The 70,572-nt window shown below is 48.7% G+C and overlaps 2 protein-coding genes across 6 annotated transcripts in view; both read right to left on the bottom strand.

Moving 5' to 3' along the window:
• Window positions 1-22,128: 22,128 nt before the first annotated feature.
• Window positions 22,129-42,219, bottom strand: HM13 (histocompatibility minor 13). 2 transcript variants are annotated; one of them, XM_088153567.1, is made up of 13 exons: window positions 41,959-42,219; window positions 39,756-39,854; window positions 36,287-36,369; window positions 34,992-35,080; window positions 33,937-34,022; window positions 33,678-33,803; window positions 33,031-33,088; window positions 31,983-32,066; window positions 31,570-31,606; window positions 31,271-31,373; window positions 30,449-30,534; window positions 25,441-25,635; window positions 22,129-22,634 (listed from the first exon to the last, which is right to left on the bottom strand). In XM_088153567.1, the coding sequence occupies exons 1-12, from the start codon at window positions 42,130-42,132 to the stop codon at window positions 25,485-25,487; spliced, it is 1,176 nt and encodes a 391-aa protein (XP_088009693.1). In that variant the 5' UTR covers window positions 42,133-42,219; the 3' UTR covers window positions 22,129-22,634; window positions 25,441-25,484. The 2 variants fall into 2 exon arrangements, with proteins under 2 accessions (XP_088009693.1, XP_088009694.1); XM_088153568.1 differs by lacking the exon at window positions 25,441-25,635 and having other exon boundaries at window positions 41,959-42,217.
• A 22,796-nt stretch (window positions 42,220-65,015) lies between these two features.
• Window positions 65,016-70,572, bottom strand: part of REM1 (RRAD and GEM like GTPase 1) — a 13,946-nt gene continuing 8,389 nt past the window's right edge. For all 4 annotated transcript variants that reach the window (XM_088153173.1, XM_088153170.1, XM_088153171.1 and 1 more), the window contains 2 exons: window positions 67,665-67,875; window positions 65,016-66,672 (listed from right to left, as the gene is read on the bottom strand). In XM_088153173.1, the coding sequence (XP_088009299.1) occupies window positions 66,395-66,672; window positions 67,665-67,875 (489 nt within the window). In that variant the 3' untranslated portion in view covers window positions 65,016-66,394. The remainder of the gene's footprint in view (window positions 66,673-67,664; window positions 67,876-70,572) is intronic.

Genomic DNA, 70,572 nt, shown 5'->3' with positions numbered 1-70,572 from the left:
GTCCGGTCCTCTTCTAATGAAAATGGCTCAGGTCAGTGGGGGAAGTCCAGAGATGGGCAAAGAAGAATTAAATTATATATGAAGAAAAAGGTGAGGGCCTGCGTCCATTGTTCCATCTCCAGTGTGAACATTTGGCCATCACCACTGTTCAGACTCAGGGATGTTGGAAGGGTAGAAGGTGTTTGTTGTCCGGGGTCGTCATGTGGCCCCTGGACTAAAGGCCACTCTCATGTCAGCAAGGTCCTACCATGATTGTGGAACTTTTAAAGCAAATCATTAAGGCAGTGTTTCTCAACCTTGGCAGCTTTCAGATGTGTGGACTCCAACTCCCAGAATTCCCCAAGGCTGGCTGGGGAATTCTGGGAGTTGGAGTCCACACATCTGAAAGCTGCCAAGGTTGAGAAACACTGGTCCAAGGGGACTTTTCCAGCCCAGGTCCACCCCGGGAACTTGCATGGCCACAGCCCAGACATCCATCACTGCCCTTTCACCAGACAACTGAGACGGGACAGCTGCATTGCCTCTCTGGGGATGGAGCTGCCCCCTTCCCTTGGCACCTCGCTGGACTGGCTCTGCAACAGCGGCCGACTTTCTCCCACCTGGGCCCACACCTGATGCCTATCGGCCAGCCAGCCCGGATGGAGGCGCAGACGAGGAGGCCTCCTGGCACCGCAGGAACGTCCTTGGCCCGGGGAGCTCAGCTGCGATGGGAAGCTGCCTTGGGCAGGGAGGGGCCGGCTGGAAGGGAAGCTGCAGCACCCCTTGGCCCAAGTTGGGCCCCTGGTGCAGCACCCACGAGGAGGAAGAAGGAGGCTTTCGTGCAGCTGCAGGTCCCATTTACGGAGCTAATTGCACCCTCGTGCAAACAGCTCTCCCTTTGAACTGGTGCCTTTGATCTCCCAGCGAACAAGAGGTATCTGGTCTCCACGGATGCCAAACATCCTCTCCCTCTCCCCCAAGGCGTGCAGAGCGAACGGCTGGGTTCACATGACCTACTTAACCTGAGGGTAGCCGTATTCTGGGGTTTGCATGATCCAGCGAGTGAACTATCAACTGTCCAGACTGAGTTCACACCACACCACAAGCCACGACAGAAATCTCTCCAGCCTGAACACTAAATGTGTTGTATGAACCTTTGAGTAGCTTGAGGGTGTTGTGTGAATCTAGCCCAGTGTTTCTCAACCTTGGCCACTTGAAGATGGGTGGACTTCAACTCCCAGAATTCCCCTGGGAGTTGGCTGGCTGGGGAATTCTGGGAGTTGAACTCCACCCATCTTCAAGTGGCCAAGGTTGAGAAACACTGATTTAGCCAATAGGCTTGAAAGGGTGTTCTGTATTTCTTTAAGGGGGCTCTCTTTTTTCAGCTTTCAACAGGTCATAGGCAAAACCCACTTTAGAGGTGGGGAGTCTCTATCTTTCCGAATCGAAGCTTGGCAAACTTTGCTCCTGCAGTCGGAGAGGAGTTGCACAGGGGTAAGAAATAAGTGGGCCCACTGACCACGCTGAAAGACTTCTTCAGCCAATGGGGCAGCGTCCCGCCACCTCCAATGCCATCAGATGAGGTCCCGGCGAAGGGTCTCCCACTCCTAACCCTTCTGGAAAGCAGCAGGTGGGGGAAAGCGGGGACCCCGTCAGCCAAGGGGGCCTTTGGCCAGGAGATAAGTTATCCGGGGTACCACCTAATGCCCCAGGTCAGATGTCATCCCTGGGGGGAGGCTGAGAAGGGGAGATTCAGGAGCAATAAAAGGCACAAGGCTTTGGGTACATCGTACACGGAATTTGCAGCCAACCTTTTTTTTTCAGATTTTTTTTTTATCCTGCCTTTCTTATTATTTTTATAAATAACTCAAGGCAGCAAACGTACTTAATACTCCTTCCTCCTCCTATTTTCCCCACCACAACAACCCTGTGAGGTGGGTTGGGCTGAGAGAGAGGACTGGCCCCAAGGCACCCAGCCGGCTTCCATGACCAAGGTGGGACCAGAACTCACCGTCTCCTGCTTTCTAGCCTGGGGCCTTCATCGCTAGACCAAACTGGCCAAACTGGTGGTCATCAGCTCATTGGGGTGGCCTTCACAGGGGGCTGGCCGGGTTCTTGGAGGATCCAGCCACCCAAGGCCACTAATTCCCACCTCCTGAACCCAGGTCAGCAACAAGCCTTGAATGCTGGCTGCAGGGAAGGGACGGTGGAAGGTGGGTGGCACCTTCCAGGGTGGGCCTGGCAGCTTCCCGGGGCCTCCACCCGGCCCCTGAACGGCCCTGAACTCGGGACCGGATGAACCGAGGGCCTGATCCAGCCTCAGGGCTCTTCTTACAAGAACCAGATTGTCGTTTTTAACGGCAAAGGTGACGTTTATCCGGTGACTTCATGAAAATGTCTGCGCGGTTTTCTTGTTTATTTATTTGCAGTATTTATAGGCTGCCCAACACACGGTGGTTTGATGTTGCTTTCTTCCAGGATGTGATTTTCAATTTCCAGTCCTGGGAATTTCCACATCGTCTTGCATCTGAGTCCTAAGCGGGCCCGACCCGGCCTGTGTTTTTGGGATTAGCCCGGCTGCTGCCGCCTGAGCTTCGTGGAATTGTGATGGAAGGAGTTGGAGTGATTGCGCGTAGAGGAGTAATCGAACTCTGTTCGAAATATTATTTTCCATCCAGTCATATCCGCTGTAGTTCTCCTCCTGGCTCGACCTTCTGTTTGGGGTGCGTGTTTGTGTTGGCAAGATGTAATCTTTGGGCTTTTTGGAACACCTTTTGTCTGTGGGACAAGGACGGGCAGCTTTGGGAAAAATTCCCCACGGGCCACTTACTCTGCGCCATCAAGAGACCCTGAATGACTTTGCCCCGTCTCATACAGAGATTCATTTCGTTTCGTTTCATTATTTTATGTTTCAGTTTGTATGGCCGCCCATCTCACCTGAGCGAGGCTGGGCGGCTGACAGCCATAAAAGCAACCACCCAATAAAATGAAGTGAAAATAGATAGGCAGCACAGAAAGCCATCGATCACCGCATGAAGACAAACGTCACCAGGATCCGCAGCAAAATCCACCGCTGCGTCGCACGCTCTGCACGGCCGTTGTAAAGGTGCCCTGCCATGGCCAGGCCCCCCAGCGCGATGGCACCGGCTGGTCTCCAGGGCCCGGCGAAGGGCCAGCAGGGTCGGGGCCAGTCTAAGACCTGGGGGAATGATGTTGCAAGGGGGGGCCACGGCAGAAAGAGCCCCCCCCCTCCTGGTCCCCCCAGAGGCAGCCGAATCCCCGCGGAAGCCGGGAGCAGGCAGAGACGCAACCTGCAAAGATCTGTGTCGCTCGGGGCTTCCTCCCTCGCTTGCACCAATCGTGCCCAAGCCAAGGTGGTAGACTACAACTCCCATCGTTCGGGCTGGGAACGATGGGGGCTGCAGCTCAAGCGCCCCTCGCAAAGGGGACGATGGGCTGCGTGACGGCCTTCTGGCGGAGTCCTGATCTCCTGCCGGCCCCGTCTTTTTCCCAGGGTGGGCCCTGCTGCAGGCCGGCTTCCCCATTCAGGAGCTGCCCCCCACGCGGGGGGGCTTGTGGGTGCTCTGTTCCCACACGGGCTATCAAAGCAGCTAATTAGTTCCCATCTGCTGCTTGGCAGCCCCCTCCCCGCCATTGGTGGTATGCGAGCTCCCTTTCAGCACTCCTTTGTTTGCAGGAATGTCTTCCTCTTGGCCAGCTCGGCAGCCGGAGCGCAGGAGAACAATTTGAAGGGGCCCCTTCACGGCCCCCCCGCAGCCTCGGCAGCCTCCGCTTATATCTGTGCCTCGGCCTTCTGCGCCGATTAGCCCGATGTCAAAGCTCGGGCCCCCTGGGTCAGAGGTCACGGGACCGCCAAGCAGGGCCCCTTGCAGCCCGGGAGGGAGGTGCCAAGGCTCCCTGGCACCGTCTCTCTGGAGGAAGGCGCCCTTCTCGTGCCACTGCCCGGCAGGAGGAGAGCGTTCCTGAGCACAGGCCAAGGGCCCAGGTCACCCGAAGGACCGGACGGTGGCAGGGGGGCATCGCTTTCGGGGAGGATGGAGCCCTGCCCTTGGTGCAGAGCGTGAGGCTGAGGGGGGCAGCGAGATCTGGGTTCCGATCTGCCAAAGCATCCACTGAATGACCGTCCGTCAGCCACGCCAGTACTTGGGGATAAACTGGCCTGGCCAGTAGCTGGATGGTTAAAAGTCAGAACCAGAAAGGCCCCTGAATTTCCTTGGTGGAAACGGGAAGGGGCGTGTGTGTTCAGCCCTTCCAGGGGCAGCATGACGCACCAGCCAAACTGCCCGGGGCTGCATTCTGGGTCAAGGCCCAAGGCTGGGACTGATTGTTGTAGAAAACCAGTACCTCTGAGCACGCACAGAGTATCTCTCTCCCAGCAAGATGCTCCACGGTCTGCAGTCAGACAGGCTTCCTCTCTTCGTCACCTTTGATGGCTTTCGTGCCAGGCTGTATTTTAAGTAGCAAATCTAGGAAGAAGAGGAACAAGGACTAGATTTTAATTTTGAAAATGTACATTACTGGATGGAATTAGCGTAGGGTTTCCTTTTTCATCCTTGGAAGCCCTTGCTCTTAAGCCTCGCTATGCATCCAGGGCAGCTACTCGATGAGGCAGAAGCAGCACTCTTCACATGCTCAGAGGTGTTCTCCCCTCTGCTTTTAATAGCTCTCAAAGTTTATGCCGCATCTCAACCAACGTGGTCCTCAAAGCAGGTTAGAAACCGAAGGAGAGACCTTCTCCTGTTCCTTTCCTCATGTTAAGCCCCAATTTAAGTTTAACAAAGTCAGTTTTTTTTATGAAATAAGGAAGTTTAGGATCAGCCTTGTGGACAGGTGAGAGAGAGGCTTTGCAGGAGTCCTGGGGAAGGGGCTTCTGCCAGGAGGCAAGGAGAACTGCACAAGGTGAACCTGGTTTATTGTAAAACATAGGTAGCAAACTAATGCACTAAACCTAGTTTGGACATGCTAAACCTAGTTTGTTGTAACAAACTATCCCTAGTGTGCGCCTCAGATGACCCAGCAAAGCATGTGTGGCCTAGCTCCATTCTTATTGGTTGCAAATTGAGGGATTTGCTAGGTCAATCGTTTTCTTCAGTAACCCCACCCTCCACCCCCCTGCCATCACGCATACAGGGTCTTCCCTTCCCTTCTCTTCCCTTCCCTTCCATCCACTTCTCCCGAGTTCCTATCCCACCTCACCTCTCTGTCGGGTGTGGTGGTGTCAAAAGAGTCAAAGAGGAGGCATGACTGCATAATCAAAGCCCCACCCCTGGAATGGGATTAAGCCAGGGGTCGGCAACCCACGGCCCAGGCCTTGGCCCACTGTTCCGCCTCCCTGGGAACATCCCTTGAGTGCCCAAAATTGGTGGCATTACCCTACCAAAATGGTAGCGTGCATCCTAAAATAGTTTTCATTTCTAAAAAGCCAAGAGCTGCCCCCCTCTTCCCGAACCCAGGGGGTGGAGGGAATCACCCACAGCATGGAACAGCCCCCCTCCCCGCCTGCAGTGACCTTCGCCCTCCTCAAAGGAAGGGGGTCCTTCTGGAAAGCTTTCTGCCCTTGGCCTTGGCCCGGCCACCAGCAGGAATCCTATTCCCAACCCCAAGATCATAGCGACGTCCTGGGCTCTGCAAAGGTCCAGCTGTGCTTCTCAAACCAAAGGGGGCTGCCTTGTGTTGCAAAGACGCCGGGCAGATGTTTTATATTTATTGATTTATATTCCAAATTTGTCACTGCCCATCTCACTGTTGCAGTCAGACGTTGCAGCCCAGAAGAGCTCTGGAGGGCTGGGAGAGGGGAGAAATTCAGCCCCATCCACTGGGGGGGGCTTCCATAGCCCCCTCCCTCCCCCTCCCGCCCCACGGTGGGAAAACCAAACAGGTGGTTCCAGGCCATTGACAGCCCCTTGCGTCGACTGCCTTCCCACCCTCTTGGCCGGGGCGGCCCATGTTCCCCTGCCAGAGGGTCGCTTCATTACCATGTGAATTCTGGGAAACAGGCGAGGGCTCTGGTACCAGCCTCCCGGCCATATGGCGCCCGCTCCGAGCTAAGCTGGGAACCGCTGGCAGCATCTCGGGCTTAGCGCAGGTTGCCCAGCAGCGGCCAAGATGAAAGAGCTAAAGCTGCCGGGGAGACCACACAGGGCAAGGTCAGGTCTGCCGGGGGACCACAGCAGCAGATGCGGCCGGACGTGCTCGCTCCCGTCCGAGGCACCCGAGCCGAAGGGTCTCCTATTGAAAAGGGCCTCTGGACTCTGCAGAGCGGTCTGGACGCCGTTGTGGCGAAGAAAACCCGTTTCCACGCTGAGTAAAATAAGGGAGATAGTGGTGAGCTTTTATTGAATTCGAGCAAAATTACATTTATAGTGCAGCAAGGGGTGAGGAATTGATAAATGTGGCTTAATGAGAAGCCCCTCGTTACTGGCAAGCTGGCCCAGGGTGCTGGGAATTGTAGTTCAGAAAATGTCTAGAGCAGTGTTTTTCAACCTTGGCAACTTGAAGATGGGTGGACTTCAATGCCCAGAATTCCCCAGCCAGCAAAGCTTATCTTATCCGCACATGTAGCGGTTTGACGAATAAACCCAATTATGGTTGGATCATGCAACCTTTATTATAAAAGACAGTCCTTTATTTATAGAAAGCTGTCCTTCAGATTTATTTATTTTTCAAAAACTCACTTACGTCCTTTATGTTAATCATTTAACTTTACTGCGCAAAGGGTAATGCATAGACTCTATGCTACAGACTAGTTGAACTCCCAAAATTCCCCAAAGCTGGCTGGGGAATTCTGGGCATTGAAGTCCACCCATCTTCAAGTTGCCAAGGTTGAAAAACACTGCTCTAGAATCAATCATTTACTCTGAAACACGCTGTAGATTATCCCCTAGGCTGCAAGAGTCCATGTACTGTGTAAACCCACAAGCCTGAGTGGGCTGGCCACCCCAGACATCTTCTAGCCACCCTTCTCCAAAGGCTGGAATGAAGCCATGGTTTCTATCCAGAACCATCTCGTGCTTTGAGCTGAATTGCTAGTCCTCCACTCTGGCCCAGAGGTTTGCAGAAAATTCTCGATGGGGCAAGAGCAATGCAACTTTATCAGCTGTTTAGTTCTTGGCAAAGTGTGTTTCCAGGCAGCCACTGAAAAGACTGTTATCAGTTGCAAACGTCCTTCTCTTACTGTCCCAAACAGAGGCTGTAATCTAAGAATTTCCCCAGTTCCTTTTTTTTGGGGGGGGGGATGGGGCAGGAATAATAATAACAGGGGATAATAATAATTTTTTATTTACAGCACTATCACCATGATTCTTAGGTCCTTGGCTAGGATCCAAATTATGGGAGCCAATGCCCAGTTGATTAGACCGTGATGCAGTAACAATAATAATTAATAATGGATCGGAGAAAAGCAAGATTCCGCTTAAATGCTTTACTTTGCATGACATGAATACATTTCAAAGAATCAGTGAAAACAGATGGACAGCATGCAATATGAATGTCCTGACATTGGTTCTCAGTGAGCAGTGGAATCCGATGAAGGTCGCCAAGTTGCAAACCTCGACGTTGCGTCCTGAAGCAGCTGGAGATTGAAACTGGAGAGAGCAGACACATGTTGGCGAAGCAGCTTTGGGGGCCAGGCTGCAGGTCCACAGCTTCAGGGTCAGCCCCAGCCAGCTGACTCCCACATGTTCCAACAGATCAATGTTTCTCAACCCTGGCCACTTGAAGATGGGTGGACTTCAACTCCCAGAATTCCCCAGCCAGCCTTGCTGGCTGGGGAATTCTGGGAGTTGAAGTCCACCCATCTTCAAGTGGCCAAGGTTGAGAAACACTGCACTAGACTCAGCTAAAGGGGTTTTTGCATGCTTTGTGGTTTAATATGTTATACAAAAACAGCCATGATCTGGACATGCTGCATAATTACGGTGACCCTATTTTCTTGGAAAAAAATGAAGGACAAACCTAAAAAACGTGCCAGTCTGATAGAGGTTCATAAGGATTAAACATTTAATTGTTTATAACGTTGCTTCACAAAGGAAAATTCAAGAGCCAAACCAAGAGAAACTTTACAGAAACACTTATTCCAATAAAAATATCTAAAATCAAACAGTATATGTGACTTTATTTTAAAAAGACTATTCAAATTCTATGTTTTTCACATAGCTGGCTGGGGAATTCTGGGAGGTGAAGTCCACCCATCTTCAACTAGTCTATAGCACAGAGTCTATGCATTACCCTTTGCGCAGTAAAGTTAAATGATTAACATAAAGGACGTAAGTGAGTTTTTGAAAAATAAATAAATCTAAAGGACAGCTTTCTATAAATAAAGGACTGTCTTTTATAATAAAGGTTGCATGATCCAACCCTAATTGGGTTCATTCGTCAAGGCGCGACGTGTGGATAAGGTCTGAAAGGAATGTTGTGTATTTGATGCTACGAGTATTATGGAACGTACTCTATGAATTATATATCACCGTTGCTCAATCTGCAACTGAATGATGCATCCCCCCGCAAATGTGCGTAAAACAAACAGCAGGCCAAATCCTGGCTCAAATCAGGCTTGACCTGCTGCTCGCTCATAGACGCATTTGCGGGGTGGCGCCTTGTATCAGTCGCCAAGCAGGGAATCAACAGACGAAGTACAGAACATCTGGATGACGGCTGAAAGCCCGGCATAAATTCACATCTGGTAAAGCGAGGCATGAGACGGACAGAGCCCTGATGTCTCAGACCGCCTCCCCCCCCCAACGCCACCATAATGCACTGACTGAAGCGTTGCCGGGGAGGAGAACCAGGTTCACATTTTGGTGTAACCATAAAGCGCCCCGGGATGCGGCAACCTCACCAGGTTGCTGTGGTGATGGATTGATGGATGGATGGATGGATTGATTGATTGATGTTATTGATTGATTGATTGATTGATTGATTGATTGAAGTTATATGCCGCCTATCTCCCCCAGAGGGTGACTGGGCAGCTCACAATTAAAATCAGACAGTAAAAAATATAATCGAAGAGAAGAAGGGTAGAAACAGAGTGCTTAGAAATATAGCGGCTGAGGGTGAGGATGCCGGGCCAGGCTGGAGATCGACGGTCTTTCCCAGAACTGACATTCCGGGCGCTGCCTGCAAGAGAGCCCTGCGTCATTCATCACCTTGCAGGCTCTTTCAACTGCAAATATTGGACCAATAAGGACGTGGGGGGGGGTGGCCCTCCTGTTTTTGCATCTGTCTTCTGCCAAACAAGGGGCTCACAGCTGCTTCCCTCCAAGACTGAATGGCCAGTAGAATATATCCAGTGTTCCCTCCAAATCCCGCTCCCCCCTTTCCTCCTCCCAACCCCTTGTTCTTTTCAGGGAACTTTCTGAGAATTGGGAGGGGGCGGAGAGGTGGGGGGGGAGAATGAATGGTTGGCCAGCTTTGCTCCAGATGGTGCGCCCTTCGCTGTGATATTGCCAGCCCTTCAAATGCAGATAAAGAGATTGTGCCTCTCTTACCATAACAAAGGGGTCTTGGAGGCCCAGCTGTGAAAGAGATGAGGTGCTCTGGGGGGGGGAGGTGAAATAAAACCCACAGATCCAAGCCCCTTTGGGGAGAGGGAACTGCTGTTGCCCAAAATATGTTCTTGGGAGCTCCCCTGTCCCTGATTTGGCACTGCCAGGCTTACAGTTCTGTTGCGAATCTGGCATCTGCCTTGGTGCTTGCAAAGCTTGGTGAGGGTTAGCCAATCTAGCTACAGACCAGAGATTTTGTAGGGATCTTCCTAGCTTCAGGGACTATGACTGGGACTTACTGTCCAGTACTATATAAGTAGCTTTTTGGAGGTATAGCCCACGGGGTTTGCTTCTAAAATCGCATGCAGAAACATGGGCTCTTGGATGTTGGGGGAGGGAGCCAGGAGTTCTCCCCAAACTGGCAGATTCCCCCAGCTGGAAAAAAATAAATCAAAATAAAGGTCGTTTTTCTATCTCCCTTATTGTATTTACAGAGTCCATACTGTTTTCTTCCGAAAGCCCAGCTATGAACGGAGCAGAAATGCAGTGTGTTTGTGATTACTGATACCAACAACTGCTAAACACCCTGACACACCTGCAAGGGGAGGGAGGAAGAGCCACTACACAAAGCACACACACACACACACACACACACACACACCCCGGTCTGAAGTGGGGCTGCCTGCAACAACAGCTTACATCATGTCTGCTTCACACAAGAGGCTGATGTCATTCCAGGCTGTGTTCACAGGACACACAGGGCTTGGTTGCTTTTCCCCTTGGACCACACCAATGCCAGGAGCTGATTCTGGCATTACTACCATGTGCCAAGCATGGCTAATGTTAACCAGGGTGGCTGTTCTGCAGCTCAGCGTCTCATGCAAACCCAGCCCGTTTGGGTGGCCCTTGATGTGCTGCGTTGCGTGTCCCAGGAAGTGCGCTCCTTACGCAGCCAGGTTTTGTGTGTCGTGCGAACGCAGCTAACTGAATGCAATCGGGGAGGCACTACCAGCTCCATAATATCCTGTACAAACGTGCCCTCTGCTCGGAAGAGGTCTGGGAATATCCTCTTGACCAGGGAGACAGAAAAGAGTGACCCTGAACTCCGGCTCCTAGAGCCAGGAGAGGCCTGAAAACAGCCAAGCAGATTCTTCCCCCTCCTTCACCCCCCATCCGCATCAGCCCAGACCAGCTGGAACCAAGAGGCCGTCCCTGGGATGTTGTCCAATTTCCTGCCCCTCCTTGCACAAGCGGTGGCCTTCACGCCTGTTTCCGACTTCTGCACCAGGTCCTGCACATCAGCCGGCCCTCCAAAACAGGGAGAGGAATTTCGCAGGAAAACGGCAGGGATCGATGGGACCGTCTTCGAGATCCAGTCGTTCGCGCCATGCACATAGTTGTTGTGTTTAACAACAACAACGCCACAAAGGAAAGATCGTTCAATGACTCTCATTTGGGATCATTAGAAATGGAGCCTCCATGCACAGGAGCAGTGCCCTGCTGCATTCCAGAGGCTGCGGCCCAGACCTGTCGGCGCCCTTTGCTGGCTGTGGATTTTCCAGTGGGATCCCATCAAACTGACTTTGAAACTGAACCCTTGGCAAGATGGAGCCTGGGGTGTCCTCGGTTGTCCAAAGAGTCAAGATGATGGGCACAGCCATGTGACTGAAAGCCCCACTTTTTTATCTGCACGCCTAATACAGATAAAATTATGATTTCAGATAAATTACAGATAAAATTAATTTATTAAGGTTATGAGGTGTCAATCCTGCAGATGCCACTCAAGTCTGACCTATGAGTCTGTGGCCGCAAGGGCGCCCCGTTTTCAAGGGCAGACTTTTCATTTGCACGAACTGAAACGTTGCCTCCCTCGTGGATGTTTCAAACATTGGACCAATCCAGTTTTTCCAAAGCTAGCAACTTCCAGATGCGTGCACTTCAATTCCCAGAATTCTTAGCAATGGCCATGTGAGCTAGGGGATTCTGGGATTTGAAGTCCACACATCAGGAAGCCATCTGAGTGCTGGCCCCAAAGGTCTGTCTTCTTGTACCCCGGTAAACCATTTGCGAACATGTGGTGACATCACAGACGACCAGCCAAGGGCTCCTAGGGGAGTTTCAACAGGTCTTTGCCTATCCCACAGATAAATGAGCAGCCAGAATGTATTAATTGTTATTATTTATTTATTGAATCTGTTTATAAGCTGCCTCAGTCGCCGAAGCAACTCTTGGATATATATGATAAATTAATAAATCTTAAATAAAAAACAAGAGGAAACGAACAGTAAAGGCAGTAACATTAAACACCATTAAATTCTCTGGTGAACGCTAAAAAAACCCCAGACTCTAAGTCTGGCCAGACAAAAGTGCCTCCATAGGTATCTTCGTTTCCTTGTTTCAGTGCATTTGGGGTCTTCATCAGGGACCCCACCTTAGAAAGAAATCAATACTTATCTGGAAATCAGAAGGAGATCAAAGATCCTTTGAAGGCATTTTTCCTGCTCATTTGGCCCCAGAGCCTGTTCCATTCCTGTGCATTATCTATCAGTCAGTTATAGCGGTGGCTCACAGGGGACAGGAGCCCATCCTCTCTCTTTTTTTTTTAACATGGTGAGGACTAGAAACTTAACTTCGTTCAGTTTGAACCGAACGAAAGCACGTGCAAACTGCAGGAGGCTCTGGGGACGCCGAGGACCCCCGCAAGGCGCTCTGAAGACCCCGCAAGGGTCTTCAGCGAACCCGAAGCGCCATTTCCAGGGGCGGCTGCGGTGGGCCAGCCCGTGCGAAACCTCCCGACACGCGCCTCTTTTCGGCCGGCTCGCCCGCTTTCTGGAGCGGCTGCTCGGAAGAGCCGGGTGGAGCCGGGAGGCGGGCGGGAGGCCCATCCAGGGCTGGACGGGAAGCGATAACCCGAGAGGCGCTGTCCGCGCCAGCTGTTGCGGCGGCCGCAGCCGCTGCTCGCGCGAGGCGTTCCTGGGGCTTGTGCAAGACAAACGGGAGGCTTCCTGCCGGGGCGGGCGGCGTTTCCTCCGCGGGGGGAGCAGGCAAAGGTTTTCCCATCTGGAGGGACCCCACCGCGAGCAGGAAGGTGGTCTGAACAGCTGGCCAGACAGGCTGGAGCCGGGCTGATGGGGGGCGCGGGGGGAGGCCCGCGCGGGAAGGCTTGTTATTGTGCCCGTCCAGGTGCTGCTGCAACCGAGCAGGCCCGCAGCTCCGGGGGAGGAAAGGAGGGGCTTCCCTGCAGCCTCCGCGCAGCCCCCAGACCCACCCGCTTCCACGCCGCCTGGCACGCACGGCCCTCCAGCTGGGCAGCCGTGGCCCACAGCCAGCCTGGCAGGGAGGAGGGGAGACGGAGGGCAGCCCACGCAGCCCCGGGCAGTCCTGGGGAGGGCAGCCTGGCCAAGCCAGGGCAGAGTTTTCAGGGCAGTTGGCAGGAAGCCTGCCCCCGGAGGAGCGCGGAGACCCGAAGAGGGGGAAGCGATTCTCCCTGCTTGCCAGTGGGGAGCTCCTGGGCTGGAGGGTAATTGGTGAAACGGAGGGGGGGGGCGGTTGGGGGGCACTTCAGTGCCCTACGTGGCTGAAGACCAGGATCGCAGTGGCTCAGGATGCCAGCAGCCTCCAGCAGGGCACAACCATGGGATGCTTCACTGGCATGTTCCCTGCTCCTTTGCCAGCTGGCCCAGCCAACTAGGCAGCAGAGGGTGCTGGAAGGCAGTGGAGCAGTGGCATCCGCCCTCGGCCGTTGCCCCCGAGACCTCACCGCCTGGTTCTGCCACTCCTCCAGCTGGTGCGGCAGCAGCCCGGGCAGGCTGTCAGCCCCTCGGTTGATTTCTCCCAATGCAGCTTGGAGGACGCCCTACCGGGGCAGTCAGTCCTGGTAGAGCCACAATGCCAGCCTGCCCCTAAGCTCGCCAGCTGGCATGTGTGGCTGTTAGCTTGGCACCAAATTTTATTGCTGGATTGGAGGGATGTTTCCAGTTTGCATTTTGAAAGAGCGCGTCCAGCAGCAAGCGTGCCCAACTGAGTGCCCATGGGGCGGGAGGGTTCTGCTCCAGCTCTAGCCAGTGACCCAAACTGCCACTTTGCTCAGGATCCTGATCTTAAATCTTGACATGGGAAGAATCCTGCCTATTTCTAAATATCTTCTCTCCTCCCATCGCCTTTTTCTTGTCGGTTATGGTCTTCCGGAGGGACGGCAAGCCTGCCACGCCCTTTCTTTCTTGCTCTAGAAGCCTCTTAGCTCAACAGGAGCATATGCTGGGGGAGGGTCAAAGGAGTCAAGATGGTGGCCCCCTCCGTGCAGTTAAAGCTCTGCTCCTCTTTACACTATGCGTATCACGACACGTTAAAAAGGGGAGGGACGTCCATCGTGTTGCAGTCCCTTCCTTGACAGTGTGAGGTGATCCTGAGTTTAGCCCCGTGAGGATTCTTGAAAGCCAGAAGGGATCCATCAGAAAAACAGCAGGGAGTCCAGCACTCCCTCGGGTGGACCCACCGGTTCTTCTGCACGTTGCAGAGCACTGGCTGGAGTGAACCGAGCGGTCTCTTCCAATTCTGGCGTTCTCTGATTCTATGACTGTTGACATCCAAACATGGGAAGGACCCAACTTTCAGGGGCTTTGGCAGAGAGCGTCAGAAACATTAAGAGGGTGGCCAGGATGGTGCAATCAAAACCCCCAGCTTGATTATTTTGACACGTGCCCACATGGGGATGCCCTGCCAACCTTTATAGGCCAGGAAGTTCCAGCTTGCCAGGTTCTCAGGTTCTCTCTCTACTGGTGAGATCTTCTGCATGTCGGCATTGCATGCCAACCATTCCCTGCACAGACTGGCCTTTCGAGGCTTCCTGGTGCCCTCCCAGCCAAGCCCCTTTTCTGTTCACAAGGGGCAGGATGCTGTGGCCACGGGCCACGCTCAGTCCCCCTCAGCCTTTGCCTCCCAAGCTGGCAGAGCACATGAAGGGCTTCGCTCGCATTATCCATCCCGCACATAGTGGGTGCAGAGGAGGAATGAATACATTTAGAAGGAGGTGCCCATCAGTGCCAGGTTGCTGCTAGCCCAGTTCTTGGGGGGGGGGCATGGGGCAGGACTTCTTCTCCGGCCCTCGGTCAGGCGAATGTCATTTTTGCTGAGGCCACTGGTGGCTGGCGAAATCACATCTGGAGTCTAGACTTGGTGACTCGGTGGGCCGGGCTTGTGTGCTCAACAGTGCCCGTCCTGCTGAACTCTGTTTGCTTAGCTGGAGGTATTTAATTGGAACTAAAGTGGCCTCTCTTCTTTTTGCGGACAAGGCTGCTGGAAATAGTAGCTGCAAGTCATCGAAAACATCTGCAGGAGACAGCAAAGGGTCATTAGATGGCAGGGGTGCAAGGCGCCGGGCTTAATGCTTGCAGCAGCCGACGCAGCGAAGAACGGTTCAATGCTGTTTCTGTGGACGGGCAACCGAGCCAGCAAACATGAGTTGTTGATTCTGGCAGCCGGAATATTCCCGGGCGAGCTCCCTGCCAGCTGAGAGGCAGCTCACCCAGCATGGCGGCAGAGAGATTCGGCTGGGGCTTGCCTCCCCCTCGAATGGTCCCCGACCCACAAACAAATAAAACTAAAAAATGACAGGCGTTGGTTTAAGGGGAAAACCATGCCCTGGCAGTGTCTGAATTATGGGGAAGCCCTAAAAACATCACCTCCCCCCCCTTGCCCTCCGCCCTCCAAAAACAAAACTCAGAGATTCGTCACTAAAGCCAAGGGGACAGGCCAGGCCTGTTTAGCCCCAGGTGACAATTTATGACTTCTCCACCAAACCTGGCTAAGGGTTTAGCACAGAAGGAAGGGGAGCTGGAAGCCCCCCAGATTAATTTCTCTTCTCCCCCCCCCCCGCCAGCCGCTGGAGGCTTTTTCAAACTCCAACCATATTGAGGTGAAAGGTTTGCCAACCATTTCAATTGAAGAGAAATGGAGCTGCATGGGAAATACGGAGGACAGGCAGGGGTCCAAATGGGGGGCTCCTGTAGTAGAACCTCAACTTTATTGCAGTACAAATGATGGGGGGCAGGGTTTCTGTAATGAAGTTAACAACAGTGTGAACCCAGCCCATTATGGTTAAACAAGCCATGGTTTAACAGTGTTTCTCAACCTTAGCAACTTTCAATACATGTGGACTTCAACTCCCAGAATTCCCCAGCCAGCAATGCTGGCTGGGGAATTCTGGGAGTTGAAGTCCACACTCTTAAAGTTGCCCAGTTTGAAAAACACTTTACTAGGTGATCCTCAAAACCCTTCGGAAGCAGAAAGGTGACTGAGCAACAGTTGGCTTGATGGCATCAGGTGCCATCTGCCTGTAGAGCAGAATTCACGGAATGGAAAGAGCCTGGCTACTGCCAGGGTGGGAGCCTTTCGCTCCTCTTCCCACTCCAGGGGCTGCCCTGTTGAGCTGTTACACAGCTGGAGCCTCTGCCCGCAAGAACTGCTGGCCAACCAACCAGAGACAGGAAAAGATCCTGCAGCTGGTCAACGACTGCCACATTCGGCGAGTGTGTCCAAGTGCAGAAGGATCTGGCGGAGGAGCAGGCAGAGGAAGTGACCGTGGGAGGTTTCTCAGTGCCAAGCGGGCAGCCCCTTTTGCACCACACTTATGCAGACTGGCCACCAGGTTTGGCCTGGAAGCCACCCTGTGTGGCCGCGGGACCCTGATGGGGCCAGTCCACGGCTCGTCCCGCTTTCGCCGGGACTCAGTTGAGCTTGCCAAAAATGGCCGGGCTTGCTGGACACAAAGCTCTCCCCCCATCAGCAGCTCCAGCACCAGGATGGTCACTTGGAAACCGCTCAGCAACAGAGAGTTGCATTGATCTGAACGGGCTTCAGCTGCCTCCCAAGGGCAAGGCAGTTCAAGGGGGCGGGGGGCGTCCAGAAACAACCCACCTGCATCTGAACAGAAGGGGCAGTGTGAAAAGAGAGGGGAAAGGCCGGCCAGCGAGGAGGGGGCTGAGAACCCCGCTGGGTCACAACAAGGGAGGCTGCTGCAGATGTTAAGACAGCAGCGCTGCTCCCCAGCTGCAGATCGGAGCCCGTCTACGCATCTTCTGCGCTGGGGACCATCTCCCCCTTCTGCTCCCCCCCCCCGCTGCTGATCCCAGGATCCTGAAGGGAGAGGTGGTACCTCTTGGTCATTTCCCCCTTAAGACAGAGCCAATCTGGCGCAGGCACCCCCATCACCACCCCAAACTCAGAAGGGCAAGGTTTGTGCACCGCAAGCCTGAGCGATTTGTGATTCATCGTGTGGTGAGAAGTCTGTTGCTGGAGCAAATTGTGCCAACCATTAAATGAAGCCATCGTACAGTTTGGGGACGGGATGGCATGTGAACGCAACAAACGGAGTTGGTTAACCTGGACTTACGCAACCCCAGGCTGGGTTCCAGAATGAACTCGCTTTCTGGGGGTGCAGAGTAGAGTAAACTGCATATGCACCAAATAGGGCTGGATTCACTGAATAGATGAAGCCACAAAAAAATAAAATCAGCCTGTTGTGTAGTGGAGATGCAGAAACAAGGCCTTTCAGCTAGCCTGGGTAAGCGTATTGTGTGAATGTATACAAGCTTCGGAGTGCTGCAGAACTCTTTAGAGGCTGCGCTATCAAATTCAAATTACATTTAAAACCCAAAAGGAAAGGGAAAAAATCCTTTCTCACTGCCATATGGTCTTGATCTAAAGCCAGGACTTGCTTCAGCTTCCCCCGCCGGTTACAATGCTCATAGTTTTGTCTAGTGCAAACCCTAGCCCTGGATGATTAAGAAACAAAAATGTTATTTATTATTTATACAATGGAATCCCACCTTTCTGCCCAGAGGACGCTCAAGCAGGCGAACCATGTTAAAAAAAAAGTGCAAACCACCAAAAACCCGATAGCTCTAAAACAGAAAAGGTCTGAAGGGAGGGGAGGCTGATTCTTTACCTAAGGGCAGAAAGAAGGGGGGCAAAGCGCAGCTCGGGGCCACAGAGAAGGCCCCTCCTGTGAGCTGGAAAGTGAGGGGTCTTTACGAGGATCTCTCCTGACCCGCATCTCCAAATCAGTCCCTATCAAGAGAAAGGGGCCTTCGGATAGCCAGGCCTAAAGCTGTTTAAGGCTTCAAAGGACAAAGCACGCTGCTTAAATTGTACCCCCCACCCCAAAACCTGGCAGCCAGTCTGGGTCTTTCAGCATGACCCCGCCATGCTCCCGACGGCCACGCTGAAGCTCCCAGGGGCTCCCACAGAGTGAGCACATCCTGGCCTTCCTGGGATGCGCTCAAGGCACAGATAGAGGTTTCCGACCCAACTGACTCAGGATCCAGATGTTTGTTTTCCACCAAACAGATGCTGCCTGCATCCGGGCCTAGGAAGCCGCCTGGAATAACCGAGAGCGTTTGGCGCAACAGCCTTCTCCTGACTTGCAGCTTCGCAGGAACTTGCCGGGGAACCTTGAGTAGCCAGCCTGTGTCCTCTCTGGCGTGAGATGGAAAACTGGCCTACTCTGCAGGGTTGTGAAGGTTGGAGGAGAAGCCTCTTTCTGACCTTGGGTGCTCCACCAACACAAAGCCCTTTTTATCCAAAATTATTGACTTGGGTTCTCTGCAGATCTCGAGAGGGCCTCCTTAGCCGGTCTGAGAAGGAACCCCTCCAAAACCCTTCTGGGCCAAGCTTTTGGCGGGTCTCTTTGCCTCGCACAGCAAATGCACCGAACACACTTCCAGGGCAGCTGTTCTGACACGCAGTTTGGTTTTTTTCACCCATCACCGTCGGTTTTGGAAAGAGCCTCCAGATTGTCCTGAAAGCACGCTGAGAGCCTCAAAGCTTGCTTCCGAGATAAAGGCCCCAGAGATGAAGGGCAAACCCCGTACCACCTTCTCTTAGGGCGTGAACTTCCATACCTCCAAACATGGCAGTTCCTCTGGCAGCCACGTTGGCAGGCACAATCCCTTTACCTTCTGCGGGGGGGCATGTTGCAGACCCCACCAGTCAAGGAATTTTGGCTGGCGGGGTCTAGGAAGAGGGCCTTTTCTGCCGTGGCACCCGCCCTGTGGAACAGCTTGCCACCGGAGGTGCGGTCTGCCCCCATTCTCCTGGCCCTCCGAGAAAGCTATGCTTGGGGGCCTGATGGGGGCTCACATTGCTGGAATTGGCTGGTGGGGTGATCAACAATGCTCCCCCCATCATCTTGAATTGTATTTAGTCTTTTTATATAGAATTGTTATCAGCTAATTTTAGTATGGATATTTTTATTTTCATTGTTTTTACTGTTTTGGGTTTTCATCGTGAGCTGCCTGGAGTTGCCCTCTGGGGGAGATGGGCGGCATATAAATTTAACAAATAAATAAATAAATCCCACCCCGATTCTCTTGGGAACTGGCTCTCCCCTTTTAGCAAACGTTTTTGACACGACCGACGCTTTCAGGCTTTGCAGAGAGGGTAAGCAGTTGCGCAGACCTGTCGGAGAGTAAACAGCGGAGCCTCTCCCAGGCTTCGCACATTTCTTACGGTAGAAGCCTCCATGCAACAAAAATTCTGCAGGCTGCAATGAAGCTTGATCCCAAGTCGGTAGCTCTTTGGCTGGTGAACGTGTCTACCGCAGACACGTTGCAGAGAAGAAAGGTGAAATGCAAAATGCAGAGTTCAGGCGGCCGTGTGCATCTTTACAACTAGGAAAATGCAATACTTCTAATAGAACGTAAAGGTCCACACGCTTTTAGATTTTATGCATTTGGCTTGTTCATTGCCATAACCTAGAGCAGTGTTTCTCAACCTTGGCAGCTTGAAGATGTGTGGACTTCAACTCCCAGAATTCCCCAGCCAGCCATGCTGGCTGGGGAATTCTGGAAATTGAAGTCCACACATCTTCAAGTTGCCAAGGTTGAGAAGCACTGACCTAGAGCTTTCTTCAGGCAACATGGAACAAAACCAGCCAATGAAGGTAGATGTTGGAGGGTGATGGTTCTACAAGTACAGGCTTTAGCACAGACTTTCCCAAGCTGGGTGCCTTAAACAACCTCCCCCCCTTTTTTTGCAGAGGTGGGGTGGTCCAGTAGTGAGAAGGAAGGATCCAGCATGTAGCCCTGGATGAGTTGTCTTCAAGTAAAAGTCCATGGAATCTTGTAGGCAACAACTTGGAAGTGGTTTGCCATTACCTTCCTCTAGAGCAGGGTTCCTCAACCTTGGCAACTTTAAGAAGGGTGGACTTCAACTTCCAGAATTCTTCCAAGGCTGGCTGGGGAATTCTGGGAGTTGAAGTCCACCCATCTTAAAGTTGCCAAGGTTGAGGAACCCTGCTCTAGAACACTGTCTGGCCTGGGATCTGATGGTCTTCCATCTACATTAACCAGGTTTGACTTGCTCAGAATTCTGCGAGCAGCCAAGGATAGGAGACCTGCTTCCTTCCAGGTGTTTTCAACTACAATTCCTGTTAGCCCCAGCCCACACAGCCAGTGGCATGCGAGTGTGGGCCATCATCCCAAACTTCTGCAGGCCTAACCCTGCCTTAGGCTCAAGTCTGCGTCCTGTTTGCAAGTAGAGACCTGTTTCCACAAGATGTTCTTTCCCGTGAAGAAAAAAGGACCCGGAAGAGCCTTTGCCCCCAGATAAAAGCGATTCCACTCCAGCTTGTAAGAGGAGAGCCGTGATAGTCTATGGTAGCCCCAAATCAGGAGGAGTCTGGTAGCCCCTTTTCTGACTAGCACATTTTATTCAAAGGCAGGAGCTTTTGTGACCTGCAGCTCCCTCTCTCAGATGCACGGAGAGGCTAAACTGATGTAGGATTTAAATGGGGCAGGGGGGAGACCAATTCAGTAATCTTCTGCTCAGTTATATGTGCCACCATCTGCCAGCAACGCCCCTCTGGATTCTACGGAGGACAAGCGGGGCAAACTTTGTGCAAAAGAATTAATGGACACCAGTGTGACTTCCAGACTCAAAACAAGGACGAATAAGATCAGAGCATTTCAACCTCCCAGGACACTCCAGTGAGTGTTTTGGAAAAACAGGACTTTTAATTCTGCTGTTAAGTGAGTGGTTGCTGAACTCAAATACATGCAGGCTGGGGAATTCTGGGAGTTGAAGTCCACCCATCTTAAATTTGCTAAGGTTGAGTTAGCCCACGTGGGGTGCTTTTCAATACTCACTGGCTAACAGCTGTTAAAAATTCTCACTGCCTGAGTAAAACGACAACGATGATAATTCTGAAAATAACGCAAGTCTATTAACGTACCTCCTGCTTATTAATACTTTAGGTCCAGAGCAATGTTCCTCATCCTTGGCCACTCTAAGGTTGGCTGGGAATGCTGGGAGTTGAAGTCCACACATCGTAACCTTGCCAAGGTTGAGGAACCCTGGTCCAGAGTCATGCACTGCCCTCTGCTGTCCAGATTGAAAAGTGCCACGGGGCAAACAGGAAGGGCCAAAGGTTCTACTTATGGAGACCACCGGAACGAAATTCCAAGGCCCTGCAGCAGGTGATGCACCTGTCTGGCCTCTCCAGCATGGTGTCTTCCTGATGCGTGGACCCACCACTCTCCAAATTCCCCAGCCACCTCCAAATTCCCCAGCCACCACTTAGACAAGACTGCATGAAACCCACACCCATAACAATTCATGCAATCACAATCACCCTCCGCTGCCACCCTTGGAGGGTGCAGCTCCCTCTCGGGCAGGACAATGGTAGGCAGGTGACAGGCAGGCTGGCTGGCACCCAGTTCTCCGACCAGCCCCTTGATGCCACTCTCCTGCAGTTGCATCCCTAATTCCATCTGCCAACAGTCACTAAAACTGGATGTGGACTGAAGTCCCCCCCCCCGCACACTATTTACTGAATTAAAAGACGGGGAGGTGCAACAAGGGAGACCCCAATTAGAGACCAACACACAGACGGGGAAAGATTTCTCCAGATGGGTCTGCCGTTCTTCCTTCTCTACCCCGACTCGTGGAAAGGAGTGCCAAGGCATGCAAAGCTGACCCTTCTTGTGCCCCCGGGATCAAGAAGTTTATTTAACCCTAGGCTCCAGGACAAAAGGCGGGATATGCTTCTAACAAATAGAAAGAAATCAGCATTCAGAAGAGAAAGGATGTTTAACGGCCTTTTAAAGATAAAGGCTACAGGTAGCATCGATCCAAATTGAGCACATCTCAGATGGGTCAGCAGGGTCTGACCAGGTTCATGGTGGGATGGAAGACATCAGGAAATCCTTGGGTTGAGAACGAATTTTTTTAAAAGAAACATTCCCAGAGAAGACAACGGTAGATCACTTCTGTATTGTTACCCAGAAAACTATGAAGTCATGTCCACAAAATCATCAGGAGTTGAATTTCAGTCTAGGATGGGAGGCACAAAGTCCATTCTCTCTCTGAGCGAGTTGGAGTATCTAAGCCAGTGTTTCTCAGCCATGGGGACTTTAAGATGAGTGGACTTCAACTCCCAGAATCCCCCAGCCAGCCATGCTGGCTGGGGAATTCTGGGAGTTGAAGTCCACTCATCTTAAAGTCCCCATGGCTGAGAAACCCTGATCTAAGCGGTGCCCCGGCCAGCTGCTGCCTGTGAAGAACGTTAGCCCCAAACCCAGTGCCTCCAAACCCAGCCCCCTCCTCATGTCCCAGGAGAGAATTAAGTCCAAGAACCTGGCCAGTCTGCTTCAGACCTTCATTTTTTTTTCTTTTAATATGAGAAGAAGCAAATCCACAATACAAAATTTAAAAATCAGCGCCCCGTATCCCTCCCTCCCACCGAGACAATGAAGAAGGTAAGGGGAGCCGGTGTCAAGAGCTTTTGGGGGTGGGGTGGGGGGGTGGAATCATTCCCCCCCCACCCACCCATTTCCTCCCCAGGGAGAGAATAAGAGGTCCATGGAGGCAGGTATAAGATCCAAGGGCGGATCTGCCTCCCGTGCCCCAAGCACTCCAGACAGACAGACAGACGCACACATACACACACGCACAGCCCACGTACGGCTGTGATGCCATCCAGTTGGCTTGGGAAAAAATGAAAATCACTTGCGATGGGGGAGGGTCGGGGGAGCAGATGAAGCCCAGCCTGGCCAAAACGCCCACGGTCATTTCTCTTTCTTCTCCTGGTCTGTATCTGTCTTCTCTTCCGTGGGGTCTCCCTTCGCCTCCTTCGGGGCAGTGTTCTCCTCGTAGCTGGGGAGGAAGGAAAAAAGGGTGAACCTGGCTCGCACCTAGAGGGTCTCCATCCAACCGCCCTTCCCCAACAGGATCCAGAGGGAGGCCTGGCATTCAGCTCCGACTTGGGACACCGAACCCCCGAGGAGCTGGGGAAGACCAGCTGGCAGTTGCAACCCCCCCTCAAGACACAAGGCAGGACCAGAGACAGAATTCGACTTCCTGACTGCTGCAGCGACCCCTCCCTTACAATCACCCCCCCGCCACGCTACAATTGCCAACAACTTTGCAGACATTATTGGGGGGGAGCTGTTGTCTATGGTGGCAAAAAATCAGGAGGGTCCGGCAGCCTCTTTTCCAACCAACCAGTTTTATCGAAAGCTATCAACGTTGGTGAGAACCTGGTGAAATCTGCTGCAGCTCACGAAAGCTTCTGCTTTTAAATGAAACTGGTTGCTGTAAGTCGGAAAAGGGGCTACGGGACTCCCGCTTTCTGGCCTCGAGGTTCAGTTTCCCACGCATCCAGGATTCTTACGGAAAGCTTCTTTCTTGGCACGGCCTCTTTCCACGCAGGAAGGGGACGTTCCATCCAAACTCCAGCCCTTCAGGGTAAAATTTTCACCGTGGCATTTCAATCACAAGGCCTCAGAAAGCAGGCGCCCCCCCCCCCATTCAGCAGTGCCTATCTCAAACTGGAGCAGCAGCCTATGGAGGGGGTAATTGGCTGAGAGGAACCCCTTCCTTGCCATCTTTTTGGAGCTGGGGAAGGCAGGGGCAAGGACTAGAAGCCAATGGGGAGGGACCGGTCCTCTTGGCCAGATGGCAAGGAGCAAAACCGAGCAATGTGTTGCATCTGCCCGTGAGGATTCTCTTGAATCTCGGGGGGCTGGCCAAGCCCACTTTGGCAGAGCCACACTCCCAGAGCACCCAAGACAAATCAGTGTGAGAGTGCGCGCGCCAAGCGGGTTCAGGGTGCCGTTGGCTGGGAGGCTCTCTTGACCAAGCCCCACCAACGGGAATACCTCTTGCAAAGCACCCATCCAGCAGGAGGGCGACTTTCCCCAGAAAGACCAGCCCCCCAGCAGGGGAGACCCTGCAAGAACCTCTCAGCGAGAGGAAGGGGGTAAAGAAGCTGAGCAAACGGGGGGAGGCTCCCTTTTTCAACACGTGCCCTCCTTCCTCCCAGGCTGAAGGACAGACGGACGTTTCTCCTCTTTTGAGAGCAGATGATCCTGAAGTTGCAAAGGGGGCTTCTCCCCCCAGGCCGCTCAGCTCCACACCGGCCAGCCCTCTCATTGCAAAGCATTACTTGCCCTACCAGGACTGAATAACTGTTTTTCAGAAGCTTATCAACCGGGGATATGGCTTTATCCCCAGCCACCCAACAGACCTTTGAGCCCCAGGCTCCAACGGGCACCTCCTACTCAGAGGTGAGCCACTGAACAGAAGCCCAGCAGCCAAGGTCCGTCTCTTTCACCACAGCACATAGCTCAGTGTTTCTCAACCTTGGCAACTTGAAGATGGGTGGACTTCAACTGCCAGAATTCCCCAGCCAGCCATGCTGGCTGGGGAATTCTGGGAGTTGAAGTCCACCCATCTTCAAGCTGCCAAGGTTGAGAAACACTGACACACCTACTTTAATCAAGTCAGCTAAAGACTCAGCAGATGTATTCTTACAATAACCAGGCAATTTTGTAATTGAGGATGATATGCGAGGTGCCCCAGTATTTTGCATTCTGTCTTTATGATGTCTATTTTCAACGCTTATTGTTCTGAACGGCGAGCGGCCCAGTGTTATTTTGCTGAAGCTATATACATTCCTAAAGAAACACTGGAATCAATAGCCTGATTAAGGTTTTCCTTGATTGTTATTATCATTATCATTTGCAATTTAATATATTGTAGAGCCCCAGCCCTGTTTGGTTAGTTTAGGGTTTGAGGCACAATGCAACAGAGGAGTTAATTTAGTACCCGGGGCACTAAGAATGCTGCGTGTCTACAGCACCTACTCCAATATTTTGCTAATAGCAGAATCCCAAAGCTGGAAGGGGCCACTGAGGCCACTTAGTCTGACCCCTACTCAGTGTAGGAATCCAAATGAAAGCATCCTGGCAGGCAAGTGTTGGACCTTAATTGGAACAACTACAGGAAGGGGAGCCCCCTCGCCATGGTCCCTCCGCACACCTTCCATCTCTCTTCACAGGACTCAGTTTCTAGTTCCCTGATCCCCTTCACTGCTCTTTGAAACTTCTCCAGATGACCCCACTCCACCGCTAACTTGCATGCTGTGCTGCAAATCCATTTCTCATTTAAAAAAAAAAAGTACACATTTTCAAAACCATCTTCCTTGGCTGGCTCCAGCCGGGAGTTGTTCCACCAGCCCTGCAGCTACTTGGTAGACCTGGGCTCTTGCTAATAGGTGCTGGTGGAGGAGAACCTTCTGAGGAACTCCAAAGCATTCTGTTCTTCCTCCAGACCCCATGGATACCGATCTCCACCAAGCACAGAGCATCACACCCAGAATACCATGAAATGCTTTCCACACTGGGGGATTTACGTCTAGAAATCTGGTGGGTCACCTCCAGCAAGACTGGCCTGGCGAGATCTTGCAGAAGAGCGGAACGTCCAGAGTTCCCCAAACATTTGGTACGGATTTACCTGCTCACTGTAAATCAGAAGCTTGGCTTTCCATGACGTACACTGGTCCGGATATGCTCCCTACGCACCTTTCACTAGAATTCAGAAGCACTTCCTATCTACAAGTGGCCCGTGTGGCGCCCCCAGGCCCTCCCCGCTCCGAAGGGGCACTTGCGTCTCCCCCTACCTGGCCAGGGTCACACAGGCAGGCAGGGCCTTGCCTTGGGGGGGCTACATGGTGCTGGGACTCTGCTGCCGGCGTCTGTGGGAACAGGACAGGGTCTGCTGCATGGAGTCAGCCAGGCTGGATGGAGACCCGGAGACGTTAGGGAAATGGGTGAGCCGCGGGGTATGGGGCAAGATTTCAGCAGAAGATTCGTAGCTGCAGGAGAGAGAGGGGTGGCGGGGAGGGGGGAGAGACAGAGAGAGACACGGTGGGAGAGGAAGGGGCAGAAGAGAAGAGAAGCTTAGGAATGGTGGAGCTGCACACACGAGCTGGCAGAGCTGCCCGATTTCCCTCCTCAGCTGCTTCCACGGCTACCCAGAGAGACACAGCACAGGCGATAAGAGTGGGGAAAGTCTGTCCAATGGGGCGGAAAGGATGGCCGGCTCTGGCAGCCCACTAAGGAGAGATGTGGCGAAGCACCCAAGGCCTGATATAGCCTGCCGGGGTAACCCAAGGCTGCCCTGATCCATTTCCCACCTCAGCCTCCCTTCCTGACTCCAGGGCTTCCCTTGTGGAGAGCATAAAATGCCAGTGTGGAGAATGTGGGGTAACCAGCCTTGTGTCGAGACCGGAAGAGCTCTTGGCTTGCCTTATCTGGGCAGAGAAGCTAAGCAGGGTTGGAAGTATTAGCACAGGGATGGGAGCCACCACAAAACCCATGGGTGCAGGCTAAAACCCGCCACAAACAGAAGGCAAGGGCAAGCATATCCAGGAGGACATCTCCATACAGTTCCTAGGAGCTGCCCCTGACTGAGAGAGGTCCTATGGGGCAGCTCTACTAGCTCTCCACCTGGGAAAGAGCTAACCCTGGATCGTGAAGCCCTGCAGGCTGACACTTTTGTCCCTTGCAAAGATCCCTCCCCACTTAGGTGACTCCCTGTCTGCCATCTTGCTCCTTTGGAGGGAGAAAGCCACAGGTCAGATGTTGCAGTATGGACAGGACGGGAATGTCCATGGAGCAGAGAGGAAACAAGAGCAGCTGGGGCAGGAGGGGGGAGAATTTCAGAGTAGAATTCAAAGGCTGCACCTGGGGGGACCAGTTCCCATCCACTCACAAAGCCAAGTCCAGCATCAAAGAACATCAGAAAGACCCTCTGAGTGTAGCCTTGCTGGTGGACGTAACTCAACAGACGCCAAACGCTCTTAAAAAGAAGCCGCTTTCTTTGGGCAATGCGTAAAGACCAAGTGTGGGTTCCAGGACTCGGAGATCCTCAGCTGATACTTCAGGCAAGGCGGAAGGGCCTCTGATGACAGGGACCAGTTACTCCTCTGTGAGTAACTCTTTCAGGATCAGCTTATCTGCTAAGTATGAAGATGGGCAGCACGGAGGGTACTGGGACACGTAGGTGAACTTTCTGGAGTAGCACTGATGGTGTTCCCTAGTTGGGTAATGAAACCACCAAGCTCAGAGAGCGCCAAGGACTCCATAGCTCAACCCTGAGCTACAGAGATTCTCTTCTGTTGGAACTTTCTGGAGCCAAGCATCCCTCCAGAGCAAGAGCCCTCCTGGGACACTGGCCATCTCCCTCCAGATCCACTGGTTTGCAGGAAAACTTGGGAGTAGGAGCACTGGGCGAATGGATTTGCAATTCCTGATTCTCCCCCCTCCAAGCTTTGGAGGAGGCTCAGAAGCCTCCAGGAAACAGTAATTACTAGGCTACGTCTTTAGGAGAAGTGCAGGTCCCCACCAAACTGCATGCTTTCAACATTTTTGGATCTCGTAATCAGAAAAGGCTTTACTAAAAGCAGGGTTGGAGGGCAGGGAAAAGCTGGGCTGATATAATTAAGCCTAGCTGAATGAAGCCATTTGAAGACATCAAGGCCTTTTTAAATAGTTTTTTTTTTAAGTGTTAGCACTCGCAGGAGCTCGCTGTGCCTCAGGGCTACCTTGGAGGAAGCCACGAAGCCCCTGCCACAAGTTCCAAAGTGGGGAGTGTTGTGCCCTGCTCTCACCCTCCCCATCCAACCATCACAGCACTTCCGACATCTCTTGGGCAACACTTCTCCTTCTCCTCAAGGACACAAGCCTGTGAACGCCCTAGGAGCCCCTGGATTGGAATTACACAGGACTCATAGATGCAAGCAAGCCCATTTCCACTGACCAAGCCAGCCCGCTTCCCCAGATCGCCACACTGAGATGTTGGAGTGGCGCCCTGCTGTGAATTCTGACGAGCTTCACCCGCCAGCCTTGGCAAAGAAAATGTAAAACGCTGGCAGAGTCTGTCCACAGAGGGAAGGAAATTCTCTATGGGGGGACGTGAAAGGAGGACAGTGGGCCATCAGAAGTCCTGGTGCTACGTAGCTCCTGGTGATCCTCAAACAGGACTGAGAGCAGTCGAGCCGGACCAGGAACAGTCGTTCCTGCAGCAACTCTTCCATGCACGGATCAGGAAATGTCGGCCCCACAAGATAGACCAAACCAGAAAACCAACTCCACAGGAAGGCTAAAACTACTTTTACTGAGACTGGCTATAACACAGAATCTTGCAAATCTGATTGTACTGGACTTCTTCCCCCTTCTTTAGTGCAGTGTTTCTCAACTTTGGCCACTTTAAGATAGGTGGACTTCAGCTCCCAGAATTCCCCAGCCAGCATGAAGTCCACCTATCTTAAAGTTGCTAAAGTTGAGAAACACTGCTCTAGTGAATTAGGGGAGTGTCTACTTGAACCTTTTCTGAATGTTATCCCTTTCTGGACTTAAAAAGAATGTTTCAGCCCCTTCTGCCTAGGGAACGGTGCCTTCATATTTCTTCAAAATCATTTTCCTTGCTCTCTGCATGGTGACAGGGAGACAGCAGATATAACGTCTGCAGGCCTCTTCCTCTCCTACTTTTAGTTGTTCAACAGTGAAGTCCTTTGCCACAATCCAGGTCACCCCTCAGATGCAGAGTTCCCTTCCTTCCTACCCCAACACCCTTGATGCCAGCTGCTCAGCTTCAGCCAGCCAGACCCCATCACTTATTGTATTTACACCAACACTCTTCTCCCCTAAGTTCACAGAAGATCCTTCAGCTGCAGGTACAACTGACAATCCTGCAACAGCTTCAGGATCACAGTAACACTTTTCCAAACACCTGAGCACTTTAACCTGCTCCCTCAGACTTGCCGTGATATGTAACTTTATGAGGATTTTCACTGTTATATAGATTACATTGTTCACAGCCCTGCTGTTGGATAAAGGCAGGTGAGGATTCAATAAGTACAAATAGGTGTGTGAAAGCCTGCTGTAATTCAGTAGTGAGGGGACAGCCTTCTGTACATGGTCAAAGGCACTCCCACAACGTTGGATCAAAGGGCATTATCACCATTATTCTCCAGCAGGAATACCCAGGACAGGATGAGTTGTGGCTGTGCAAAATGCCAGGAGGAGGAGATGGAACAGAATCTCCAAATCACTGGGAAAGTTCCCAAGGAGAGGACCTTCTACGGGCAGAATTGGTGCATTACTCCTTAGCTTGCAAATGTCATTTAATTCTGCCCAAAGACAGTTACAGATGGCAATTATGGAGAATATATGTAGCTCAGGGTTAGCATGGGGCTGTGGGGTTTCCTCTCAGCTTGGATTTTTTTTGCAAATGAAAAAGCAAGCTCACAGAACACAACCAAAGTTATAGGGACACTTTAAAAAAGGGGATTTAAAAGAGCCTGAATCCAGTCCCTCTGGCCCCATTTTTTGAGACAGAAGAGGCTTAATTCCCTCTGAGGTGTTCTGCCAGGTGTCCACTTTTCTCCATAGCAGAGAGCACAACCATTTCTGGTTTTTCCACAGCAATCACTGGGAGGCACAAATGTAGGGGCAAATTCTGCCCCCATTTGAACCAGGCAGCTCCTGATTTGATTTGAGTCCACCTGGGCTCTTTCGTAAAGGCCTGAAATCAGGCCCAAGCGAAGAAACCTGGCCAGAGGTGACGAGACTTACAGGAGAACGCATCTGGGGAGAAGCTGGTTGAGAAAACCATCCTACAGTCAAATGCATAGTAGACCCTGTGGGAGGAGTGCTGGCTTAGTCCACGGTGGCAGAAGATCAGGAGCCTCCCTTTTCCGACTAACCAGTTTTATCACAAGGCAGACGCTTTTGCAGCTCCCTTACTCAGACGCAGAGAGTGCCAGCAGCCTTGTAATAACATTGGTTAGCAGGAGCTATGCCATGCAGAAAAATGAAAAAGAAAAGGCAATTCGGAGGAGCTGCACCAGGCAGAGAACAGCATTTCTGTTTGGCTGGTTTGCACACGTATGGCTGGTTTGGCTGGTTTGCACACGTATGGCTGGTTTGCACACTGCATTAGACCATAATGACCTGTCTGCTGCAGTCCGTGTTTGCCGTATATTCTCAGTCACTGGAGTTCATGAACCAGGAATACTGGCTCAGCACGGCGTGTGAATCACCTTGGATACACGCAAAGCACTGAAGCACAACCTCGCCAACTACATCTATACTAATTGATGCCTGGTGAATTGGGGGAGCCCAGAAAATTGGGTTGAGTAAACCCATGATTAAGCTGGGTGAGTGTGATGTATGAACAGGGCCTATGGCTTATTCAGCGGTTCAAGGATAAAGCAGAAGGCACCTGAACGCCCTCTGTGATTTCAGCCGACTCAGGCGGAGGGGAGGAAGACGCCGGGATGCAGAAGTTCTCGAGTGCCACTAGATGGGCCCTAGATTTGGCTCACCTGGCTATGTGTGTATTTTAAAAGGGGCTTCTCTCTTTTGGAAGACTCCCCTCCTGCTCCAAACAACCTCACGTGCAAGATCTCCTAGGGCTGACCGTCAGGTTTCCAGCACTGCACTGAAGGTATCTGCCTTTTGAACCCAGTCCATGTTCTGTGGGAGCAGCCCCCAGCCCACGGAGAGAAGGCTGCCTACCACTTCTGTAGACTACTGGGGATGGGGATGATAATCTCAGCCCCTCTTCCCCTCCTGGATTGGCCTCGGCTACCCTGCTGCCGCCCATCATGCAAACTGACTTACCTGAACATGTCCGTCACTTCTCCCTTGGCCAAGGCCACCAGAAGAGGGAAGCCGATGCAAGCTGGAACCAGGTACAGCAGAGCTGGCTGAGAGAGGGAGACCGAGGGGGAGTGTCAGAATGAGGGAGACAGACCGGATGGCATCAGGGTCCAGCCTGGACCTGCTCAGATGCACCACTCGTTCACAGCAGCGGAGTTGCTAATGGCCTTCTCGCTGTCGCCAGTGGAAAGCCTTCTCCAACCCGGCGCCCTCAGGTGCCCCACTGTCATTGTCGCGAGACAGCACGGCCACAGCCAAGGCGGCTGAGAATCCCTAGATTCTGCAGCCTGACGCACCGGGCTGGAGAAAGATGCCCTTTAGCTAGGAAAGTTAACATGAATGCTTATTTAAAAATGAAATAATTTTCTTTAATCCCTATTGTATTTTTTTAAAAAATAAAATCAATTAAAAATATGAAGTAAGATGTGGATGGTGCCTGGGCTTTGCTGGCCAAGGGCTCTTGATGGGCAGAAGGCCTGTTACTCCCCCCCGCTTCTGCTGCTGCTGGAACTCAGAAGAGCATCCGCCTGCACACACTTGGACAGCAAGAACATTACGTCTACCAGGCTCCAGCTGGCTCGTCTGGACCTGAGGAGCTTCCAGCTAAATGGGCCATCAGCACAATCAGCTGCTGCTGGAAGCCCTGACAAATCTTCAGAAAGCTGCCAGGTCAACACCACAGCCCAGGAAGGGTGCATGGCCAGATGGGATTTCCAAGGCAGGTTTTCTTCTCGCAACCCACTGACCTCATACAGACACTGGGGGCTGGTCCAGGAAGCTCACCTGAGCATGTTTGAAGACATGCATGATGAAGATGGTGAGGCTCAGCCCAAAAATGTACGCCACAAAACTGGTGTAGAAGTACGTATGCGTGTTCTTCTTCAGGCTGTGATGACAAGCAACAAGTGGGGGCATTAGGGCAGTCCAGAACCCGGGTGCAGACCCACAAGCCAAGGGAGTTAGGAAAGCAATCCAACAGGTGGAGAGGCGGCCAGAGGAAACCAGTCTTTCCCACTCTCTCCCCCATCATTGCCTAATTTTTCAAAAGCAGGCAGCCCCGTAGGTTGCTGCAGAGGATTTACCTGATATCAAAGCGCAACAGGAGAGCAATGAAGATTCCTGGAGGGAGAGGAATAAGTATAAAGTCACCACTAAGCTAACATTTGCCCACCTCTAAATGCCCTCCTTGCCAGCCAGCCAGCTGGATTTCCGTTCCAATGAAGCTGCAGGCCCACAGCTCCCCCTGGTGGCTACAAATACCACGGGGGGGGCGAAATTCCCTGGACCAGCTTTCTCAACCTTTTTACCCTGGAGGAATTCTTGAAAAAATAGTCAGGTCTCAGGGAACCCCTGCACAAAAGTTATAACTCTCTCTACCTCCCTCCCTCCTGTTATTTTTCACAAAAAAACACAAAAGCGTCACCATGCTGTCCACTTCTAACCTGCACAATCAGGTTTTACAATGCTTGCAATAACGCTTCAGCATTTGCCTTACCGGGGATGACGATGTCTCCCAGGCCCAGCATGGCAAAGTTGTCGGCTTCCAGGCCTTTCTCCAGCAGATCTTGGGGGAAAACCACTGCAGGAAAAGGAGAGGAACAGGAGGAGAAATGGGGCGGTCATTGTGAGGAGAGACTGAAGAATCCAAAGGCTGTCCCAAATGTTATGCCAATTTCAGGTGCAGGAGCCTCTTTTTAATCATTCTGCATTGAATATTACATCAGATTTGTCCTCGATGGCCCAGTTATGTTCTCTGGCCTCACCCCAAAGGGCTCAGAGTGGACTTTAGCCGTAGAAAAGTTGAGCACCTCCGGGGACAAGTACCCCCCTTTTAAAGGCCAGACATGAGGAACAGGAACGATGCGCTGTAGCTCTCCAGAATTGGCTTCCATAAATGAAGACAGATCAACTTTGTTTCCACCGAGCACCTTGGCTGGAAAGACCTTTGGCTGGAAAGGTCCATTCCAAGAGAGGCACCAAGATCAGGCTGGACTCAGAAGGTGAAGACCAACACCTGGACTGTTGCTAATGCAAGACAAATGGCTGGCTCACCAGCTCTCTGGTGAGGGAGCAACATTCTGTTCACCCAAATCTTCCAAACCAACTTCTTGGCTATGTCCCCAAGAAGCATGTCAGTGGAGGATCCTAAAAGGAGCTTCTCAGCCTCCACCCATGGAGGAACCAGTCTTCCTTCCCACATCTTCCTCTATCGGAAACCATTGGGAATCCTGTTGATCGCATCAAATGGAATAGGTCAAACCCAACTCTGCCTACCTCCCTGAGGAATAGGAATGGAACTATGGTGACCTTGAATGTACTAGACAGTTCAAAAGATGAGATAATCTGGCTGGGTTTCCACAACCTACCTTCCCAGACGCCTTGGGACTCTGAAATTCCACAACCATGGGAGTTGCTGCCCAAAACATCTGCAAGGCACCTAGTTGGGGAGTGGCTACCCACTGGCACAAAGCTGCCATTCAGACTCCAACCAGGTTAGAGTGAACTATCCTTACTGCTTCTGAAGCTCAAAGCCAGATACTCACATTTGATAGGGGCTTCAAATGACTTTGCTACAGTCACCATCACGTTGGTGCCGAAGACCTAGGGAAGAGGAAAGCAGCATGAAGAAGAGGAGTGAAGGGCAGGCAGCAGTCCACAAAGTACAGGAATATTACAACAGCTTCCATTTCTTCCATACTTGAGCTTCTAGAGTCTTTAACATGACATCTTGCGAAGGCTCAGTAGAACAATGAATGTGCCAGAGCAGGGTTCCTTAATCTCAGCAACTTTAAGATGGGTGGACTTCAACTCCCCGAATTCCCCAGCCAGCCATTCTGGGAGTTGAAGTCCACCCATATTCAAGTTGCTGAGGGTGAGGAACCCTGTGCCAGAGGATGAGCTACACCAGCCTACAAGTGTGGAAGTAAGTCCTCACACACTGTCCTCTTGCATCCATGGCTCCCAGGTTCTCAGCCCACTCCTCCCCTTTGGCCACCAACAAAAACTTTGCCCACTCCAAATCAACCAATTTCTGCTTTTTTTCAGACCAACTGGCTGAGATTTTTCAAATCCAGGTAGCCCCCTACAAGTAGCTGGGTTCAGGAGAAGCTCCTGCAGACCAGACCTCCATCATGACGTTGTCTGGAGGATCCGCTGAGCCTGGGAACATGCTGCAGTAGCAGGTACTTACCCAAAAGACATCATAGATGAAGAGGCCTCCAAGAAGGATGCAGCCCGTGCTGACGTTGTTCAAGTGCAACAGCTCCACCCCGTTGAGAGAGAAGGCCAGGCCAAACAGGTTGTTGGCAATCCAATGCTGGAGGAAAGAGAAGGGCAGTCCTCATCCAACTCCTGCCCCTTGGTCCAACAGGAACCCAGCCCTTGGGTTCTGCAGATCCCCTGCCTGCAGCCTGATCAGGCTGCCTAGCTTCACCAGCAGGTCCGCATACCTTCCTCAGCAGGTACCAGACGCCAACAATGCTGCTCATGGCCAGGCAGACAAGGTCCTTGGTGTCAAACTCATAGTTCACAATCTCTGCAACAACAGACAAAGCCATTTTCACTGCCACCAGCTTCTTTAACGCAAAGCAACACAGGGGCAACGCTCGGTCATTCTGGTAGCACAGCCAAGGCTCCGAGTCAGCGAAGGGAGCCCTTATTTTACATCGCTGGTATCGATACACACAGCCGCCTTACATTAAGCCGCGCCTTTCGTCCACTGAATCCAAATGCCTACTCCGACTAGCAGTAGTCCCAGGAAAAGCAAAGCTCTTTCCACCCGCCCAGTTGGAAATGGCAGGGAACCAATTTGGATCCTTTTCTATGCAAAGCACGTATTCGGCTGCTTCGTTAGGGGGAAGGGCCACAGACAAAAGGGAGGGTGAAATTAGCACCCCAGAGATCCCAGATCCGATTCCAGGCAACTGCAGTTAAAAGACTCGAGTAGAAGATGATGGGAGGGAGAAATACTGAAATGAATCAAAGTCCTGCAGAAGCCTCTTGTCTCTTCTTCTCCTCCTAAAAACAAAGGTGCCTCTGTACTGCCTGCTTACTCTCCTTGCTACCTGATTTTTTGACTCAGCCAGAACGCTGGATGCTTTCCCACTCCTTTAATCATCAGTTACGGACTGAAACATGTCATGCAACTTGCACGCTCTCAAGCTGATCCAAAACTCTGGATATGTATTTGTGGTCCACCCAGCCTACCTACTCTAGTAAGCCCAGCTTTTGTCTGGGGGGGCCCACCCCTGTTGGAGAAACCCTCAAATTGTCACTGAGTTGGGTGCAGTCCAGCTGCTACTTCTTGCAACACACAGCAACAGCAGCGGCTTCATTATTTGGAGCTGGCCACCAAACCTGTGGGCATTGCTCGTTGACCCCAACACAGCACACAAAGGCATTGGTCTTATGGCACCGCACGAGCAGATGCGCAGGGGAGAAAACAAAGATTCACAGAGGAAATTATCCAACCCTTGGCCAAACTGGGGAGGGGGGGTGGACTTACCTTCCTTTGCTTCCCCAGAGCCCTGAGTAAAAAGGAGCTGATACTGCTTATTGGGAAAATTTGCCGGGAAGAATTTGTTCATCATGGGGCTGAAATGAGATGGGAGGGAGAGGAAGGACAGGTGAAAAGACAGGAAGAAGCCAAGGTCTTAAGAAGCATAACCAACGAGAGCAACTGTGTTGGCCTGAAAGAAAAAATCAAAATCCCACAGAAACAATATCTTTATAAAGCTAACTGAAGGAGAAGCAAATAGTTAGAACAGGATTTCTCAACCTCAGCCACTTTAGGATGCGTGGACTTCAACTCCCAGAATTCCCCAGCCTGGGGAATTCTGGGAGTTGAAGTCCACACATCCTAAAGTGGCTGAGGTTGAGAAACACTGAGTTAGAAGCTTGGAAATCTGAACCCTTACAATGATGCTGTAAGCCTTCAGTTGGCCTAATAAAAGTATTGCTTCTGGAGGAGTTTTGACATTCTCAAGAAGCATCAGCAATAGCCCCACACACGCCTGGGTGAGACCCTGCAGGGGATGCCAGGCTGCGCACCCCAAATTCTGTTCCAGGACTGCCAATACTGTAACAGTTTTCACTAATCATATGAACAAGGCGTTGCAAGATATCCTTTATTTTCAGCCTGTCGAGGCACGGCTATTGGTGAACCCAACAAGCCAATGTGAGCTTATTTGGCAACTGAAGGGCAAAATTAAGCTTTTAAAAACTTTGCCGGCCTTTTAAGAAGCCAGGACCCTTTTGTTTTTAAAAAGAAAAGTTGGCATCAAACAATTAAGGATTAGTCAGATGTTATCCACCCACATGTAAAGATCGTCATTTGCGGTAATGAAGAAGAGGCTCCCGTTTAAGAGGAGCCAGCTGGATGCCCATTTCCCATCTGATAAGGCAGTTAACTATTAACCTTAGAATCTTCCAGTATTTTAACTTTTAATTTGATGTGCAATAATCAGCTGGGCATCTTTTATTTGCAGATGATGAGGCCGCAAAAATGTTTTTGCTTTCATTGACCCAAAGACGAATTTTCTGCACTGGGAAGTCACTGGTGGGGAAGTGGAGGAATAGTCAGAAAGGTATAACAGGGGCTGTGGAAGGAATAGAAAACTCTACAGGATGAGGATGACTCACTTGGCAGTAAGTCCAGCACCCTTAACTCTTATGCTCTATTGTGTTGGTTTTACAACGCTAGCCCTGCTTTTCTTTGTTTTGCTGCATCTCCTGGCATTACAAACTTGTTTTTATCTTTGCACTCACAGTACATCGTATTCCTCATTTTTCTTTCTTTACCTGATGGTGTGGGAAAGGGCGAGGATCCCAAGGACAAAGAAATACATGGAGAGCAGCAGGTTGATATATTCTTGAGAGAAGATCTAAGAGACGAAACAAACCGGTGAGGTTAGCTTCCAGTTTGCTAATGACACAAGCGAAATAGTAAAAGCACGCTAGCATGTCTTTTTTGCCATGACCAATCAGTGAGCCTGCCTGCTCGTAGAAAGCTCTTTCCTTTTCTGTCATGACAGATTCTAGTAACGAAGGCACCAAAGCAGCTCCCGCTGAATGAAACATTTTGTAAGAGCTTTGGAAAAACTCAAGTTTGTTCTACAAAGACAGAAAGATACTTTGGCCAGTTACTTTGATACTGAACATCTTCAGCAACAGGATCTGGATTCAAGTCCCAACTCAGATCAGAAACTCTCTTAACTTTCCCATGAAACAGTCACTTCTTAGATTCTTACTGGACTAAAATTTTATTCTGGCACAAGGCCATATTGTTACGTCGTGCAGTGCAAACCCAGTCATTGTGGTTCATGAACCACAGTGTATGATTTAGCATGCTGGACAAACCTGGCCTATGGTGGCTTATTCAGCAAATCTTGGTTAGCAAAAGCATGGCTTAGCACAATGTGTGAATTCAGCTAACAGGGATCTGAACCAACGAGGAAGCGCCATTCTGACGGTTTCCCAGGCTCCCTTTGCTGCTGAATGCCTCAGTTTACAACCCCAAATGCAAGCAAGTAAAACTCCAGGTAGAGGACAAACACCAAAGACAAACAAACCCTATCTCAAAGGACATTTCCAATTTACACCCCCCATTGTGCTTTCACAAGCGCTCAAGGAAGCACCTTGCACCACTTAACACCCAGCTATTTCGAATTGTTTACACAAGCATTTTCAAGAAAGAAGAATGGTTATTTAATTTCCTGTTTTGTAGTTTTACTTTTTTCCCCCTGTTAACCTCTTTAGGACCCTAATGAAAAATCTACATATGAATAAGAAAAAAAAACAAATAATAAAAAAGATTAAACTCCAGCCTTTATTGCTTTGCCTATTTACCTCTCTCCCTCTGAAGAGTATAACCTGTTCCAGTATTCAGATGGTCCTGGAGAAAGTGGCTAATCTTCTTCTACAGTACTAGTGAGTGCAGGTAGGCACCCTTAAATACAACAGAAACATACCTTGCTACCCTTTAAGTCCCACAATGCTCCATTAGGGGAGGGGAATTATGGGAAACCAAAAGAGTGGCTAGTTCAGCTGCCTGACATGGCTCAGAATATTAGGCCGGGGGGAAAAAACCCCTAAAGGAAGTATTAAGAGATGATCCCACCAGAGCAGGGAATCAAGGCGAAAGGCGAAACTTCCTCTGGCCTTGCTCGAACGGGTGTGTTCAGCAAGGAGAGGAACTGCGCAGGATTTCGCTCCTCCTCCTGTTCTCTCCAGCTGCTTCAGCGCCAGCAGAAGGGAACAGAGAACCAGCATTCATTATCAACTGATAATGAGGACCTTAAGTGGCCCCCTTCCCTGACAGCATGATCCATTGCACTCAGAGGGGAAAGGCTATCAAAGGTTACCCCTGAGTCAGAAGTGGAAAGAGAGGGTGAAAATGGATGTGGTAATTACAGGAGAACAGTCAGCAACTGCTCCTCATGTGTCCGGTATTCCCAGCAGAAGCCTCAACTCTTCTGACTTCCAGGACAGCTTATCTAAATATCTGGAGATGCAAATCCCTCAGAATACACCACCACCCTGCAGGAAACATAATTTGCCAATTAGAACCACCTTGTTTCCTGGCCTGATGGCCCAGCCTGCAATGGCCAGTTGCTCAAAACTAGCAAATGAGCTGGCAAAGGAAGAGCTTGAAATCCAGCTCAGTTCAACATCTCATGTCCGATCCACTCCCCGCATATAGCCCTCTGTGGATCACATGAAGCTGCAAAGCTTTTTCAAGTCTTGGGCAGAAGCTCCTAGTCCTCAGGACCTAGGGAGGGGGGACGGCATGACCCCACCTCCCACAGCTCTGGCTCTGGCAGGAGGACAAGCCTTCTGGCATATCCTCCATATCTAGTCTCCTTCAGTATGCCAGATGGAGAACTATATCACCACCTACTCAGGCTGCAACCAGAGGAAAGGAGACCAGCGGCAGCCGTGCCTGCCTTGCGTTATCTGCTCTGAAATCCTTGAACCCAATTTCAGTGAGAGCCAATATGGTGCAGTGGTGAAGGTGCTGGACCAGAAACCGGGGGACACGAGTTCCAGTTCTCCCTTAGGGATGAAAGCTGGCTGAGTGACTTTGGGCCCTTCACTCTCCTCAGCCCAACCCACCTCACAGGGTTGTGGTTGTGGAGAAAATAGGAGGATGCATTATGCATGCTGTCTTGAGTAGTGCAAAATTAATCAGTTAATAAAAGCACCATAGAAATGGAATAATAAATCAATAAAAGTCCAGAGGAAAGCACTGGGTGCATTTGCAGATGGCCATACCGGACCATGAAATTAATTCTGGGTGCTGGGATCCACTCCATAATTACGTTGATTCAGGAAGGATCATCTTGTCATAAGGGCAGCAGAGCAGACTGGAGGATGTGAAAAATCCAGCCATGCAACAGAATAGGGAAGCACCAAGCCAACACAAAAGAACCTGATCAGTGAAAGAAAGTTAAACAAAATCCCACTGCCTTTTTAAAACTTAGCAATGGCACTCTCTCTCTTCTCTGTATACAGTAAGTTGAAGGACTAAGAATGGAAATTGTAGGCCTGTATTATAGAACGCCTTCCTAGTGAACAGCCACGAAGCCCCCTCTCTGTATTTATATGACTGGTTATATGATGTTTTAGATTTTCCTGCTTGGATCTAGCATTTTTTGAGATCTGTCTGAGGAGCCACTCTGGAATATTTTATTATATATTTAAGAGCTGAAATAGTGCAAGCAGCAGATCACAGAAGTACCAGATCAGAATATAGCTCCTCTTTCCTCCCCTGCTGTCCTATTTGCTAATTTAAGGCTGTTTTATGACTAAATTGCTTTAAAGTTGGTGTTTGCTTATCATGCAACCTACTGCTCGTTTCTGAACAGGGAAGCACTTAAAATAATCCACCTTCACTTTTGTAGCAGGAGAGCAGATTTCTCACATTAAAAACTCTGTGCACACTCTTTTTTAAAGTTAGAAACAACAGATTTGTCATTATCAGTTGCTTCCTTGAGTTCTAGGAAACAAAACAGCTGCTGTATTCATCAGAACGAAACGAGTGCCTCGAGTACGTGACAGACCAAACCAGACCCAGCAGTCGAGACATGAGGCTCATGTTTGGCACCCAGAAACTAGGAACTTCTTTCCAACAGATGGTCAGGAAAGGCTTCTCCCAACTCCAAGCTACAAGAGGAACCAGAGTCCCTTCCTGGCCACAAGATAAAACTATTGGATTAACTAAAAACCAAAAGAAAGCAGCCTCGCCCAGGGCCCCCGTTGCTTTACTTACTTTGAAGAAGAGATAGAGGCCTAGGAGGGTGCAGCTAGCGACGATGGGAAAACGGGCAGCATCTCGGCTGGTAATGGTCTCTGGCATATCCGAAGCATTCTGGAGGAGAAATCGGCCAGGGCTGAGTCCACTGATGTAGCATGCAGAACCCAGAACTCCAGCCATGAAGCTACAAGACAACCCACTTCACGCGCAGCAACTGAACTCGTCCTCATTCCATAGTGGAAGATGTGGTGTGAGGCAACCAGTTCACCCTCCTACGGTTGTCGGCTTTTATAGTCCTCAGGAGCACTACTCAAGCGGACATCCATGCACAATTACCAGAGGCAAATTAGTTACTACACAAGAAGGCACCATATGGAGCTTTGCTCAGCGAAATGCACACAGCTGTTTTTATTGACTTTTTTTTTTGTTTTTTGTTTAATCTGAAGGACATTCCTGCTACGTATCCTTTTTGTGGTGGAGCACTTGGCTGGTTCCCGTGACAACTTGGAATCATTTTGACATTTTTTTCCTAAGATGGGATTAAAAAAACAAACAAGAGCCCTCTAGTTGCAGCCTTTTCCAGTCTGGTGCCCACCAGATGTTTTAAATCACAATTTCCATTCTGCCTGCCCACTGGATATGCTGGATGAGTCTGATACAAACTGCAAAATATCCACAGAATGTCTGTTTGGAAAAGGTATCCTACTTTAAACACCAGCATCTGTTCTTCAGTTTTAATCAGATTTGAAAGTAACGTATGAAAAATTAGAATGCTGCTCAGAAAATCAAAGAGAGGATGGAGACAGGGGAGTTTATAGACTCCAGATGTTGCTGAACTGCAATTCCCAACATCCCTCACCACCGGCCTCACTCGCTGAGAACCGTAGTTGAGCAACAAGCAAAGGAACACGGGTTCCTCATCTCTGAAATACGGAAGTTGCTGTGTGATGAAAGATAAAAGGTGATTTAGAAATAAGTAAGACCTGTGCATTGCTAAACAGAGACCTGTTCACCCAAGGCACTGGTTCCAGTGGATTTATTTGCAAAGGGTCTGTGTGATACCCTCTTACAGATTTAACCATACTGGATTAAAGCCACTGACTAATTCACTCACCAGCGGACACCGCACAGCTGTTAATGCTAACCCTTTAAATATGCCGCTGAAATGACAGAATTATTGCCTGAAACTGGATGGCTGCCAGCATCAGCACCTGAATCCAGAATGAATACACCCATGCAAAACCTGACCTCTTCAGAAAGGTCAATGCATCCTCTCCGGCACACATTTAACCATCATTTCCAACAAAGGAAGTAGACGAGTCTGTAGAGGTGGGACCTCTTTCCCATTTGGCCCCCTTGGCTGCTAACACATCAGTTGTTTGCCTCTTTTAGCTCACACCCTGTGAGGACTCCCCTCGGTACACACAAAAAACCTCATGAAAATAGATCGTCCCCTGGAACAAAAGTGTTGGCTTCTTCAAGCGGGGAGGAAGGGGGAGAATAAAAGGAGAAAAAGTGAACAGCATTTACAGAAGTCTCTGGATGGGGAAGAGGCCAAGAAGCAGAGATCAAAGAGACAAAAGGGAAAATTTGGTGGCTTTTGCCTCTCTGTCCCCCGACGCGAAGTGAGGGCAAGGGGGACGTACCTTTACTGACCTCTTGGCAGGCCCCCCTTGCATTTGCCCTGGGATCGCTCCTAAGGCCAAGAAAGGGCTGGGGGCCACCCAATTGCTGTATGTGGGACCCCCCTCCTGCTGCACCCACTGGAGGGCCCGGTTGGATCCCAGGGCAGCAGGCAAGCTGTGGCCCAGACTGGGGCCACCAGGCTCCCCGTGAAGGAGGGGGCAGCCCGGGGAGGAGGAGGAGACCTCAAGGAGCAACTCCCCCACCCCCAGATGGGAGAAAGACTGACTGTAGCAGTGTTGCTCAAACCTGGCCACTTTAAGAGGGGGGGCTTCAACTCCCAGAATTCCCCAGCCAGCTGGCTGGGGAATTCTGGGAGTTGAAGCCCCCCCTCTTAAAGTGGCCAGGTTTGAGCAACACTGGGCTGTAGGGACGGAGCCAGGAGTCAGCGCAGCGCCAACCAGCGCAGGAAGCCCCCCCGCTGCTTCTCGCGCGCCGACCAGCTGAGGTAGACTCTCCCCGCGCGGAGAGGCTCTACCCCGGCGGCGGGGGGTTCCGCCGCGCCCAGCCCGCGGGGCCGCGCTCCTCCTCTCACCTTCCCCTTCGCGCAGGTGACGGAGCGCAGCGCCCCGAAGAAGATGGGCAGCAGAGCCATGACCACCAGGCTGCCGTAGGCCAGCGCCATGCCCTCGGGGGTGGCGGGGGGCCGCGCCCCGGCCGAGGGGGCCTCCGCCGCCGCGCTGCCGTTGTGCGCTTCGGCCTGCTCCATCGCCGCCAGTGCCCGACGCAGCCCGCACTTCCGACCCGGCAGAGGCGGCCTCGCAGCGCCCAGGGACACGTTCCCTTACCAGCCGGAAGTGCCCGCGGCGCATGCGCGCGCCCGCGCGGACACGCCCCCTGGAGACGGCGCCGGGGCCCGTTGCTACGCAGCCGCCGCGCCTCTCGGCCTAGCGCGGGACCGGGCCGCCCGCCCGCCGTGACGGGACCCCCGGCTGGGTCATCCGCCTGCGCCCAGGGGCTCGGCGGCGGAGGCCCAGCAGGTGAAGGGGTCTTTCCTCCCGCGGGCCCCCTCGCTCCCATCCCTGAGGGACGGTGCATTCCCATGTAATGATGGTGAGACACGGGTCAGAAGCCTGGCAACGGCTGCTGATGCTGCTACATTGCTGTTATTGCTATTATTGTTGTTGTTATTGCTGCCATTATTATATATTTATATTTCAAATTTGGTCACCTCCCATCTCTCTGGGAAGCGACTCTGGGCGGTTTACGGTAAAAACAAGAATAAATGTTAATTAAAATACAATAAAAGCCATATTCATACGTAAGTAATAATACTTTCCAAGGTGCTGCTGGTAGACAAGGAGGGAAAAAGGCAGAGACCGAAAAAGGAACCCACCTCGGACTTATTATTGCTGCTGTTATTATTGCATGTATAAACTGCCTGATTGCCAAATTCATTGGTTGTGGTTCTATCTTGGATTGCTTTTCTTCCTCACAAGCCATGATTCGAGTTTGAGCGGTTGTATACATTCTTTTGGTAGGTATGTATTTATTTAAATTGATATGCCCCCCCCCACTCTGAGGACTGTGGGCAGTTCACAGATAAAAACATGGAAAAAAAAGATACAACAATAAACAAAAATGAAAAAAAACCGATGGCAAACAGTCAGACAGGGACAAAAAACGAATCCACACAATCCGAAGGGGGCTTCGCTCCCTGTCACCAAATAATTGGGAATCAGGTGACATATACACTTAATAAATGATAATAAATAAGTAAATTTGACTGAAGGTGAAGTAGAAGTACTTTAACAACCTGTCAAATCCAAAGAAAAAGAAACCAAGGGTTGTGAGGAAACAACAGAACACTATGTCAGGAAAGCCCCCAAGGATTAAACCATGTCTGATGCAGGTTGGCAAGTGGCCCCCAGCCAGGACCTGCTGGAAAAACAGGGTTTTAGACTCGGGGTCTTTGCGGTGGGCAGAGTTGAGGGGATTCCCTAAGATGGGGGAGGCCAAGGAGAATGGGTGGCTTGAGGCCCCATAATGGCATCTGTTGTTGGTGGGACCTGGAGCATGCCACCCTGCCAGGGCTCAAAGGACAGGCAGGAACAATGGAAGGGAGGCAGCCCAGGCCTTGAACTGTGACAGGCTTGGCAGGGGACAGCCGGTGCCTTGAACTCCACCCGGAAGCCAGCTGGTAACCAGCCTTGTCTAGCAATGTGGGTTGCTCAGGAGGGGAAAGGGTGACTTTGGAAGGTGGTGGGCTCTCTTTGGTTACAGGGCTGTGTTTGTGTCTCTTCTTTTTGAGTTACACCCTTTTTTTCCTATTCTGATAAGTCTCAAGGCAGCTAACATAATGTAAGGGAATAGCGCCAGACCAGGAAAAGTTAAACACAGACATAAAATTGACATTAAAAGGTTGCTTGTTTAAGAATTACAGGCATTGTCATGGATTTTGGAGACGTGAGAAAATGGGGGCCGCATTTGATTCCTCAGGGAGGGCACTTCATAGATTAGGAGATGGATGTCTTCTTGTGTGACAGACGGGGCATCTTCGGAGGGCCTCCCCATGGAGCCTTGTAAAGGAGAGGGCTGCCTTTTTCGTGTCTGTAATTACATCAGGCATATATAGGATGGGCAACATCCAGCTCTCAGGTTATTGCTGAACTTAATCTCATGTGTGTGTGTGTTTAATATGACTGTTTGACATGTTTATTGTTTTATATTTTTTGCTGTATGATGCCCAGAGTCACTTCTTGTGAGATGGGTGGCCAGATAGATCGAATGAATGAACGAACGAATGAACTAAAATTTCCAATAGGGTTAGCTATGAGAAATTGGGAGCTGTAGCTCAGCAACATCTGGAAAGCCACAGGTTTCTCTACTCCAAGCCAAGTAGGTCCCATATTGACCAAGGATTAGAACAAAATGACCTGCAATATCCTTGCCAACTGTAAGTTTCCGTGCTCCTGTTGGTGGCCATTGCTCAGGATGACCATATGGAGCCTCCATATTTAAAGATCTCTGGATATCACTGCTATGGGAGCAAGAATGGAACAGGCTATTGCTTTTGTGCAGAGGGTTCCTGTGGGCTATAAGGAAACAGAATAAACCTTTGGTCTGATCTGGGCACTCAGATACCTATCAATTCAGGATGCTACCATATATAAAACAAAACAGTTGTATTGTATTGTATTGTATTGTATTGTATTGTATTGTACTGTATTGTATTGTATTTATTCATCAAATTTATATAGCCACCCATCTCATAACAAGTGACTCTGGGCGGCATACAACAAAGCTAAAAACAGGTAGTTAATAAATACTAAACAATCAATATTATAATAATTATTAAAAACTTTTTAAAAACTATTAAAAAAAAGAAGGAATATTAGGTGAAGAGATGTTAATAATAATGTAGCCACCTTAATAGTTCACCAGTCCCATGGGGTCCCCAGGCCTGATGGCACAACTAGGCTTTGAGGGACCTTTGGAAAGTCAAAAGAGATGAAGCCAACCTCACTTCAGGGGGAAGGATATTCCATAGAGTGGGCACCACAGGGGAAAAAAAAGCCACAGAAGCTTTTATAGAAAGCTTCTAGATGAGTGCCCATGTTAATTATCTGCCATAAAACCAAAACAGGGTCTTGTGACACTTCAGAAACTAATATTATTATTGCATAAGTTTTCATAGATTGCTGTATAGTTTTCTTCATCAGATTCGTGGAGTGTCATGTACCTTATATACAGCTCAGGACTGTATTCCATATATCTAATGAACGGACCATAAAACCCTGTGTGTTATGTAAATTAAGGAAAAGCCAATTCTTGTGGAATTGTGGAAAAACCCAGTTGGCTGCTGGACTCTTGTTCTGGATCTTGTCTAGCAGGAAACTGGGCTAGCCTTATTCCCAAGCCAACTGTGTCCATAACTGTAGAGGGGAAATTCCTGGAAGGTGCAGAGGTGAGCAGTGTGGATCTGCTGCTGGAAATTGTGAGCTCTTGGCTTGAACTGAGCGTGCTGGGCCTCTGTCTCTTCTTTGGAGGAAGAGAAAGCATTTAATATTTGGTTTGTGAGAACTGGACTGAGCCAACTAGATTATGGTGGGGAATGTTGGGGGCGTAGTCCATCACATCAGGAAAGCAGTGGTTGAGCAAGGCTGCAGCATGCCACAGCGGGAGTACAGGAAGAGCAGGACAGACAGAGTCCTGTGGAATGAGCTTCTGTTGAAGTGTCTTGGCCTGCAGAGGGTAGCAGAATCCCATTGTATGGACTGGCTTGTTATGATGCCAAGAAAACTCATCCTGAATTACACCCGTCCCCTACATTCTCTTCTGCAGCAAACGTCCATGCCTGTGTTTGAAGTTCAGCTGTTTTCGTCTTTGATTCCGTTTTCATTTTAGGGCTGGCCACTGGTTTTTCAGCTGTATGGTGTGTAAATCCAAAGGAAAATATAGGATGGGAATGCCTGCCAGAGCCCAAGATCAGTTCCTGCTGATTGAATCAAAAGCTTTCCAAGCAAGGCTTTTGTCCTGCACTTGGGACTGGATTGGGCGGGGGGGGGGGGGCATTTAAAGGACATTATTTCTCATTTCTAACTGTCTTGTGTTTTCCCAGTACTTCCCATCTTTTTCCCCTTTCCCCCACATTGTTTAGGATGTAAAAAAGAACAATGACTTCACACTGATTTCATTATCACTTTCTGTTGGTATGTTGAACCATCCTCAAAACTCAGGATGGACTACATCCATTTTCCCCAACCTGATGCCCTCCAGTAATGCTGGGTTTGCAACTGCCAAGATCCCTGTTAGTCTGGCCAAAAGTTGAAAACCACAGGAATTTAAGAACAAATCCCCACCCCAAGTATCACACACAAGATCAGATTCTCCCATTCACCCTCAGGCTTCCATATTCCTCCGAGAGAGATTTTGATAACTGCGTGGCAGATAAATATTTAACGGAGGGAGAAAGAAGGAAGATGGTATAGCAACTCTGAGGAGTACAGTGGATTCACTGAAGAGGATGTCCTCAGGAAAAATTAGCACTGCAACCTTTAGCCCATCTTAAGCTCTTCCTTAGCTGAGTTTATGCACCAATCAAGTGGTTTGTTGCTCCTGGAAAGTGAAACCTCTTGGGTGCTCTACCTCATGGGAAGCTGCTTGTGCAAAGCTTCCCATAGTCTGACATCGCAAGAATGGCATGGCTGAGGACACAGTTCCATTTTCAAGCCGTTGCTTCTGACTGCGTGAAGCAAGACTTCTTCAACTTCTGCTTCCCTTTGGCCCTTCTTTCCAGATTCAACTGGGTGCCATCTGCAGTGGGGCTAAGTTTGCAACTCTCTAGTAAAGCTGCCTTGTAAATGAAATCAAATGTTCCACAGCTGGAAAGGAGCCAGGAAACACTGGAAAATTGGCTGGAATGCACATTTTCCTTTGGAATACTTCTTCCCCCTTATGGGTTGCTGATCAGCGGGCTGATGTTATTGTTTCCTACAAAGCATCTTTCCAGCTTCACAGCATAATGTCATCTGCTTTGTTAGCAGCTGTTGAGGGGTTCCTCTACTTAGAGATGGGTTCCTTTGAATCTTCAAGGGATTGGCTTTTAATTGGCTAAAAACTTGGCTGGAAGATATCTGTGGCTCCCTTTGTAACTCTGTCTTGAATTGAGAGGTTGAGGCACTTGGAAGTGTTAGATCTTTCTAAGGAATTGCTGGATTCAGTAAGCCTAGAAGCACTAGATTTGCACAGTACACCAAACCACAAACTGGGAAACCACATTTTAGACTAGCAGAACCTAACCTGTATGGCCAATTTATGATTCAGTGTGCTAAAGAAATCTAGAACACTGTGTGAATTGAACACACTATGGTTAAGTTAACCATAGTAGAGAATCTATGTAGCTTAGGGTTGAATTTTTTGGTTCTTGGTGTTCTGTGAGCTTGGTTTCTTCTTGCTGACATTTCATTACCAGACTAGATCAGCATCATCAGTGCTCTGAGAGGAAGTGAGGTTTGCTGACCATTTATATATAGCAGTTTATCCTGATAGTATGTGTGGGTTCCGGTGATATTGTCTCATCTTTGATTGACATGCTCTTCTGAGTAGCTGTAGTCCAACACATCTGGAAATCACAGTTTGGGAAAGACTGATATAGGTGATTTGAACTGGCATAAAAGCATTTGTAATAAACACATACTGTACAGTGGTGCTTAAAAGTTTGTGAACCCTTTTGAATTTTCAATATTACTGCATACATATGACCTAAGACGTGATCTGTTCTCCACCCACATCCTCAAACCAGCTAAAGAGTACCCAATTAAACAAATGAGTCAAAAGCATTTATTTATTGAGGAAAATGATCCATAATCCAACTCTTTGTCTTCAAACTCTTCTCATGACCCATCAAATTTCTGAATGGAAGCAGAGCTTGGAAGAAAGGGGGAGAGGTCCTTTTAAAATGTTCCCTTAAAAATGGTCTGACAATCTATTTTAAGGCCCAATGAGAGATGATTCATCATTTCACATTTCAGGCTAAGAGCAGAGATAAATGCTCATGGGAGCATTGGTCCTCCCCCCCCCCCCATCTGTCCTTTTGCCTTAGCATGTTGTTTCTTTTGGACAAAATCCACCAGCCAATTCCTCTGTCTAAATCTCACTGAAGTGGATAAAAGCTGCACACAAGCAACATTTCACTCTTTTCTGCCCATTTCAGATTCAGTCCCCATCATTGCTGCATTTCTATCTTTGGTCTCTGGTATTCTGGAAATTGCAAATGCAACATTATTGGAGGTGCCAGGTTAGCAAAGAGTGGAATAGAGATTATACCAGGGCATCATTAGCAGCTTCATATTTGCAAAGGAATTTGCTTAGGAAATTCTTCCAGAAGAAATTGCTCATTCTTAAGCTAATTACAGGTGGCAATGTTCTCAGTAGAGAGAAAACTTGAATACAAGATTTTATGGGAAATGAGTTTCCTTCTTTAGCAGTATGTAATATTCTTCATGGTATGCATGAGGACCTACCTTATGTGAGCACTCTGGCTACTTGCATTTTGTCTACTGGTTTTACTCTAAAGGGCACAAAACAGTATTTTAAATCATATTGAGTCAATGATTTGAGACCCTGTTTTTTCACACAGCAACCCTGTAAGTAGGTTTAGGCTGAGCAATAAGAACTGCCTCAATGAGTGTCATGGCTGAGAAGGGATTTGAATGCAGAGAGCTTCTCAAGCACCTTGGATTTAATCTTGAGCTCATCATATTTGGTCACACCAGAGACCTGCAGCCAACCAGAGGTTGTAGCAGTGGACAAGATTTAGACTACCATACCTCCCCAGATTTGCTTGGTCCTGACCCTGCTGCCTTCAAGACTTGGATGTTCCCTCAGGCATAGGGCCTGGAGGTTGGGTGAGCTTGTCAATGTGGTTTTTTAATGTAGAATGATTGTTGTAACATGAGTCGGGTTAGATTGTCCTCAGGCACCAGTATGTTATTATTTATGTTTTTTTGCTTGTGTTGTTTTTTTAATCCTAAATTCGCTGCCCAGAGTTACAGTTTCCAAGATGGGGTGGCTATATAATAAATACATACATACATACATACATACATACATACATACATACATAAATAATCCAAGTCTAGCTTTCAATGAGGTGTACACCAAATTGCAAAGGATGCTAGAGGAGTGCCTCACTGCCGATTGACAGCAGAATTAGGAACAGATGTTTGCCCTTGTCCCAGCAATGTCCTCCCAGACATCACTTTCTGATCTAGCTGGGACTCAAGGACCCCCTGTGGCAGCAGCTTCCTGTGTCCTCTGTGCCTAACTTAAGCCATTGAGAAGGAAGCCAGATGTTACCTGTAGACCCTTGGCCTGCATTTGTTGGTGCTTGTAGTCTAAATTCTAAGGGAAGGGAGAGAAGGAAGAGAGGAATCCAACAGGGAAAAGTGGAGAAGAGAGGTCTGGGTCAGACTGTGGGACCCAACTCAGAGCAAGGATTGTCAACACTGGCTCACATTGTTGTAGGCTCCCTTTTCCATAAGCAAATGGTGTCCTCCAGAGGAGAAACATGACATGCCTCTGTTGTATCTGTTTTCTTTACTACTGTACTTTTATATTACATTGTATATTATATTATAAAATTCATTATATTAAAATATAATGTATTTTATAATGTAAAATACATTATATTATGTATTTTATATTATAAAAGTTAACAAATACCTCCATAGAAGCAGACAGCACACCTGTTAAGCCCTACATTAGGTTCATAGAGAGCATTGGCAGGGGAGGAAAACTCTGTCTCTCTTTTCCCAAATCCCCTTCCTCCCTTTCAGTCTCCCACACCTAGACATAACTTGTAGTGGGCTAGTCCCAAACACCCATTCTTCTAGTTCTGAAAGTATATTGTCCATTCATAAAACTTCCCTCCCCATTAAGAAACATGGATTTTAATGGGTCAGATAATTGGTTGCTCAACCACAGTGCTCAGGCTGACCAAACAGGCAAGCTGAAGTTACCTTATTCTGAGCCAGGTAGTTGCTTTTCAGTAGTGCTGTATCTTCAGGTAGAAAGAGGTCACCTGCAGCTGTCTGGTCCTTTCAGTGAGAGATGCTGTGATGAAATCCAGGCCCTTCTGCACTCAAAGCATGTGCTCTGCAACTGAGCTCTGGTCTCTTTCGAGTGTTGATTTTTAGCCAAGATTACACTCTCCTTCATCCCAAGACCCATCCTTTCAAACATTGCTGCTCACAGGCTCTTTTCTCTAGCAATTACAAATGGAAAACTTGGGAGAAACGGCCTGGTACCATCTGTTAACCAAGACAGCAAGTGATGAACTGGAAAATGAGATCTTCAGTGTGTTGGATCCATTTGAGCTTCACAGCAGTGGCTTCATAGAAAGTTAAGTCCGAGGAGCAAAGCCTGCAGCAGTGGACATGTTGCAGGGAGTAGCTGAGCTGAAAGATCCCACTGCAAGGAGTGACAGAGCGAGTCATATAAGCCCCTGCCACAGGTTCCCCAGGCTTTCCATTCCATGGGTGTAATAACGGGGATTATTTAATGTGAAGCAATAAAAGGATTCCTGGTCTGTCTCCTGGACGGGACTCTTTGATAGCCTTCTGCAGCCAGGATGACAACTTCCATCATCCCCAGAGACCTTGGACTATTTCCCAAAATTTCAGCTGCTGTGTTTTGAAAGAGGAGGCCTCTTTGTTCTTTACCCTTTGAGGATGAAACTGTAAAATCCCAAAGTAAATACATTAATATACAAATTCATTCCAATCATTTCCCAGTTGTATACTTAAAGAAAAAACATTGTGGCATCTCTTTGAAATGCTTTCAGCGTGAGTTGCAAAACTTTAATTCCCCTATAAATTCTAATGTAGGCATGAGTAATTTAGTTCCTTGACAAAGGGGAGCCATGTTCTCTCAAGAAAAATTTACATGTGAATCCATCCAGAAGGTAGGAAGGCTTTTTTAAATATTGTTTGTTGTTTAGTCGTTAAGTCGTGTCCGACTCTTCGTGACCCCATGAACCATATTGCGCTAGGCCTTCCTGTCCTTCACTGCCTCCCTGAGTTTGCTCAGTTTCATGCTCATTGCTTCAGTGATGCTATCTAACCATCTCATCCTCTGCCGTCCTCTTCTCCTTTTGCCTTCAATCTTTCCCAGCATCAGGGTCTTCTCCAAAGAGATCTCTCTTCGCATTAGGTGGCCAAAATATCTGAGCTTGAGCTTCATTATCGATCCTTCCAATGAGCAATCAGGGTTGATTTCCTTTAAGATTGACTGGTTTGACCTCCTAGCAGTCCAGGGGACTCTCAAGAGTCTTCTCCAGCACCACAGTTCAAAGGCATCAATTCTTCGGCGCTCGGCCTTTTTTATGGTCCAGCTCTCACAGCCATACATTACTACTGGAAAAACCATAGCTTTGACTATGCGGATCTTTGTCGGCAAGGTGACGTCTCTGCTTTTTAATATGCTATCTAGGCTTGCCATAGCTTTCCTCCCAAGGAGCAAGCGTCTTTTAATTTCATGGCTGCAGTCTCCGTCTGCGGTGATCTTGGAGCCCAAATAAATGAAGTCTGTTACTGCTTCCATTTCTACCCCTTCTATTTGCCAGGAATTGATGGGTCCAGATGCCATGATCTTAGTTTTTTTAATGTTGAGTTTCAAGCCAGCTTTTGCACTCTCCTCTTTCACCCTCATCAAGAGGCTCTTTAGTTCTTCTTCACTTTCTGCCATTAGGGTGGTATCGTCCGCATATCTGAGGTTGTTGATGATTCTCCCTGCAATCTTAATTCCGGCTTGTGATTCTTCCAGCCTGGCATTTCTCATGATGTACTCTGCATATAGGTTAAATAAGCAGGGTGACAGTATACAGCCTTGTCGTACACCTTTCCCTATTTTGAACCAATCGGTTGTTCCATGACCGGTTCTAACTGTTGCTTCTTGGCCCGCATACAGATTTCTCAGGAGACAGGTAAGGTGGTCCGGTACTCCCATCTCTTTAAGAATTTGCCACAGTTTGTTGTGATCCACACAATCAAAGGCTTTTGCATAGTCAATGAAGCAGAAGTAGATATTTTTCTGGAACTCTCGTGCTTTCTCCATGATCCAGCGAATGTTGGCGATTTGATCTCTAGTTCCTCTGCCTCTTCGAAACCCAGCTTGTACATCCGGTAGTTCTCGGTTCATGTATTGCTGAAGCCTAGCTTGTAGGATTTTGAGCATAACCTTGCTAGCATGTGAAATGAGTGCAATTGTGCGATAGTTTGAGCATTCTTTGGCGTTGCCCTTCTTTGGAATTGGAACGTCAACTGACCTTTTCCAATCCCGTGGCCACTGTTGCGTTTTCCAAACTTGCTGGCATATTGAGTGCAGCACTTTAACACCATCATCTTTTAGTATTTTAAATAACTCAGCTGGAATACTGTCATCTCCACTAGCTTTGTTGTTAGCAATGCTTCCTAAGGCCCACTTGACTTCACTCTCTAGGATGTCTGGCTCAAGGTCAGTGATCACACCAGCGTGGACATCAGGGACATTAAGATCTTTCTTGTAGAGTTCTTCTGTGTATTCTTGCCACCTCTTCTTAATCTCTTCTGCTTCTGTTAGGTCCCTGCCTTTTTTGTCCTTTATCATGCCCATCTTTGCACTAAACGTTCCTTTGATATTTCCAATTTTCTTGAAGAGATCTCTAGTCTTCCCCATTCTATTGTTTTCCTCAATTTCTTTGCATTGTTCATTTAAGAAGGCCTTCTTATCTCTCCTGGCTATTCTCTGGAAATCTGCATTCAGTTGCTTATATCTTTCCCTTTCACCCTTGCTTTTCGCATTCCTTCTTTCCACAGCTATTTGTAAAGCCTCATCAGACAGCCATTTTGCTTTCTTGCATTTCTTTTTCTTTGGGATGGTTTTAGTTGCTGCCTCCTGTACAATGTTACGGACCTCCGTCCATAGTTCTTCAGGCACTCTGTCTACCAAATCTAATCCTCTAAATCCATTCATCACCTTCACTGTGTACTCACAAGGAATATGATCTAAGTCATACCTGAGTGGTCTAGTGGTTTTCCCTACATTCTTCAATTTAAGCCTAAATTTTGCAGTAAGAAGCTCATGATCTGAGCCACAGTCAGCTCCTGGTCTTGTTTTTGCTGTCTGTATAGAGCTTCTCCATCTTTGGCTGCAAAGTATATAATCAATCTGGTTTCGGTATTGACCATCTGGTGATGTCCATGTGTAGAGTCGTCTCTTGTGTTGTTGGAAAAGAGTGTTTGCTATGACTAGCTTGTTCTCTTGACAGAACTCTATTAGCCTTTGCCCTGCTTCATTTTGTACTCCAAGGCCAAATTTGCCTGTTATTCCGATTACTCCTTGACTTCCTACTTTAGCATTCCAATCCCCTATGATGAAAAGGACATCTTTTTTGGTGCTAGTTCTAGAAGGTGTTGTAGGTCTTCATAGAAGCGGTCAACTTCAGCTTCTTCGGCATCAGTGGTTGGGGCATAGACTTGGATGACTGTGATATTGAATGGTTTGCCTTGGATACGCACTGAGATCATTCTGTCGTTTTTGAGGTTGTACCCCATTACTGCCTTTCCCACTCTCTTATTCACTATGAGTGCAACTCCATTTCTTCTAAGGGTTTCTTGCCCACAGTAGTAGATATAATGGTCACCCGAATTAAATTCACCCATTCCCGTCCATTTCAGTTCGCTGATTCCCAAGATGTCGACGTTCAATCTTGTCATCTCATGTTGGACCACATCCAGCTTGCCTCGGTTCATAGATCTTACATTCCAGGTACCTATACAATATTGTTCTTTACAGCATCGGACCTTCTTTTCGCTTCCAGATACATCTACAGCTGAACGTCCTTTCGGCTTTGGCCCAGCCGCTTCACTCTTTCTGGAGCTACTTGGAATTGCCCTCTGCTCTTCCCCAGTAGCATATTGGACACCTTCCGACCTGAGGGGCTCATCTTCCGGCGTCCTATCTTTTAGCCTTTTGACATTGTCCATGGGGTTTTCTTGGCAAGGATACCGGAGTGGGTTGCCATTTCCTTCTCCAGTGGACCACATTTTGTCAGAACTCTCTGTCATGACCTGTCCGTCTTGGGTGGCCCTGCACGGTATAGCTCATGGCTTCACTGAGTTACGCAAGCCCCTTCGCCACGACAAGGCAGTGATCCATGAAGGGGTTTTTAAATATAATTTTTATTAAAGATTTTTTTTAAAGATTAAACACTAATACAAACTAATATAAGAAAAAAGAAAAGAGAAAGAAATCAAAGAGAAAGCTAAAAGTGCAAGAAAGGAAAAAAAAGTAAAAGAAAAATAGAAAAGAAAGAAAAATACAAAGAAGTAGCTTCTGATCTTCTTTACAGCAATTATAAATTATTAATTTTTATATAGTTATTATAATGATAATATTTATAATTAATTATAAAGTACAATTATATATTTATCTCTTACTCTATGGTTAAAACATAACACTCTTCTTTCTATAAACTATCCTGTCTAATCATCAGTACCATAAATCATAAGTTCTTTTTTCTGTTTTACGCAAAAAGTCGATAAGGGGTTTCCAGTCAGCAATAAGCATAGATATTGGCTTTTCTCTGATCACAGAAGACAATTTCGCCATCTCAGCAAATTCTGTCATCTCCACCAACCGTTCCTCCATTGTGGGAAGTGCCGAATCTTTCCATCTTTGTGCATACAACAATCTCACCACAGAGATCTTGTACAAAAACAAAGTTCCATGACTTTTTTCCAACTGTTTGTCCATCAATCCCAAAAGAAAAATCTCTGGCCTCAATTGTATATTAATCTTTAAGATCCTCTGAATCAGTGTGTGCATTTGAATCCAGAACTTTCTAGCTTTTTTACACGTCCACCAAACGTGATAAAATGTCCCTTCTTGTTCACATTTCCAACATAAATTTGAAGTGCCTTTATATATTCTAGACAATTTATCTAGATATTAGAGAAATATTAAAAGATATTAAATATTATAATTATTATAACTATATAAAAATAATTTATAATTGCTGTAAAGAAGATCAGAAGCTACTTCTTTGACATATACCAATGGTACATCATTTTATAAAAATTCTCTTTAACATAGTGTAAATTTCAATCCTTTCAACTACATGCTTTCCATTGTTCCATCTGTATATTATAGCCAAAGTTTTTAGCCTACTTTATTATACATTCTTTCACTTGTTCTTCTTCTGTTTTAATCTCAATAAAAGTTTATACATTTTAGCAATTACATGTTCATCATTTGTACACAATTCTATTTCAAACTCAGTCTTAAAATGTTCAAAACCATAAATTCTTTTGTCTACTTTAAATCTTTCTAATAACTAAATAAGAGAACTATTCACAACTATATCCCTCTGCCACCAGATCTTCTCTTGATTTTATTTTACGTTCCCCTTGACAAACTTCTAATATCTCACGATAAGTTAGCCACTTGTGTTTTCCTATTATTTCTTGTCTATAAAATGCTTCTTGTGCAGAGATCCACAAAGGTGTTTTTGGGCACAACCTGGGTTTGTATCTCTTCCATATTCTCAATATGGCACGTCTAACAGTGATTTTTAAAATCCACGTTAACCTTCACTTTGCTGTACCATAAATATCCATGCCACCCAAATCTCAGGTTGTGTCCTTCTAACTCCGAGAGCCTTCTATTTCTCAGCAGCACCCACTCTTTCACCCAACCCAAACAGCAAGCTGCAAAATACAATTTCAAATCAGGAAAACCCAATCCTCCTCTTTCCTTCTCATCTTGTACCACCTTATATTTAACTTGTGGCTTTTTCCCTTGCCAGGAAAAATAAAAAACAGATTTAGATATCTCCTTCTGCCACTGTTAAATGATGCATCAGTTTTCAAAACTGATATTGCCTGAAACACAAACATCATTCTAGGCAAGACATTCATTTATTTTATCACAGAAATTCTCCCCAGCAATGACAGCTGTGTTGTTGTTCAGCCGTTAAGTCATGTCCGATTCTTCGTGACCCCATGAACCATATTGCGCTAGGCCTTCCTGTCCTTCACTGCCTCCCTGAGTTTGCTCAGTTTCATGCTCATTGCTTCAGTGATGCTATCTAACCATCTCATCCTCTGCCATCCCCTTCTCCTTTTGCCTTCAGTCTTTCCCAGCATCAGGGTCTTTTCCAAAGAGTCCTCTCTTCGCAGGTGGCCAAAGTATCTGAGCTTGAGCTTCATTATCAATCCTTCCAATGAGCAGTCAGGGTTGATTTCCTTTAGGATTGACTCGTTTGACCTCCTAGCAGTCCAGGGGACTCTCAAGAGTCTTCTCCAGCACCACAGTTCAAAGGCATCAATTCTTCAGCGCTCAGCCTTCTTTATGGTCCAGCTCTCACAGCCATACATTACTACTGGAAAAACCATAGCTTTGACTATGCGGATCTTTGTCGGCAAGGTGACGTCTCTGCTTTTTAATATGCTATCTAGGCTTGCCATAGCTTTCCTCCCAAGGAGCAAGCATCTTTTAATTTCATGGCTGCAGTCTCCGTCTGCGGTGATCTTGGAGCCCAAATAAATGAAGTCTGTTACTGCTTCCATTTCTACCCCTTCTATTTGCCAGGAATTGATAGGTCCAGATGCCATGATCTTAGTTTTTTTAATGTTGAGTTTCAAGCCAGCTTTTGCACTCTCCTCTTTCACCGTCATCAAGAGGCTCTTTTGTTCTTCTTCACTTTCTGCCATCAGGGTGGTATTGTCTGCATATCTGAGGTTGTTGATGTTTCTCCCTGCAATCTTAATTCCAGCTTGTGATCTTCCAGCCTGGCATTTCTCATGATGTACTCTGCATATAAGTTAAATAAGCAGGGTGACAGTATGCAGCTTTGTCGTACTCCTTTCCCTAGTTGGAACCAATCGGTTGTTCCATGACCAGTTCTAACTGTTGCTTCTTGGCCTGCATACAGATTTCTCAGGAGACAGGTAAGGTGGTCCGGTACCCCCATCTCTTTAAGAATTTGCCACAGTTTCTTGTGATCTACACAATTGAAGGCTTTTGCATAGTCAATGAAGCAGAAGTAGATGTTTTTCTGGAACTCTCGTGCTTTCTCCATGATCCAATGAATGTTGGCAATTTGATCTCTAGTTCCTCTGCCTCTTCAAAACCCAGCTTGTACATCCGGTAGTTCTCAGTTCACATACTGCTGAAGCCTAGCTTGTAGGATTTTGAGCATAACCTTGCTAGCATGTGAAATGAGCACAATTGTGCGATAGTTTGAGCATTCTTTGGCATTGCCCTTCTTTGGAATTGGAACGTCAACTGACCTTTTCCAATCCCATGGCCACTGTTGCGTTTTCCAAACTTGCTGGCATATTGAGTGCAGCACTTTAACACCATCATCTTTTAGTATTTTAAATAACTCAGCTGGAATACTGTCATCTCCGCTAGCTTTGTTGTTAGTAATGCTTCCTAAGGCCCACTTGACTTTGCTCTCTAGGATGTCTGGCTCAAGGTCAGTGATCACACCAGCGTGGACATCAGGAACATTAAGATCTTTCTTGTATAGTTCTGTGTATTCTTGCCACCTCTTCTTAATCTCTTCTGCTTCTGTTAGGTCCCTGCCTTTTTTGTCCTTTATCATGCCCATCTTTGCACTAAACGTTCCTTTGATATTTCCAATTTTCTTGAAGAGATCTCTAGTCTTCCCCATTCTATTGTTTTCCTCGATTTCTTTGCATTGTTCACTTAAGAAGGCCTTCTTATCTCTCCTTGCTATTCTCTGGAAATCTGCATTCAGTTGGTTATATCTTTCCCTTTCACCCTTCCTTTTCGTATTCCGTCTTTCCACAGCTATTTGTAAAGCCACATCAGATGGCCATTTTGCTCTCTTGCATTTCTTTTTCTTTGGGATGGTTTTAGTTGCTGCCTCCTGTACAATGTTACGGACCTCTGTCCATAGTGCTTCAGGCACTCTGTCTACCAAATCTAATCCCCTAAATCTATTCATCACCTTCACTGTGTACTCATAAGGAATATGATCTAAGTCATATCTGAGTGGTCTAGTAGTTTTCCCTACGTTCTTCAATTTAAGCCTAAATTTTGCAGTAAGAAGCTCATGATCTGAGCCACAGTCAGCTCCTGGTCTTGTTTTTGCTGTCTATATAGAGCTTCTCCATCTTTGGCTGCAAAGTATATAATCAATCTGGTTTCGGTATTGACCATCTGATGATGTCGATGTGTAGAGTCGTCTCTTGTGTTGTTGGAAAAGAGTGTTTGCTACGACCACCTTGTTCTCTTGACAGAACTCTAGTAGCCTTTGCCCTGCTTCATTTTGTACTCCAAGGCCAAACTTGCCTGTTATTCTGATTATTCCTTGACTTCCTACTTTAGCATTCCAATCCCGTATGATGAAAAGGACATCTTTTTTGGGTGCTAGTTCTAGAAGGTGTTGTAGGTCTTCATAGAACCGGTCAACCTCAGCTTCTTCAGCATCAGTGGTTGGGGCATAGATGGATTACTGTGATGTTGAATGGTTTGCCTTGGATTCGCACTGAGCTCATTCTGTCGTTTTTGAGGTTGTACCCCATTACTGCCTTTCCCACTCTCTTACTGACTATGAGTGCTACTCCATTTCTTCTAAGAGTTTCTTGCCCACAGTAGTAGATATAATGGTCACCTGAATTAAATTCACCCATTCCCGTCCATTTCAATTTGCTGATTCCCAAGATGTCGACGTTCAATCTTGTCATCTCATGTTTGACCACATCCACCTTGCCTTGGTTCATAGATCTTACATTCCAGGTACCTATACAATATTGTTCTTTACAGCATCAGACCTTCTTTTCGCTTCCAGATACATCTACAGCTGAACGTCCTTTCAGCTTTGGCCCAGCCGCTTCACTCTTTCTGGAGCTACTTGGAATTGCCCTCCGCTCTTCCCCAGTAGCATATTGGACACCTTCCGACCTGAGGGGCTCGTCTTCTGGCGTCATATCTTTTAGCCTTTTGACATTGTCCATGGGGTTTTCCTGGCAAGGATACTGGATTGCCATTTCCTTCTCAATTGGACTGCATTTTGGCAGAACTCTCTATCGTGACCTGTCCGTCTTGGGTGGCCCTGCACAGCATAGCCCAAGGCTTCATTGAGTTACACAAGCCCCTTCACCATGACAAGGCAGTGATCCATGAAGGGGAATGACAGCTGTAGTTTCTCCCATTTTAACATACCTTTTTAAACTTTATTCCATGTCTTAATTATTTTGAAATAACATACAGTTCATGTTATATGATACCCAGATATTTTACCTTCTTCTCAATCTTAAAACCCATTGTATTCATCAGTTCAGTTTGATCTTCTCTCTTCATATGTTTTATTAACATCTTTGTCTTCTGTTTATCAATCTTGAAACCTGCTAATGCACCAAATTATTTTAATTTGCCCATTAATATTTCAGTTCCCTTTAAAGGATCTTCCAGAGCCAACACCAAGTCATCTGCAAAAGTCTTTAACTTATACGTTTCTTTTTTAATCTTTACTCCCACAATCCTCTCATCTTGTCTTATATCTCTGTTCAGTAAACAAGAGAGGAGACAGTGGACACCCCTGTCTTGTTCCTTTTTGTATCTCACAGGGTTTGTTAGATCTCCATTAAAAATTATTTGTGCTTTCTGTGAAGTGTAAATGAATCTTACCCCTTTTATAAAGTTATCTCCAACATTCATGTCTTCCAAAACAACAACAGAAAGTAGGAAGCTTTGTTAGTCTCCTGCACAGTCTTCTGACACCTTTTGGGCTCATGCATAAATCATGGCTTTTGGGTTTTCTGCAGTATGTGACTCAAGGTAATGATGGCTTATTCAACAAACTGGCTTAGCTTGATGGGTGAATCTAGTTTGTTGTGACAAAAAAATTGTCCCTTTCAATCAGATGAAAGTACACCATAGTTTAAATTATAGTCTAACAAAGCATGTGCGGCAGTAAATCTCTTGTTGTGGCAGCTCGGATTATGAACAGCTTGCACTCATGTGAAAACATTTGCTTCCACCTAGTCAGCTCAATTCTTAGAAAATTCCCCTAATGACCAGTCATCTTGTTTTGAAAACTGCAGCAAAGGTGACACTCCCTAGCATGCAAGCATGAAGCAGGGAAAGGGCTGTAACGTTGGAAGGCTTGGCAAGGCTGCTCTGAATCAAGGGTGCGATCTGGATGCAACCTGTGAAGCTGAAGCCTTGTTCAGCTCAATGCATGGCTGTGGGCCAGTCCCCCTCACAAGGTGGTTAGAGGCATGAAATTAAATATGAGTTAATGTATTCCAGACCCAACAACTTATGACAGGCCAAATCAACCTCCGACGATGTCTTACAACTGCCAGATGGTTGTCAATTTACCCCCCCACTCCCCACACAGTTTTCTATTTTTGAAATCTTAGGGAGGCAACTAAACAGAAGATAAACTAGAAGGAATGATTAATGAGCTGCACTGAGGTTATACAGACCAAACTCAGTTACTAGAAGACATTAGACATGACAGTATATATTCCGTGATCCTAGAATTGTGCCACACAAATGCATAATTCAACAGCCAAGAATTTTGGGTCTTATGTGGAAGAAATGCTGAGTCATTTGTATTGCTAAATTATTTCTAAAACTGACACTGCCAACCTTCTAAGTACTTCAGTCTTAAAATGTCACTTATTCACTTGTAGACAAATGGTACATAAACATATTTGAGTGTACAGCCAAGCCTAAAGTTCTAGAGAAGGAGGAAAGACTTAGGGAGGAAATCATGTAGAGGGTACTTAATGCTTCAAGGGGTGCATGTGACTTCCAAATCCATTTCTAGGGCCTCCAATCATACTGCTGAAATTTCATAGCACAATTCCTGAAGAAAGGTGAGATACCATGGCAGAGGACAAATATTACTTCTACTGTATCTTCAAAAAAGTGGAAAAATGAGGGTCTAGGAACTACAGATAACTCATTCTGAGATCTATATTTTTGAAGTTTCTAAAGCAGCTCATGTAATGACTGATTTGTAAGCACCTTCTGAGTCATAATGATCAGGATGGATTTGTCAAGAACAAGTCCTTCAAGATTAACCATATCTCATTTTTGTATTGGGTAGCTGATTATGGGTATGTTGTAGACATAATACACTTTAATTTCAGCAAAACATTTTAAAAGTATCCTATGATATTATTAATATTAAAATAATTAATTATGGTCTGAATAACATGGCAATTAAAATGGCTCAAAAACATGATAAAAAATGTTCATTAATGGTCCTTTACTAAACTGGAGGGAGAGTGGGTTGCCTCAATCCTGGACCTTGTACTCTTCAAAAAATGTATTAATGACTATTGCCAAATATACAACTGACCCATAATTGCATAGAGCAGGCAGTATTCAAAATGGTATTGGTAGCTGAAGAGACATGGGCTAAAAACAGCAGAATTAACATAGACAAAGAGAAAGATATTTCTATTTGGAAATAGAAATGAAATGCATAGTGTAGAATGGGAGCTACCAAGCTTGGTAACACTGTAATGCTAGTGAAAAAGATACTGAAATGGATTCAGATCGGAAATGAGTCAACAAGTGAGGTGTCTGCCAACAAGGAAAATGCAATTTTTGACTATGTTAAAAGAAGTGTAGTTTCCAAACTCCAGGGAGTAATCATTTATTCTGTGTTGGCCAGGTGTACTTTCAGTACCAGGCCACATTTTAAGAAAGATTCAGGCAACATGGAATGGGTGTTTCAAAAGGCGATGAGGAAGATCAGAAGACTGGAAACTAAGTTTTATGAAGACAGAATCTAAGAGCTGAATACCTTGAGCCTTGAGAAGACTAACAGTGGGTAGAAGATAGGCCTCTTCAAATAAAGTACCTGAAAAGATGTTGCACAGAAGGAGGTGAAGACCCTCTCTCTCATTTCAGAGCACAAGATCCAGAATAATGGATTTAAGTTACAGGAAGGAGATTCTGACTGAATGGAGGAAAAGAAGCTGAACGTTGAGAGCAGCTTGAGAGCAGATCCAGCGACAGCCTCCCCTTTGCCGGATGTGTTTAGTAGAGGCTGCACAGCCCCCTTTCTCTGGGGTGCTTTCAATAAAATTCCTGTGCTGAGCAGTTGCTCTCAAGGGCCTCTCCAGCTCTACAAAATGCTGAAAATCATAATTTTCTGCTGCTTTTGAGAGAGGAAATATTGCAAAAGCTGTAGTGTAAGCCCTTCAAATGCTACTGTTTGATAAAGGGGAGCACTCGAAACATCTTGCAGCCCTGAGCAAGCATACATGCATCCCACATCCCTGTTCATTTTCATCGTCCGCACGTTGCAGCCCCCTTTCTTCAAAATGTAGCTGTGGTCCCTATCTGTCGGAAGGGTGGCATAAAGAAATACTGCCTGGGGAATCCTTGCAGCCCATCCTTTCTTTTCCAATTCTTCCTTACAATTTTTATCCTAAATTGTCAGCCATTGGGGAGTTTTTCACATCGGTAGAGCTGGTACCCAGCCTAACCAGTGCCATACAGATATTTGTAGGGCGAGACTGATGCGCCTGCTGATGCGCCTGCTGATGCGCCTGCAGTCCAAAAAGGATGTGCTCATCCCTTAGTGCTTGTCCGTTTGATGTCATGCTGGAAGGACTCCGCAAGCTTGTATCCCCTGTCCTTCCATCCTCTCCTCAAAAGCCATGCAGAATAGGAATCGATCCTGTCCGGGCAGGGCGCTGAAGGTAGTGAAGACCAGGCTTGGATCAGGCCCAGGCCCCGCAGAAGCCTCACCTTCATCCCATGCCAGCCTTATGCAGTTTGATTGCTCTGCAGGGCTTTAGTTAATTGCTTGTCGGTTCGGTGTTTTTCAGAGCAGCTCTCTTGCACCGTGCTTCCTTGCGCCAAAACAGTTCTGGGCAGAACATGCAGGGAACATCTTTTCTCCAGGTGCCATGAAACACTCAGGAGTAATGGACCCACAGCGCCTTTGTAGGCCTGCCATCTTGAGGTGTGGGAGTTGCTGCTGAAGGCAGAGCAGCCGGGGCAAGGAACGGCCACCCTCGGCATAAATAGGTTGGCAAGGTCTCAGGGTCACGTTTCAGCTTTCCCCCTCCTGCAGGGCTGCTCGCCTCCCAAATCTCTGATCTGCTGTGCATGCAAGACTGTGGGGCTCCTTCCTGGGAGCTTGGCTCTGCCCAGGTAGAAGCCCCACTGCCACCAAACCAGCTGGAAGAACCGTCACGCGGCACCCTGAAGAGTCAGGCTCTGCCCACCCATCTCAGGGAGGTTAGCCCCCTCCTCCAGGAGGGAAAGGTGCTCTGTGGGTGTCCACCAAGCCTCCCGTTACGTTCCAGCGCAGACCCCAAAGCAGAGGTTCTGCCCTGCCTTTTGCGATTCTTGCCACAGGCCGCCCAGCAGCAAAATCATACTGTGCTCCTCCCGCCGAGGAAAAGAAACCCCTCTTTATGCTGTCAGCCTCTGGTGACTAAATGGACTAAATGTTGCTCCATTGGCTCCTGTGTTTTGCCCTTCTGCTGCTCCTGATTCCTGCCCAGAGCTCGCCATTATCTCCCTCCCCGCAACTTCCTCTGTTTGGGCCCTGCATTTTTCTGGGCTGGATCTCACTCTTTCCACTCTGCCTCTTGCCAACTTTCCATCAGCAGCCGTGGTTTTTCTCCCCCGCCCCCTTTCCTTCCATCTTTTCGCCGCCTCTTGATGGATTTTTAAACTTTTTTGGGGGGGCAGGATGGGAGTGGGAAGAAAAGAAGGCAGTCTGGGGGGTCTCTGAAATGTAGGGGTCCTTGTCTGCGTCAAGCCAACTGGACTGAACGTTGGGAGGGGGCTAGGCTAGGGTGAATATTCAGTGCTGCTCCAGCTGGAGCCCGAGGGACAAACTTTGCAGGAAACCCCCCTTTTCTTTGGCAGAGCCGGGCGGAGCTTTCCTAGAGAGGAGGCAACCCAAGGCCTGTTAACAGTTGCAGAGCACTTGAGAAATGGGTGAACTGAATTTGAGTTGCTCTACTTAGCGAGGGAGGGGAAATTCAGTCACAAGCAGAGTGCAAAAGGCATGGGGCATGTGCCTGTGGGGAGACTGCACCAAATCTTGTTTTGCAGCTGTTAAGCCAGGGTTCCTGATGGGGAGGCAGAATGCCACCGCTAGTGCTCCAACCCTGGAGCGGGTTGCAAGGTGGCCGTGAACGAATTTCTACGCACTGCACGCTTTGCCCAGCCTAGGCAGACCACAGGGACTGACAGTTTGCAACATCTGGAGCATTAGAGAGACCTCAGGATCCATGCAAGCAGGGGAAGAGTGTCAGACCCCCTGGCTGCAGCATTGGCAATTAGGGGAAAGTGTTCCCAGCCCCTCTGAAAGCCCTGCGAGTTGGCTGCCTACAAAGCTGGCAAGACTAACCGCTTGTTTCCATGACAAGGAAACAGGGGAAGTTGCAGCTGGGTGGGCGGCTCCTCCTCCCCCCCCCCCCGCCGACAGAACTAACTCTGTAGAGCACCCGAGCTTAGCTTGTCCTCCTCAACCGGCCTCCTTAAACAATCCTCCTCACAGCTCCCACCAGCGACGGAAACTTGTGACCTGACCCCAGGAAGGAGCAGATCCCCAGGCTGAAGTCAGGGCTGGCTCGCGGCCCCGGCGTTCCAATTTAGCCACTGGTTCCTCCCCACCGCGGCTGTTCTCTGAGAAGGAGGCAGCACTACTGCCTCAGCTTGCCTTTAGAGGGAAGTGCCTGGAGATTCGCAGGGTCTGTGTGGCATTTGCTTTATTTACAACTGTACAAGCAACAACTGCGGTTGGAAAAAAGGAGACACTTTCAAAACACGCACCCAACAGCTCACCCGAGGAAAATTTGGGCAGTTCTCCAACCAGGTTGTAAACAAAATTTTGGATCTCTTCGAGAACCCCTCCGTGCATCTCCAGTCCAGCCAGTGACTATTTCTGCATTAGCACTTTTTAGCTTCAACATCATCATCGTCATCATCATCCAGCCATTACTGTGGCCACTTATCCCCAACAAAGACAAGCCTTATGCAGCTACGGTAATGGCTGGATGATGCTCTAAATCAGTCTTTTTCAACCTTGGGCACTTTAAGAGGTGTGGACTTCAACTCCCAGAATTCCCCAGCTAGCCATGCTGGCTGGGGAATTCTGGGAGTTGAAGTCCACACCTCTTAAAGTGCCCAAGATTTGAAAAACACTGCTCTAAATCAAGAGTGCAAAAATGCTCTGTGCCATTTCTCAGTCTCCGTGTCTGTTCTCAATTGGAGAGAGGACCCATTCACCGAAAGTGCTCCTTCTAAACTCTCAACCCCCCCCATCTCAGTTATCTCAAGATGATGTCACCAGTTCCCCTTGGTGAGTAACAAGCCACCATGGCTTGATAGAGAAACAAACAGCAATGGCTTGAGGTAGCCCTCCCCAGTCTGATGCCTCCAGAAGCATTGGGTTACCCCCTCATCTTCCCCACCAGGCATGAAATAAGCCAGCTGTGGCATTTATTCCAAGGCAGCATTAAGACTTTAGGGAGCAAAATACGTAGGTGGGCAGGAGGCTGAGGTTAAAAGCCCAAATTAGCCAACCTCCAGCCTCCCCCAAAGCTGACCCTAACTCTTGCTCGCTCTCAATTCTGCGACTGTGGCTAAAGACAGAGCATATGCCAGAGCCTGCATCCTTAGCCAGAAGCCACACTCTTTCCCTGTCATCTTTTGTGTTAGAAACAGAAAAATACACTCATATTCCCCCAGCCAGCTGCCCCGGGTGAAGCTGGTCTCGCCTTAACCCGGAGGGCAGCGTGTTGCTCCTTTTGGAGATCTGTGTTTAAAGTTCTCTCGTACCGAAAGGGAAGTCCAGCTTCTGCCTTTCCTTGTCCCAAGAAAAAAGCAACTTTCGAAGTACAGAATTTTGGGTGCTTTGCTGGAACCCTGGAAGTACCATTTGCGAGAGGGAATGTTCAGCTAATTACAATGCAAGACAAAGCCGTATTTCAGAAGTTGTCCCTGCAGCCTATTTCTCATCCGGCTTATCGGTCCATGCCAGGGCCAGCGACGGTCATCTACCAAGCAGCCAGCTTCATTCCTGACCAAGCCTGGCATTAAGCCACTGGCCTGAATCTGAAAGATAGCGGACAGCCCCACAGAGCCCGGAGGGCAAATCAAAAGCCTTGTGAGCGAAGTGGAGCAGATAGGGTTAGGGCCCACGTCATGCTGTTACTCCCTGCTCGTGTTCATCAACCAGATTCCACCATCGCTTTCCGGAAAGCCTTGCTTTATCACATGGCCTTCCTCAGCTGTCCCAAGCGCTGGTTGGCCGGTCAGTTGACCCAAGGTGCGCCTCCTCTGAACGGTTCCAGGCCCCAATCAGCTCAGAGGACGCCGCTGCCCACCGTTCTTTTTGCCTGTTTGAAGGTCCCACCCCCAACGAAGAAGAGCGTTTGCAAAGCCGTGGGTAGGCCTGGGAAGGAAGACCAAGACGACCCCTCAGCCATGCAAGAGGGGAGAGTGGAGGAGGGCATCTGATGCCCTTACAGCACAGAGAGGTCGTGGCAAGACTTGGAACGGACCTTCAGAGCCACCTTCTTGTTGTTGCGAGCCACCAGCCGGTCCAGGAAGCGTCGCACCTTCTTGGTGAGGCTCTCCTTGCGCTTGTAGAGTGACATGCGCCGCTCGTTGGCCTCCTTGCTGTCCTGCCGCAGGCGGATCTGCCTCACCACCCCCTCAAAGAGTTCGGTCACGTTGTGCTGGAGGGCGGCGGAGGTCTCGATGAATTTGCAGTCGAAGACCACGGCGCAAGCCCGGCCTTCTGCAAGAGAAAAGTCCCAGCCTGTGAGAGTGCTCTGGGCAAGAGGTGGAGGAAAGCATGTCCTCGGGGCAAAGATGTCCCTGGCATCTCTTAACGCAGAGTTCATAACCAGGAAAATGGGGAAGGATCAGTTGAGGCCCTAATGCTGTGGTTGATAGGGCAATTTGCTCCTTTGGAGAAGACCCTGATGCTGGGAAAGATCGAAGGCAAAAGGAGAAGAGGACAGCAGAGGATGAGATGGTTAGATAGCATCACTGAAGCAATGAGCATGAAACTCAGCAAACTCAGGGAGGCAGTGAAGGACAGGAAGGCCTGGCGCAATATGGTTCATGGGGTCACGAAGAGTCGGACACGACTTAACGACTAAACAACAACCTCTGCTGAAGCTGGCAAGGTCGGGGGTTCTTCAGTTCTAGGTAGGAGACGGTGTAAATGGGTTGCTTTTGTACAATACACTTAATTGGGCCAAAGAAGGAGGTACAGTAAGAGGTGAGGGAAGGTGCTGAAGGAGAGAGAGATGGTGGAATCCCAAGTGCCCGTAAAAAAATAATTTGTTTAAACTTTGAAAAACTTTTTTTATTGGCCTAGGGGTTCCTCCCTCTCTCTTTTGTTAAATTCAAGGTGTAGCCACTGCACTCGTGCAGCATGCAAAGCTTGGCTAGCGCTATGCATAGAGTTGTAGCAGCTGAGGTGGTGAATTGGCACCCGGGAGACCCAAGTCCCAGTCTCTCCCCAGCTAGGGACTAAAGAGACTTTGGGCCCGTCCCTTCCTCTCAGCCCAAGAGCAAGGATGGTCCAGTGGGGAAAATGCTGAACTAGGAGCAGGACAGCCAGGTTGTTCTGGCCCCCCTTCAGCCATGGAAGCTCCCTGGGGGACTTCGGGCCAGTCCTCCCCTCTCAGCCCAAAAGCCAGGGTGGACCAGGGGTGGAGAGACCTCATCCCTCCTCAAACACCGCATTCCTACCGCCCATCAGGAACCTGCTTGACCCACCTTCCACAGAGACTTCTCGGGAGCGCACCAGGTCAGTCTTGTTCCCCACGAGGATAATGGGAATGTTCTCTGCCTGCCGGGTCCGGCGGAGCTGGATGCGGAGCTCCGATGCGCTCTCAAAGCTGCCCCGGTCCGTGATGGAGTAGACAATGACGTAGGCGTTGCCCACCTGCATACAGTAATTGTGCAGCCAGTTGTCTTCCTCCGAAGACTGCAAGAAGAGGAGGAGAGATGCTCTCGCAAGAGGAGGATTGCCTCCTTTGACCCATACCGCACGCCTAGGCATTTGAGTCAAAAGTACAGGAATAAACATTGGCGTCCTTTTCTTGGCAGCCCAAATTAGCTGGTTCGGGGGCAAAGACCACCCCACCAAAGAGGATGGCGATGAAATGTGACTTGGTGGTGAAACTGAGGAGGATGCTATGCCAGCAAAACCCTCCCACTTCTCTGTACCACCTGAACACTGACATGTAGCTACTGAGTTTTTGCGTTGTGTGAAGTTCCACTAAAGCAACCAGCAGGAGCCCTGACTTCTCCTTGGTGCAAGAACGTTGGTCCCAGACCTGAAGCAGAACTTCAGATGGGCTCAGGCACAGGTGATGAGCTTGGGCAAGCGGCCAGGTGGGAGCAGGACCAAAATACATCCATCGCTTGACTACCTGACAGCAGGTTGTCTCCAAGGGCTCACTAGGAAGGCCACTGCCACAGCTGAATTGAGCCTCTGAGAATTGAGTGCTTCTGCAACATTTGACAGCATCTAAGTCATCTGATCCGTCAGCAGGACAAGACGCTTGAGGCCATCCAGTCCAACCCCCAACCACATGCAGGAATCCAAAGTAAGGCCCCCTAACAAATGGCTCTCAAAAACATCTCGCCCACTGCTCAACTGCTCTTCTTGTTAGGAACCATCTCCTAAAGTTTGATCTGCATCTGCCTCCTTGTAACAGAAACCCCTTATTCTGTGACCTGCGCTCTGGAAACAAAGGAGAAAAACTTGAGCTTCTTCTAGGCATTCTCAGTCGTCTTTTCTCAAGGCTCAACATGCCCAGCCCTCCTGGTGCTCAATTTCCCACCCCCTGATCATCCTTACTGCTTGGCTTCCACTCTTCTGACAGGCAGGAGCCCTTAAACGGTCCCCAGGTTACATCTGGTCCCATCCCCAATGCATTTTCCCCGATGAACGGCTCGCTACAACACACCTTATGATCAGAAAGGTCTTCAGGAAGACTGGTTGATCCATATCTCTCCCTTCAGAAATTAACCGGCTCGATTGCAAAATAATATTGTTAACTGAGCCTCTCCTTCTTTCTAATAGACAAACCACAGATTGTTTCTACGTCGTAGAAAAAATGGTAGCAGTGAAGTCTCCTTTGAGTTGCATTCAACTCCTGATGACCTATATCCTTTTTCCTCCTCCAGCCATCTTATAAAAGCTGCATTTAGAAATATATAAATACCAGGAGAGCTTAAATTAGAAACCCACCCTTTGCAATAACATCTGAAAGGTGGATCCATCCAACTTTCTCCAAGGAGGGTTCCTGCCTACAAAAGCAATTCAGGCTTGCAACCCCAAGCAGGCATCGCTTGAAGTCTTGGAGAACCCCTGGCTGAGTCACCACATTGCTGCTGCTGGCCCCCCCTGCATTCCTGCCCCTTCTCCAGTCCAACCTGCCTCAGTGGCTACAAGCAGAGGGCAGGAGGAGCTGATGACTCCTGTCCCTGTGCTGATGCCAGGCAGCAACAGTACCGCGAGAAGCAGTGACCACAAGGATCAGAATGCAACCTCGGTCTCGGGCATCACCTCTCCCTGATCCTTTCACTGGACCAGCTGAAATGACAACATTCAGCCACATGCTCCTGATGTAGCAACAGCATCATTTTGGTAGGCATGGGAGCATTTGAAGCCTTTCATGAATTTGACCTCTGTCATTCTTTCTGCATCAGCTCTGTGGGATAGGCTAGGTTGCCCTCCATCAGACAGACTAGGCAAAAAGGAAGGCGAAGGGACGCCTGCTAGTGAGCAGTTGAAGCACAACTCTGGAGCTTGCGGTTCTGCCTTTCTGTTTCCCCACAGCCCATTTTTCAATTTCATGGCACATTTTGCATTGTTTTCTCCTTGATCACAATCCCTCCGAAGCTGTGTTTCTCAACCTTGGCCACTTTAAGACGTGTGGACTTCAACTCCCAGAATTCCCCAGCCAGCAGGGAATTCTGGGAGTTGAAGTCCACACGTCTTAAAGTGGCCAAGGTTGAGAAACACTGCTCCAAAGCTTTTAAGGGGGAGGAGGCACGAGAGGTTTAAGCCTATGAATGGGATATCATCTTGTCCAACACCTGCAGGACCTCACAACTAACCAAGAATGCTGAAATTGGCTAGATCAGAGCAAGTTGTTCAGAACTTGGCTTTCCAGCTGAGGGACGAGGGACATTCACCCTCTGCTGCTAAAAACTCCACCTTCTGCTACTCAGAAGCAGAGCTGTTCTGAGAAAAAGAGGCTACTTTCTATGGCAATATTATGGCCAGGAGGCACTGAGGGTTCTATACTTAACATATTGGATTTATTTAGGCATTTTATACTTTTCAGTGTAATACAGTACTGAATGAAAAACAACCGTGGGACTCAGAAATCCAGGCTCTTGAATTTTTGTGAGAATAATCACCCTTCCAACCAGCTGACCCTATAGGCTTGTTTGCCTGTGGGAGGCAATAGTGAGGATTTTGCCTACAATATTTTGGTATTTGTACAACTGCCCTTAAAGTTAGATCAGTGTGATAATCATCCCCTTATTTTTGTATGTGTTTAAAGGATTTCTTGCTCTCTATACCTTGGAGTGACTCATGGATGATTCATTTAAGATACCATAGTAATACAGACAATTCTAGGGGGAAAGCAGAGCAGCAAAGAAG

The sequence above is a fragment of the Python bivittatus genome, unplaced genomic scaffold (assembly GCF_059951505.1).
Source record: "Python bivittatus isolate LINGU-HERP-01145 unplaced genomic scaffold, Pbiv_v1 ctg000700_np1212, whole genome shotgun sequence".
NCBI lineage: Eukaryota > Metazoa > Chordata > Lepidosauria > Squamata > Pythonidae > Python > Python bivittatus.
Note: the sequence above shows the minus strand (reverse complement) of the source record. Positions and strands in the feature narration are given on the sequence as shown.

What these genes read in the sequence shown, in the direction of transcription:
- HM13 (XM_088153567.1), bottom strand. Translation starts at nt 42,132, where the DNA reads ATGGAGCAGGCCGAAGCGCACAACGGCAGCGCGGCGGCGGAGGCCCCC. An exon ending in TCTGGTACCTGCTGAGGAAG is followed by an intron (nt 33,804 to 33,936) that starts GTATGCGGACCT and finishes TCTTTCCTCCAG; the next exon opens with CATTGGATTGCCAACAACCT. An exon ending in TCATCTATGATGTCTTTTGG is followed by an intron (nt 33,089 to 33,677) that starts GTAAGTACCTGC and finishes CCTCTTCCCTAG; the next exon opens with GTCTTCGGCACCAACGTGAT.